The following is a 60,948-nucleotide window of genomic DNA, read 5'->3' on the forward strand; positions in this document are numbered from 1 at the left end:
AATATATATAGCTACTAAAAGAGCTATAATACTAGCTCCTCTATCTAAATTTCTTCTAGATATTATTTAGGTAGCTTAGAGAAATAATTCTTAATATTAGAATATTATAAAATAAAGGCTTAATAAAAAAAATATTAAGGAAAAAGAAATCTAGAAAAATAATTCGGGCTTACTTAAGTATTATTTAAGAATTATTATATCTAATAATTCTACTTTATATTAAGAAATTATAAAGCTTTATTATAATAACCTAATAGCTAGATACTATAAAGTAAAGAAAACTCTCGAGCTTTTTAGAAAGTTCTAGTATTAGGAAAATATAAAAAAAAAGATTTATAATTATTATTAAAAATATAATATTTACCAGAAAGTTAAAATAAAGAGATATTTGCTATATAGTTTACTTAGTAATTTATTATAGCCTAAAAGATTCTGAAATAAGATTTCTATAAATTTTATTATAGGTTTATTATTATATAAGAACCTAATAAAAAGTCCCGATTTTAATATAATTCTTATAATTATTAACTAGTACTTTAAAATAGTAAGATATATTATATATTATAAGACTATTAATTCTTTAGAGCTTACTAAGATTATATAGAAATATATTTTCTTAATCTTTAGCTTTTCTAATAAAATTATTTCTAATTAAGAAATAGTATTTACTAGCTAGTTCTAGTTTACTTTCTGCTTTTATTTAATATATAAATAGTATTTAAATATAGCTTATTATTCTTAAATAAATAATTAAATAGAAAAATAGAACTAGGCCCTAAAATATTATCTGAAATATTATTATAATACCTAAAAGAATAACTAGTTTAAAAAGTTATCTTTTACGGAATTTATATATAATAATTTAAAATATTATGTTTTATAAATATTAGTTTACTAGTAATATATAGTATTATTATATAAGTCATAAAATACTATTTATATATAGTTAATAAAGTTATTATTATTTAGAAATAGGAATTATAGTATTATAATATTAATATATAATTCCTAAATTTACTAAGCCTAAAGAAATCTAGTCTACTAATTAAGTTACTAATAGAATACGAGATTATATAATTATATCTCATATCTTATATTCTATTATTTATATTTTATTACTTATATTTCATTACTTATATCCTATTACTTATATTTCATATCCCGTATCTCGTAATTATATATATAACTCCTAAAGAAATAACTATACTAATAATAAAATATATCTTTTTATATATATTATAAATATTATTTTTAATTTCTATAAAATCTTAAGAATAGAATTATAGGAAAAATACTAGTTATATATAAAAGACTAGAAACTTTTAAAATAAAACAGAAAAAGCTTAAGAATTTATAGTATTATATATAAAATAACCGGAAAACCTATTATAATAAGTACTAGTTAGCTAAATATTATTTTAAAAAAGCCTAGATAATATTATTAATAAGAAATATTAAACTTAAAATAGGAAAGCTTAAGCTAAAATTTATAAATCTATTTAGGATTCTTAAATATATTAGTAATTTAATATATAAGTTAAAACTACTAAATATATATAATTATTTATATTTAATTTTTTATATTTTCCTTTTTAAAAAATATATAATAAAAAAGAATTAGAAGCTATACTTATATTTTTCTAAAGAATTTCCGGAATTAGTAAATAATAATAAAAAATAAAAATAGAAAATAGAAATTATTATTAATTATTAATAAGATAATAGAAATAAGAAATAATAATATTTAATTAAATAGAAAGCCTGGCCTAAAGATTATAATATTTAGTTACTTGCTTTTTCTAATCTTAAAAATTCTAAGAAATTTCTAAAATTATATAACTAAAATTATAATTTAAATTCCGAAATTATTTTTTAATAATTTCTTAAGATTAAAAAGAATTCTAAATTACTAAGAAAAAGGCTATTTAAAAGAAAAAAAAACCTAAATAATTAAGAAAAGGCCTAGAATAGTAATAGAAATATTTTTTTCCTAGATTTTTTTTATTTATAAAGGTTTTCTAGAATTTTATTAAGGCTTATAAAAATTATATTTAAATTATTAGAAAAAGATTTAGAATTAAGAAAAGTTTATTATAGATAAACTAGCTATAGATATCTTAAATAAATAAATTCTAATTCTTATAAATTCCTAATTCCTAAAATAAAAATACTAAATACTAGCCTTATTTAGAACTTAGTAAAGAATTAGCTAATACTTTCCGGAATTTGCTTATTTTTTAATAAAATATAGTTATATTATAATAATATTAGTATTAAAGATATTAAGAAAAGTAAATAAAGAACTTATAATAGTTATATATATCTTATAAAATATCTGAATTTCTAAAGTTAAGTCCTAAATAATTATAAGTATTATATTATTAGTATTTAAAATATTAGTAATAAACTATTTAGTAATCTTAATAATAAGCTTAGTAATAAGATTAATATCTTAAAAGTAAATATTATAGTATTTCTTTAAGAAATTAGTAAGTACCTAAATATATTAGAAAAAACTTATTTTTGAGATATTAACTTAAGTAATATTATTATTTACTTTATTAAAATAAAAAAAAGAATTCCGAAGCTTATTAGTATTTTTCTAATTTTTAAAAACCTAATTAATAGTATTATTCTTATTAGTATAATACTATTTAGAATATATTTTAAGAAATTCCTTAAAGATTATAATAGTATTTTTCTAGAATTAGTAAATCTCTAATAAGTAATAAGAAATCTGAAATTATATTAGCTTTAATAAATATTAAAGCTAAAGAACTTACTAATATATAAAATTTAGAACTCTTATTATAATAGTTATAATTCTTTTTACTAGATATTATAATATATAAAATAAAGAAATTCATAAATAAATACTTGAAATATTTTAAGTATTTATTAGTAATAAGAAAAGAAATTATAAGATTACTTTTATACTTATTATTATATAAGTAGATAATAAAGCTAGAAGAAAATATTATAGAATTAATTAAAAATAATTAAAGAAGGCTTAGAAAAAAATAAAAGAAAAGGCTAGAAAATAATAATAGAAAAAGTTATTATATATATAATTATTAGAAAAAATAAAAGTATATAGTAATATAAAGAAATTCTTTTATAGAAATAAAGAACTATCTGAATTAATTACTAGTTTTCATACTAGTCCTAATTAGAAACTAGTATAACTAATTAATATATATTTCTAGGAGCCTATAAATAATCTTTAGAACCTTAGAAATATTTATATAAGTTTCTTATATAAATATTTATTAAATTCTTTCTATATAACTATTTAGATTATTCTAATATAAGATCTAATAGGTAATATTAATTTTATAGAATAGTACTTTAATACTTTAGATTAAGCTAATTAGAATACTTAGATTCTAAATAAAATCATAATTACTAGCTAGCTCTTATATCTGAAATATAATTATTTTTCTTTCTTGCTTATTTAACTCTAATCTAATTAGATAATTTTTATATTTATTATCCAGATTATATTAGTAAAACCACTTCCTAAGATATTAGAAATTTGCCTTAATTAAATAATTAATTAATTAAATATTTACTAAAATAAATTAATAGATCTTAGGGACAAGATTCTAGAAAAGAAATATAGTTATAATATATATAGGGTCGCACGTAACTTAAGGGCATATAACGAATCTCGGATATTATAGGTATTAATTAGGGAGATTAGAGGCCCTTTAATTTCATAACTAATTACTATTTATATTATAAGTATTAGGCTTATAAATTACTAATTATATATATATTATTGGGGCCTCCTATTTAGAAAAGGCTTCCCTGAACCTTATAGGAGAAATAGAGATTAGTTCTATACTGAATTTAATATTATAGTTTTATAACTAACTAATTTATTTTATTATCTTATTACCTACTAATAAATACCTTATAAAGTTCTTATATATAATAATTAGAATTTTATTCTAATTCTTTTTCTAGGCTAATTATTTAGCTAAATTAATTTTCTATTTTTATAATTAATTAAAATACTAGTATTTATAAATTATTATTATATTTATCTAGTTCTATAATTAATATAAATACTAGAACTTTCTATTTATTAATTAAGAATATAAGCTTAATATAATAAATAATAAATATAATTTATTTACTATTAAATTCTCTTATATTATAAAATAATATTAATTAAATAAACTTAATATTTAGGAATTATTTAATTATTTTTATAAACTTGAAATTAATAAAAAAATATTTATTTATTCTGGTATTAATAAAAGAAAAAGACTTAATATTTAATTTATTATTACTAATTATATAAAAGAATATAAATACTTTATTTTCTAGTAATTAGCTTAAATTAATTTCTATTATATTAATATAATATAGCCCTAAAAAGAAAACTTTTTTTAGGAATTCTTATTTTTCTATTTTATATCCTTAAATAGTTTACTTATAGTAAATACTATTAGCTTAATTACTAAAACTTATTTTATATACTTTATTTTAGGCTTTAGATAATTCTTTAATATATAATTAAATTTATTATAATTATAATATTTGAGATTAGAGAATTCGAGCTTTAAAATAATAGGCTTATTTATTATTAAAGTCTTAAAAATAGGCTTTATATAAGAAATATTTTCTAAGTTTAGTTTATTTATATTTTTATTAGTTTTCTTAAATATCTGGTTTTTCTTTTTATAATAAGCTTAATATAATATATATAGGATTATATATAACTTAAGGGCATATAATAAATCTCGGATATTATAAATATTAATTAGAGAAATTAATAGCTCTTTAATATTATAACTAACTACTATTTATATTATAAATATTATACTTATAAATTACTAATTATATATATATTATTAGAGTCTTCTATTTAAAGAAGGCTTCTCTAAACCTTATAAAAGAAATAAAGATTAGTTTTATACTAAATTTAATATTATAATTTTATAATTTACTAATTTATTCTATTATCTTATTATTTACTAATAAATATCTTATAAGCTAATCTCTTTACTCTTAAAAGAAATAGTTTAATAAGTAATTATATCTCGAAATCTATAAAATATATAATTTTTTACTAAAGCTATTCCTATAAAGGAAATTAATTAGATTAATTCTAATATAAGTAATAATAAAGGCTTATTTAATACTTTTAATAAGGCTCTTTAGGAGCTTCTAAGAGCTAGTAATAATAACGGAAATAATTCTAGTAATAATTAAGATACTGAGATTAATACTCGAATTACTATTATCTAAGCTATAAAATAGGGCTTATATATTAAAGTTAAAATACTCTAATAAAAGCAAGAATTAGTAAATATAATTAACTAATATATTTTATAATTAGAATAATATAAGAATATTCTCAGGAATATTTTATAATTTACTATATTTTATAGAAACTCTATTTATAAGTCTATTCTATTTTCCTTAGTAATTTCTACTAGAGAACTTCCTGAAATAAAATTAGAACTTATTTCTTTTCTTAATATAATAAGCTATAAGAATAATTTTAATACTATTTATTAGAAGCTATTATATAATATCCTAAAAATATATTTAGACTAAAAAAAGCTTTTTAAAATCCTAATATCTAACTTATATTATAGAAAGTTCTTTAAGAAATAAAGAATATTTATATTTTTCTAGAAAATAGTTTTTAGAACCTAATCTTAAACTTATAATAAATACTTTTCTAGAATTAACTTTATTATAAATACTTTTAGAAACAAATCTTATAATACTTAAGAGGCTATAATAAAGTAAAGCCTATTATTATATAAGGTCTATTAGAAGTAATTTAAGGCCTATTTGGCTAATATATTTTAAGTACCTTAAATATATTAGTAAGATATCTTTAAGGAACTTCGAAATCTTTATTAGAAAAATAGTAAAATAGTTACTAAGTTATATACTCGAATAATTAGTCTTAAAGCTAACTAGAATTCTTGCTTTAAAAGAGACCGAATTTGAACTCTTAATATTACTTTATCTAATTATAAGACTTATTAGATACTTATATTTATTTTCTTAGGAAATAAGGTAATATTTATTTCCGAATAATTTGAGAAAGCTTAGAAAATAGAATATATTACTTATTCTAAATTAAAAAAAACAAAAATAAAGAAATCTAGTAAAAATAACTCTGCTTTTAAGAACTCTAACTTAGTAAATTCTAATTTATAAGGCTATTAAAAAAGAAAAAAGAAGTTTTAAAAATTATATAAGAAATTCTTAAATAATATTTTGGCCTCTTTAAGGCCTTAATAAAATACTAGTTTTATTTTAGATATAGTTTATTAAACTTATAAATAGAAAAAATATTTCTTAGGAAATATAAAGTATTTCAAGTATATTAAATAGTATTATAGTAAAACGTTAATATATATAGAAGTTAATTAATTAATAGCCTTTATAAGTAGGAACTAATATAAAGATAATTATATTAGCTAGCTATATTAAATAATATAACAGGTACTTATTATAAAAAAGAAATTAATAACGTTCTTATTATAATATACTCTATTATAAAAAGAATAATTATATATAAATATAAAAGAAGGTAAAAAAAAATAAAAAAATAAAAAGTAAAATATTATATTATAAAGTTTATTCTTCTCCGTTTTCTACTGCCCTATTCTTTATTTACTAACTTCTCCTTAAATAGACTATTATTACTAAGGGTATAGCCTATAGGCTAGTTCTTCTTCTCTCTACTCTTGCTTTTAAATCTCCTATTATTAAGGCAGGCCTATCCTAATAAGACTTTGAATTATTATTTTTAGATAGGTTTAATAGTCTTATTCTTTATAGTTTTCTTTATAAATATCTTCTTCTTAGTTTTCTTTACTTTTAGTAATAGTACAGATATATTATTACCGGCTTCTAATATTATATACTAAGGGCTAATATAATTTTTAAAGCTAGTTAATTCGGACTAGGTTTAGGGATATTTCTTGCTTATCTATATTAAAAACTACTTTCGAATTTTCTCTATCTTAGTATTATTAAGAGTAGGTAATAAATAGTTATAAATCAGAAGAACTTTAATATTATTACTATAAAAAACTCTTATTATATAATTAATAATATCTAACTAATAAGTTTTTTTAATTCTTATAGTAATATTACTAATATTACTTTCCTTTAGATTATACTTTCCTTAGATAATCTTAACTAATAGCTTTATATTATTAAATAGTATAGTTATAAGAAGAATTATATTTATACTAGCTCGGATTACTTCTTTATAGTATATAGCTATTTCTATTAAACTTGGCTTCTTTATTTTAGGGGTAATCTTTAGGGTTTTTAGTAATATAATTACGGGAATATTTTAGTTATTATTAGTAGAAATAGTAATCTTATACTTTTTTCTGGGGTTTTTATTATTAGTATTCTTATTTATATTATTATACTTGTATTTCTTAGAATTCTCGGAAAAGACTAAGTATAGCTTTTATTTATAGACCTTTTTAGATAGTTTACTAGGATAATATTTAACTAGAGTAAAAATATTATTATTATTATTATCTTTTTTATTATATACTAGCTCGGCTGCCTTAAAAACGAATTTATATATCTTCTTAATATATATTACGAGAGTATTTTATTTTTTAGGTACTTGTCTAGTAATACCTAAATTCTTGAATAGTCTTTAGAATTACTAATAATATTAAAGAAGTTCTTGAAGTTCTTATTAGCAAGAGTATTATTCTTCTCTAGCTTCTTATATACTTAATAATATACCGGTTATAATAACGGAATACTTTTAGTTAGTATAGGGAATGCCATAGTAGTAATAATAGCAAGTTATATAATGTTTTTCTATATAATAATATAATAATTATAATAATTACTATAGCTATATATATTTTATACTATTTAGTATTAAGGAAATACTTTTTCGGTTATAAGGAAAACAAATATCCTAGTTTATACTAATATATAGCTATAGAAATATAATAATACTTCTTATATATATATTTGGTAATAATAGTTATTACTTTATAATTACTATTCGGTATTTCTTACTAGCTAATTATATTTCTTTATAGGAACTATTTCTAACTACTTTTTATAGTCTACTATTAGTTCTAATATATTACTAAGAATTTTACTAATTACTAGTTATTATACTTATTTTCTTATTCTATATATTTTACTAAATACTTAATATAGTTTTATCTATTATATTTTACTATTCTTTTATTTATAATATATTTAAGCTCCTAACTTTACTAGTTCTTATTATTACTCTAAATATTCTTTACTAGTTCTTTTCTTTAGATTAATTCTTATCTATATAAGTCTTTGCCTTTTAGAGTAGGTTCTAGGTAAATAATAGAGATTATAGAATATATTTTCTATTATTAAGAGAATTCTAATTTATATACTAATTTTCTAACCTAATAAAGTATTTTAAAAAGTTCTATTTATTATTCTATTAGTTTTCTATTCGGGTAACCCGGAAGATAATATTCCCTATATAGTTTTAGGTAAATAAGATCTCTAATATCTATTATAATTAGCTTATACTTTATATTATAGTATTATTTAGTAATATTATTAATAAAGTTTATAGTAATTTATATATTATATTATTATAGTTTCCGGATTATATTAGGTAATTTGTTTTTAGTATTACTTATTAGAAGAAATAGGTTTATAGCTAGATAAAAGCTACTAATATACTTATTTAGTAATATTTGGATTATAGTTATTTAGGTATTATTTAGGGCTAATTAGAAGGAAATAATCTCTATAAACTAAGGTTAGTCTAAATAAAGAAAAATAATATATTATAGACTAATTTCTATAGTTTGGTTTTTTCTTTTAAAAGTATTATTTATTTATAAATACTATACTATTAATATAAGAAGTTTTGTTTTTAAGTAATAGAATATGCCTTTCTAGAAATTAGAAACGAATTTGTAATCTTTATTAGAGATTATTTCTTATAAAATACCCTAATTAAGTAATAGCTAAAGAATTATATAAATTATAGCCTAGTTTTTAGCCAAATATATATTATATCCTAAAATAAGTAATATTTTCTTATTTACTTTATAAGATTATATTATTATATAATTAAAAAGATTATATTTATTAATTTTCTATAGGCTAATTACTAGAATTATTAGTAATACTATTATGAAATTCATAGTAATAGTATAGTATAGAACTAAGATTATTTTAATTAGTTATAATTCGCTATATAGGTATTTCCTAAATATTTAATTAAATAAGTATATAGGATAATAAAAGATATATTTTTCGAGTTATTTTTTGAACTAAAAAATATAGAATTCGTCTAGTTTATAAAGTATTCTTTCTATACTAAAATAGAAATAGTTATAGGCTATACTAATTACTTTATTAGTAATTACTTTGGGAATATATAAAAGAAAACAGGCGCTAATAATATAATATAGGAGTTTGTCTTTAATACGAAATATTATATTATTCTTTTTTATTTACTTTAGGAAGAAATCTTTTTCTGAAATATTTAGAAGTCGGAGTATATATATGAACTTTAGATTAGTTCGTAATTCTTTAATTAATTTCGTTTTAAAATTAGAGTATATAATAATCTCTATTATAAATAGAATATATTCTAGTTTATTATCTACTAAAATATCTTATTATTCTATAGCCTTTAATTATAAGAATATATCCGGAATAATATTTAGCCTGCCCGGATAGTATCTAATATCCAGATTAAATTAGAATAAGTAAATAGAGATATATACTAGTTTTATATTTATTTTAGAAATATTAGAAGTATTTAAATTCATTTATTTATATATGCCTTTTATTAATATATAATTAGTAAGAATAATAACGGGATAATTACTAAATTAGATTATTAGGCAGAGCTTCTAATAGGCCTATATTAGTTCTATAACTTCTAGTTTAATAATATAATAGCGCTTTTCTATAGTACTTAGTAGCTTGCTTATAAATATTACTGGCTATATATATTTAGCTAATAACTTAGTAGTTATTTCCGTTAGTTAAATACCTAATATAAGATAGAAAATCATAATTATAAAGCCTTACTTTACTAAAAAAGTATATTAGAAATCTCGGCTTTATTAGTATTTCCTAAAGAGCTTTAAAGGCCTTCTCTTTTATAAATATAAATATATAAGTAGTTTTAGTAATATAGCTATAATCTTTTCTTCTTCTTATTTCTATTTCTCTTTTTATTTTAAGTAATACTATTTTTCATTACTATATTAGCTTAATAACCTAAATATAGCTTAGTAAGTATAGTTATAGCTATCCGGTTATATTAATATATATCTCTAGTACTTTTAAGATTATTAGAAACTTAATATTCTTAAATACTATAACTCTATCCTCGGTTATTAATATATCTAGGGCATTAATAAGGTAGCTAAGTAATCTTACTAAGATATATCTAATAAATGACTTTTTTATAAAGAGGAAAAGTTAAAGCTTGGAAAATAGTTAAAGAATAGTTTCTAAGTAATAAATATACTTATTAGAATAGCTATACTGCGAATTTCCTAGGTTATATAATCTTATATTATATATGTAACTCAACTAGTAAACTAGATCCTTTTAGGCTCAGTAGATTTAGGAATTATATATTAATATTATAATCTATAATTCTTATTTCTAAATAATAATAACTTTACTAACTAATATAACTAGTATTTCTATACTTATATAATAGTACTATATATTACTAGTAAACTAATAATACTATTCTATTATATCTGAGAAAATAATAATATTATTAATAAAGTTTTATATAAAGTAAGTATATATTTATAATTACTTATCTATAAAGTACTATATATATTAGATTAAGTTACGGAAACTTATTAGAATAATATTTAATTATTCTAGTTCTTTATAGCTAATTACTATAAAGGAGTTATAATATTCTTTAGTAATAAGAAATTAGTAGAAGAATTACAAGCTATTTATAATAAATATAGCTTTCTTTTCTCGAAGTATATTAATAAGATTAGATTATAGGAATATAGAATAAGTATCCGGAACTATAAGCTTATTTATAATTTATAGGTTAATAATTAGGTATTCCTTAATAATAATAAATACTAGTATTATAAAGGAAATTAGTCCTATAATATATTTCATTTTATCTCTTTTTTATAAATTATTAAAAACGCGATTAATAATAGCTCTATATTTAATACTAATAGAGAACTTCTTTTATATAATTTATTAATTTTATTAGCCTTTTATAAGTAGTATTCTTATATAATCTTCCTATAATATATTAATAAAGCTATAATCCGACTAATATTTCTAGTAGTAGCTAATAAGATTATATAATACTATTACTATATTAGGGTTAATATTATAAATATAAATATTGTTTTTATATATAATCTCAGGAATATTCTCTAGCTTATTAATACTAAAGTTATATTATTATTACCTCTAGGATAGCTTCTTATTATTACCGGGATTATTAGAAGACTTCTTTCTCTAATATTTTATATATTCGTTATTATAAGTATTTTCTATTATATAAAATACCTGTTTTTTTATATCTCTTAATTTCTCGAGTTTTATATCCGGGAATATTATTTTTACTATATTAGAGTTATTAGCTATATTTATAAAGTTTATATAATTAAGGATAATATCTTGTATTCTTATATAGTAACCTTTAAAAAAATATATCCTATTTACTAGAACTAATTTATAATTAGTAAAAACAAGTATTATAAAATATAATAATATAATAATCTTTTATACTATTAGTATATTATAATTAATTCTAGGAAAACGGTTAATTATTATAATATTTATAACGAGATCTTTATATATTCTAATAATAAATATTAAGTCTCGGTAATTAATAATAGATAATATTTACTAAAGGAACTTTATATTAAGTAATAGACCGGGTTCTAGCTAAGTTATTATCTAGGCTATAATAAAAATCTTATTAAGTTATTTCTTTTTATTTAGCTTGCCTATAATATATATAAGAAAGATTATATATTTTATTAATATAAATTTACTTATAATACTTTTAAAGAACGTTTTTTATAAGTTATTATATATTATTTCTATATGGCCTTTTAATTAGTTCTCTCTAATAACTAGCCAGATATAGCTAATATTAATATAGTATAACTTTTCTATTTAACTTAATAAGAATTAGATTAGTAGCTTTATATAAGTATATATAATATAATTATTCTTATTATTATATTTATATAGCTTTGCTTTAATAATATTAAGGCCTATTAGAGTTAGTAAAGTCTTTATTATTTACTTATTATAAGTATTAATAAAGATATATTTGAATATCTTTATTTAAGATAAGAAGGTCTTTTTATATTTTTTATAAATATATAAATTAATTATATTAGCTATAGCTAAATAGCTAGTATCTTGCGATTTATTTCTATTATTATTAGAGAAATATAAGTATATGAACTTCTTTATTATAATATAGCTATTTTCTTCTAATTCTTTATTATATTCTATATTATAATTCTCTAGGATATTAATATAGTCCGATTTATAATTAGCTTCTTCTCTATACTAGTAATATCTATAATATTACCTTATATATTCTTATTTAGAATATAACTCTTTAAAATAAGTCCGAGAGTTCCCTTAGTTATTTTTATAAAATACTATAAGTAAGTTATAGGGCCGGGCTAGTAATAGTAGTTTATTCTATCTATTATTAGTATTACTATATACTAGCCCTTATAGCTTCTATATCTACTATAGCCGAGTCTGCTACTATAGCCGGGAAATAAAGAGTTAGAAGCCAAAGTTTTAATATTAATTATTATATTTCTAGCTTCCTCGAGAATTAGTACCTTTATAGTCAAAGTATAGCGGCCTCTATATATAGCAGGTATATATTCTTATTACTAGTATATTATATTATATTTCCTACTTTACTACTAGATTCTTTAGCTATTCTAATACTATAGTTTTCTTGCCCGGAGTTATAACTTATAGTCGGAATTCGGGATCTAGGTTATTATAGATATAAAATAGCTACTAGTATGGCTTTTCTATTTCTATTATCTTAGTATATCTTATTACTATAGCTATATAAGTATATATATCTCGGCCTTTTATAATATTATCTTATATATAAATCTCTATAGAGAGTTTTTTTATTACTATTAGTATAGAGTTCTTAAACTAGTTAATAAGGGCCTTAGCCTAAACTTTAATATTCTCTAGTATAAAGCAAAATATAAATCGAATAGTTTCTTTAATTTCTTCCGTATATTACTATTATATAATATCTTAGAGGCAGGAATATAGGTTTCTTTAAATAATTATATTTCTTTCTTTTTATATATTAAATTTAAATAAGTTAATAAAAAAATAAACATTTTTCTATATTATAGCCTTGCCCTAATATTTATAATTAATCTCATCTAGTAATATAGGATTAAAAAATCCAATATCTTCTAGTAACTAATATATAGAAATACTACTAGTATTTACTTAGCTAAAGTTATTACCGAATCCGAAAGTAAAGTTATTCTAACCGAGATTATTTTAATTAATATTATTCTAATTAAAAGAGCTTTATCTATTTAATCTAATACCATTAGCTTCTCCTAAGCCGACTCCCGTATTTACTCGTTCTTATTATTACTATTTGTCTCGGATATCCAGAGTAATATTAATTAAGCTTATAATCTCGAATACTATTTTAGGTAATAGTAAGAATTACTTATCTCGCCGGATACTAGTATTCTTTCTTATTTATATCTCATCTAGTATATTAGTTCTTCGTAATATCTCTTCTATAATATTACTTAATAATATAGACTCGACTCGTTAATTACTAGAATAAGTACCCTAAATACCGCTTCCGTTTTTAGATAGTACCTATAAAGTATCTAGTAGATATCTATTATAGAATATACTAAATCTTCGTATTACCTCTCCTAATTTCGATCTATTAATTACCTAATTAGATAGGTATAGGTTAATTAGTAAAAGAATATATATAATTAGGTCTATAGACAAGAAACGACTATAGCGGCCCTCTAAAATATATTATATAGGCGAGAAATAAGGATATATAATAATAAGTTTATTAATAATATTATTAATAACCTTTATTCTCTCAATATATTTATACTTTATTACTCGGAAGCTATATAACTAGTATATAAGCTTAATAAAGTCGTCTAGTAATAACTATATTATTATTAAGTACTTCTAGTTACAGATAGGCTAGTCGGATAATAGTTAATAACGACTTAATTAAATGGTTTTAGATAGGTTTAGATAGCGGAAAACGGGCTCGGGTCTACTAAGAATCTCTAGTCGAGTTATTAAATAAATAACAAGATAATTACTATTATTTATTATAATAAAACATTAATATATATAGAAGTTAATTAATTAATAGCCTTTATAGGCAGGAACTAATATAAAAGTAGTTATATTAGCTAGCTATATTAAATAACGTAATAAATAGACTTAGTAGAACCCTAATAAGACTAAAACTATAAAAAAGTTAAGGTATTTATAAAAGCAAGTTAATACTATTATTATAAAGAAGTATTCTAGAGGAAATTCTCTTAAGAAATAGGGAAAAAGAAAACCAAATCTTAAATATTAATAATATTAGCTATAATAAAAAAGATATATTACTTTATATAACTATTTAAATAAAATTAATATAGCCAGAAATAAGTGCTTTAGAAATATATAATAAACTTAGTAATATTAGGTTAGATTATAATTTCTTTAATAATAATTAGATTTAAAGCTAGGGCTTTATTACTTTAGCTAAATATAACTAAGAATTTATAATATTTTATAGAAATAAATTTAAGATCTATTAAGCTTATAATCTTAAGATATTTATTATAAATAATTATAATAAGATATATTCTTTTAAGCTCCGGTTTTATAAATATAAGAATATTAGCTCTTATAATCTTATTTTTAGTATAAAATTTTATAAAGTAATCTTTATATAATATATAAATTATATTAAGAAATAGTAAATATATATATTTATATAGCCTAATAATATTAAGATCCTAATACTAAAAGAGTTTAATAAGAAGCTTAACTAGTATTTTAAGCTAGTACCTCAAATCTTATTCTTAACTAAAAGCAAATATAATTATTCTAGATAATAGGCTTTATATATTTATAATAATTACTAGATTTCTACTTTATTATATAGTTCTAGTAATACTAAACAGGAATTTTTAATATAGTAAATTAATACTTTCTGAAAAGAGGCCTTAAAAATATCTATTTATTTCTGAAATAATAAATACAAAAACTTTTTAGAGGTTTTTAACTCTAATAAAGCTTTAGAACTTCCTAATCTTAATAATATTAAATACTTTATTAATATAAATAATATAGTCCCGTATAAATCTTTATATAATTTATTAGAAAGCTAACTAGAAGTATTATATTTATATTTATAAAATATACTTTATAAATATTAAATAAGGCCTAGTAAAAGCCTAATAAAAATACTTATTCTTTTTATTCCTAAGAAAAATAAAGAGTTATATCTTTATATTAATTATTATAGACTTAATTAAATTATAATTAAGAATTAGTATCCGCTTTCTCTTATTAATAAGACTCTTAACTAGCTCCGAAAAGTCAAGATCTTTATAAAGTTAGATCTTAAAAATATATATTATTAAGTAAGAATTTATAAAGAATATAAGTAAAAAACGGCTTTTAGAACCTACTATAGCTATTTTAAATATCTTATAATACCTTTTAGGCTAGCTAATATACTAGCTATATTTCAAATATATATTAATATTATATTTATAAGATTCCTGAATTATTTTATAATTATTTATTTAGATAATATTCTTATTTACTCCCGAAATAAAAATAAATACTATAATTATATTTATTAGATATTTATTAGATATTTATTAGATATTTATTAGATATTTATTAGGCTATATAAAAATAACCTGTTTTATAAACTTAGTAAATACGAGTTTAATATTAAGGAAATTAAATTCTTGGGCTTCCTTATTAGAATAAAAGATATTTATATAAATCCTAAATAAGTCTATAGTATTATTAAATAACTAGAACCAGAATTATTCTATAATATTTAAGTATTTCTTGGATTTACTAATTTCTATTATAGGTTTATTTATTATTACTTTCAAGTAATTATAAGCTTAATAAATTTCTTAAAAGAAATAAAAAAGAGCCAGAAATCCGGTTTCTTTATATAAATAAATAAAGTAACTAAAAGCTTTAAGACTTTAAAAAAAGCTTTTATTATAATACCTATTCTAGTCTATTTCGACTTTTTTAAGAAAAGTTATATTAAAACTAATATATTAAAATTCGTAATTACTAGTATTATTTTATAATAAGTTAATTCTAGTAATAGCCCGAAAAAATACTAGTATCTAATAATATTCTAGTTCCGGAAACTTTCGGGAGCTAAATATAACTATAGTATCTATAATAAAAAGCTACTTATAATTATTAAAGCCTTTAAGTATTAGTATTATTATCTTAAAGAATTTAGGTTTATAATTAAGATTATTATAGACTATAATAATTTCTAATACTTTATAAAAATAAAATATCTAAAGAATTATTAAGTATATTAAATAATATATCTTATAATATATAATTTTAATATTATTTATTATAAAAGCGCCTTAAATCTAGTAAATAAATCTAGTAAAAAGCCTAATTATAAAAAAGGTTCTATTAATATAACTTAACTTCTAATTTTTTAAAATAAGCTAAAGAGAGCTTTTATAGTTATAATTTAGAGATCTTTATAAATATTTAAAGAATTTCTTTTTTAAAATAAGTATTATTTAATACTTATTATATTTATAATAGCTAAGAAGAAATATTTATTATAAGAAAAGTAAATAGATTATTTTATAGATTTCTTAATTATAGAATTAGTTAAGAAATAAGATATAGGGAAATACCTTAAAAGCTCTATTATTATAGCTAAGGTAATAAGAATATTTATAACTATATTATTTAATAAAACTAAAGACTTCTCGATTTCTCGAGTTTTTAAATTAAATAATTATAAATATCTAATTTCTTATATATAAATATATATGGCTATTAAAAGAGCCATAGTCCTAGCTTCTTTATCTAAATTTCTTCTAGATATTATTTAGGTAATTTAGAGAAATAATTCTTAATATTAGAATATTTTAAAATAAAGATTTAATAAGAGAAATACTAAAGAAAAAAAAATCTAGAAAAATAATTTAGGCTTATTTAGATATTATTTAAGAATTATTATATCTAATAATCCCGCCTTATATTAAAAAGTTATAAAGCTTTATTATAATAACCTAATAGCCAAATATTATAGAATAAAGAAAACTCTCGAGCTTTTTAGAAGATCCTAATATTAGAAGAATATAAAAAGAAATATTTATAAGTATTATTAAAAATATAATATTTACTAGAAAGTTAAGGCTAAAAGATATTTGCTATATAATTTACTTAGTAGTTTATTATAGCCTAAAAGACCCTAGAATAAAATCTCTATAAATTTTATTATAGGTTTACTATTATATAAGAACCTAGTAAAAGATCCCGATTTTAATATAATTCTTATAATTATTAACTAGTATTCTAAAATAGCAAAATATATTATATATTATAAAATAATTAATTTTCTAGAGTTTACTAAAATTATATAAGAATATATTTTCTTAATCTTTAGCTTTTCTAATAAAATTATTTCTAATTAAGAAATAGTATTTACTAGCTAGTTCTAGTTTATTTTTTGCTTTTATTTAATATATAAATAATATTTAAATATAGCCTATTATTCTTAGATAAATAATTAGATAAAAAAGCAAAATTAGGCCCTAGAATATTACCTAAAATATATCTTTTTATATATATTATAGATATTATTCTTAATTTCTATAAAATCTTAAGAATAGAATTATAAGAAAGATATTAGCTATATATAAGAAACTAGAAACCCTTAAAATAAAGTAAAAAAAGCTTAAGAATTTATAATATTATATATAAAATAACCGGGAAACCTATTATAATAAGTACTAGTTAGCTAAATACTATTTTAAAAAAGCCTAAATAATACTATTAATAAGAAATATTAAACTTAAAATAAGAAAGTTTAAGCTAAAATTTATAAGTTTATTTAGGATATTTAAATATATTAGTAATTTAGTATATAAATTAGAATTACTAAATATATATAATTATTTATATTTAATTTTTTATATTTTCTTTCTTAAAAAATATATAATAAAAAAAAATTAGAAACTATATTTATATTTTTTTAAAGAATTTCTAGAATTAATAAAAAATAATAAAAAATAAAAATAGGAAATAGAAGCTATTATTAATTACTAATAAAATAATAAAAGTAAGAAGTAATAGTATTTAATTAAATAGAAAGCCTGGCCTAAAAATTATAATATCTAATTACTTACTTTTTCTAATCTTAAAAATTTCAAGAAACTTCTAAAATTATATAACTAAAACTATAATTTAAAATCCGAAATTACTTTTTAATAATCTCTTAAAATTAAAAAGAATTCTGAATTACTAAGAAAAAGGCTATTTAAAAAAAAGAAAAAACCTAAATAACTAAGAAAAGACTTAGAATAATAATAGAAATATTTTTTTTCTAGAGTTTTTTTATTTATAAAGAGTTTTTAGGATTTTATTAAGGTTTATAAGAATTATATTTAAATTATTAGAAAAAGAATTTAGAATTAAAAAAGATTTATTATAAATAAACTAATTATAAGTATTTTAAATAAATAAACTCTAATTCTTATAAATTCCTAATTTCTAAAATAAAAATACTAAATACTAGTCTTATTTAGGATTTAGTAAAGAATTAGGTAATACTTTCCGGAATTCGCTTATTTCTTAATAAAATATAATTATATTATAATAATATTAGTATTAAGAATATTAAGAAAAGTAAATAAGGAACTTATAATTATTATATATATTTTATAAAAGACCTGAACTTCTAAAATCAGGTCCTAAATAATTATAAGTATTATATTATTAGTATTTAAAATACTAGTAATAAATTACTTAAAAATCTTAGTAATAGTCTTAGTAATAAGATTAATATCTTAAAAATAGATTTTATAGAATTTCTTTAAAAAATTAGTAAATACCTAAATATATTAGAAAAACTTATTTTTAGAATACTAATTCAAGTAATATTATTATTTATCTTATTAAGATAAGAAAAAGAATTCCGAAGCTTATTAGTCTTTTTCTAGTTTTTAAAAACCTAATTAATAGTATTATTTATATTAGTATAATACTATTTAGGATATTTTTTAAGAAATTTCTTAAAAATTATAATAGTATCTTTTTAGAACTAGTAAGCCTTAGATAAGTAATAAGAAATCTGAAATTATATTAGCTTTAATAAATATTAAAGCTAAAAAAAGATATTATAAAATGAATTAAAAGTAATTAAAGAAAACTTAAAAAAAAAAATAGAAAAAAAAACTAAAAAATAATAATAGAAAAAGTTATTATATATATAGTTATTAGAAAGAAAAAAGATATATAGTAATATAAAGAAGTTCTTTTATAAAAATAAAGAATTACCTGAATTAATTACTAGTTTTTATATTAGTTCTAATCGGAAATTAGTATAACTAATTAATATATGTTTCTAGAAGCCTATAAATAATCTTTAGGACCTCAGAAATATTTATATAAGTTTCTTATATAAATATTTTATTAAATTCTTTTTATATAGCTATTTAAATTATTCTAATATAAGATCTAATAAATAGTATTAAATTCGTAAAATAGTACCTTAATAATTTAGATTAAGCTAATTAAAATACTTAAATCCTAAATAAAATCGCAATTACTAACTAGTTCCTATATCTGGAATATAATTACTTTTTCTTCTTACTTATTTAGCCCTAATCTAATTAGATAATTTTTATATTTATTATCTAGATTATATTAGTAAAACTATTTCTTAAAATACTAGAAATTTATTTTAATTAAATAATTAATTAATTAAATATTTACTAGAATAGATTAATAAATCTTGGGAATAAGATTCTAGGAAAAAGATATACTTATAATATATATAGGGTTATATATAACTTAAGAATATATAATAAACCTCGGATATTACAGGTATTAATTAGGGAAATTAATAACCCTTTAATATTATAACTAATTACTATTTATATTATAAGTATTATACTTATAAATTACTAATTATATATATATTATTAGGGCTTTCTATTTAGAGAAGGCTTCCCTAAATCTTATAGAAGAAATAGAAATTAGTTCTATACTAAATTTAATACTATAGTTTTATAACTTACTAATTTATTCTATTATCTTATTATTTACTAATAAATACCTTATACTCGGATTTACTAATTATTTATAATATAATATTATATAAACTTTATAATATAATATTATATAAACTTTATAATATAAATAATAGAATTATTATAATATATAGCTATAGTTTTTTAAAGCTTTTAGGTAAGTTTATTATTTAGGTTATTTTTAAAATCCTATAAATTAATATTTTTATTTATTATATATTTTAGAAATAAAATACAAAATTCGTAAAAAATCTAGCTTTTTTTTATAAATAGTTCCTTAAATACTTACTAAATATTATATTTCTTATTCGGGTTACTATATAGTTTCTTTAGATAAGTATATAATTCTTTAATAATTATTTTAATTTAGGTAAAAAGAAATTAGTATAAGGATATAGCTATTTATATAGCCGGATATATAAATAATTATAAGATTCTTTATCTAATAAATATTAGAATTATTATAGAACTTATTTTTAATTTAAACTAACTAATTATTAAAAATAATACCGTTTTTAGTTATATTTTTAAAAATAAAAAAATTAGGAAATTTAATTAAATATTTATTTTCTAGAATAAGAAAACTAGTTATTTTAGTAAGCTATATAATAAGCTTTTTAATAATAGCTTTATTCTTTTATAAGGCTTGCTTAATTTCTCTTAATTAATTATAATAATTCTTGCTATAAATAAGAATATTATATATCTTTAGAATTAATTTAATAATTTTTTTATATAAAGCTTTGGGATTCCGAAATAATTCTTAGAATTTTGCTTCTATAGGCCGAGTCAAGTAAGCTTAGTATTATATAATAGCGGAATTAATATAATAGTCGAAGGCTTAAAGTTCAAGGAATCTCATATATTGGAAAATACTAAACTATAGAATAAAGTAGGGAGGATGCCTCGACCTTTAGTATTATTCCGCCTAAGCAATTCCGGCTTAGCTTCATTTTGTGCCTGTTTCCGATATCCTGTCCTTGGCAGATCATGCCCTTATGCCAACCGTCACACATTAGTGCATACAAAGTAATATATACGGGCACCTGCTATCGCCTGCTGATTTCGGTTAGTGTGGCCCCCATCGACACCCCTAATCGATCCCGGGGGGGGGGGGTCATTTTACATTTTCCCCATTACCCTGCGGCAGCAGGAATACTTTTTTGCTCGCACCTCGCTATAAAGAAGCATATATTGGTGCATGCACGTATACCTGTACGTCATACGACTAATATGCATGAGTGTTGTCAAATGTCAACCCACGGGTCACCTGTTTATATCAGATCAGACAGCCGAACACAGTTCTTGCCCTCAAGCTCATACTGTTCCTCTAATGCTATCTTCTCACCTTTTTATTTCTAAAATTTCCACTAGACATCTCGTGATTAGTGGACGATTTCTAACTACTATAATAGTTTGGCAGATGCCGGGGTCGCGGAGCTCGGGGAGTTCAATGCTTCTCCTGAGTGAGCTTAAAATTTTCCAGTATACAACTAAATTCTCTTTTAAAAAGAAGTAAATACGAGGTAAAACTGTTTGCGGCTCGTAGGCTCGACCCCGCTTAGAGGCTTATCTTGGCCAAAAGCTGAGGTTGTCCTGCCAGCGAATTAGGACCCCGCTTTCGAGCATCCCGCCACAAGTTTCTCATAGGTGTCGGGTCGCGAATGAAACTGGACAACTAGAATCCAGATGCGGTTGTTTGAGTGACACATGGTGTTTCTGCCCCCAACTTTCTTCAAGTGTAATGGTACCGGGTTTCCTGCTCCGAGATCCTAGTCTACAATAGGTTACCTACCTCTGCTTTGCTTCTGAGACAACGATGCGCCTCGCAATAGGACTTCCGCTCTGGTCACCCCACTTGAATTTCATCTCGCGCACTTTGGCACTTTCTCTCGATCATAGTTGGTCTTCCGCGCAGCCATAGTTATCGTCTTTTTGATTCTGCATAACCAAATTTTCCTACTATAGCATGCGATTTTGCACTGTGCAGGACGCCACCTATTGGCCAGCTTCCTTTGGACTGGGCTATATAGAGAACCTTTTCCTCCGATCACAGTTCCTTTGCATCATCTACAACCACCTTAGCGCCAGCCGCTACAACAAAGAAAAGTTGACTATATTCAATCAACCTTGTCAAACCAACACCTACCAGTCCTTCCAAAAGACAATCAACTACCAATATGCAATTCGGCAACGTTGTTGCTATCCTCGTTTTCGCCGGAGCAGGAGCCGAGGCGTGGTACCAGCCGGCCGCGGGGACCACTTGGGATTGGCAATTGCAGGTACCTATCAACCCCACCGCGGCTGTTCAGGTCTACGATATCGACATGTTCGACAACACTGCTGCAGTGGTGGCGGATCTCCACAGCCGCGGTAAGAAGGTCATCTGCTACATCGATGTAGGCTCATGGGAGAACTACCGCTCGGATGCCTCGAAGTTTCCGGCCTCATTGCTGGGCGCGAAATATAGCGGCTTTCCCAACGAACGCTGGCTGGATATCCGGAGTATCACTACCTCACCCCTGGGGCCAATTCTGATCGCTCGCTTCCAACAGGCGAAAGCTAAAGGCTGTGACGGCGTTGAGCCGGACAATATGGACGGCTACGAAAGACTGCCCACGAGTCGAGCGGCTTCCCGCTCACATATAATGATCAAATCGTCTTTAACCGCTGGGTGGCGGACCAGGTCCATGCTCTCGAGATGGCGGTGGGACTGAAGAATGACATCAATCAAGTCAAGGACCTAGTCGGTAACTTCGATTTTCACGCCAGCGAGCAGGCGTTCCAATATGGCGAATATTCCTTCCTCGTGCCTTTCATTCAAGCCAACAAACCGGTCTTCGAAGCGGAGTATCGGTGGAAGCTGACACAGTTTTGCCCGCAGGCCATCAAACTGAACTTCAGCTCGATCCGCAAGAAAAACTCGCTCGACGCCTATCGCGAAGCTTGTCGTTAAGCACAGGCAATGGCAGCCCGACCTGTAGGCCATCTCCGAGCGACGAAGGGAGGCTTCAGGAAACATGAGGTTTTGGTGCGAATAGGGTATAGCTGGAGGTGTGTAATTAATGGAATTGTGCGGATAGATGGTAGTTATGAGTGCACTCCATTGAATAGCATCGGATACCAGAAGTCTATTTGAGAAGAATGTGTTTTTTGGTGGTGATTTTAATTGTGATTTAATACCTTGGGGGACCCTGCCGCAAGTGCGGATTGATTTCGCTTGACACTTCTTCGAGCATTCCATCCTTTCCAGTTTCTCGATACTCGTTTCTATCACTTTATCAAACATTATGTTCTCGTTTGAACAAGCCGTTTATATATCACTAATAATATCTTGGTTGCTATACTAGAAGGATGTGTTCTAGTTGTTTCTCGTCCACACCATCCAACGCCTCCCCAGACATAAGTCCCTGGACATAAGAATCTCCTATGTACTAAAAACGCTTACTCCTTGCTCTTGAAGCAGCATCCGGTTTTTCGGTGGTCCTCAAGACTACCACAAAGTAAGACGAATAAGCCATCTCCAACCTGCGCCTCCGGAACGCTAAGCCTAATAAGCCATTTCTGGCAGTGAACATCCTCTGGTCATAAATATTCTTTGTGTTAAAAATGTCCGAGACATGTTTTAGGAATTCCTCCAAGTAGAGTCCGTAGTTCGGTGTAGATGCTCTTCGGTAGTAAATAACATCTGGGGATTCGCCCACAACGCGTATAAGACGCTTGGTCTGCAGCTGTCACATTGCTTCTTCGTAGGTGCCGCCCGCAGGATAAAGACGGGAGCGATATCCTCTGGAACTCCAATGACCGGCCCATTCTGAGGTAGCCATCTTGGCGATGCGACTCTCGGACTGAAGACTATCGTTGTTCACTAATCGGAGGGGATGTCATGTCCCACTCCAAGCCTCAGGGGGAACCAAGCAAGTGACTGCACATCGTGCATGAAGTGATCACTGGAGGACAATTTGGAACCTTTCTCACATATTTCTGTTTTTCTAAGAAGTATTTGCAATTGTTCTCGTATCCTAGACTTGCAGGATCATCGAGGAGACAATTGGCCACAAGCTCGCGTTCTATTCACAATTGCCGTTGCTCCCTTCTCGCCTCATTTTTATAACGAATATATTAGTTGACGTATGCCGCAAGACCGTATCCAAATGAAGACAAACAACTATGGCCTCTTTCACCAACTTTCTGTGTGTTAAAAACTTCTCCAGGAACATACCTTATTCCAGAATAAATGAGGACAAAGTTGAAGTATCAATGATAGCGCATCAGCTTCCAAAGGGCTACAGATATACAGCCTGAAGCCATTTATCAAATACAGGAGGATGGACCATAAATTCAAAGGTAAGGCTTCGCCCCTTCCAACACCTTCTCCAACCTAAGCGAACACCAGAGATTCCTGAAAGGGATATATAACCCAACCTCCTTCATTCATGTAGCCAGTAATCAGGCACAGCCATGCACGCCAACTCGAAGCCCTGCTGCGATTGGGAAGAAGGAACACTTTCCATTACTTGATATTTTCGAGCTCTGCATTATCTAGATCGGTTGGTTATGGGAACCAGCTTTGCATACTTTAACCATCAAGCAGCAGGCATCTATTTCACAGGGGGGAGAATTATTGTTATCATTTTCCTTCTTGTTGTTAAGTTCCCCACCTGTATACCTCGATTCGATTCGATTCTAAATTAGTATATAGAAGCAAGATGCAGGAGTTGAGGGGGATGGAAGTAATATTTATACTAAAAGATCTCGAGTGGTGTATTGAGAAATCTAACTGAACCGGGTGATACATGCATAGAGAGAAGGAGCGTTGGTTACGGGTCGTGCAAGCAGGCCATTTCTATGCTCTCGTATTCGTCTACTGTTTTTTTGCATCACACAAACTCTTTGGGGAAACAGCCTCGGAGGCTTTCATGGAGGATCGGGGGCAACTCCGAAAAGAGGACATAAAACATGTATGCGTATATTTTGATATCCAAGCCTCAACGCCACGCTGTTACCAAATATCCAATCAATCAATCAACGTCCTCACTACTGCTCTGACTCCCCCCATCCTTCTCCTTATCCGCCGTCCCGTCCACTCCACCTAAGCTATCATCTTGCGAATCTTGCCAAGGCTCAACCTCCTCACACCCTCGCGGGACCCTTACCTTGTCCCTAACATTACACGTCCTCCAAATCACCTCTTTCACCTCCCTCCCCACCTTCTCAATACAATCCATCGCCCAGATAACATCCAGATGCTCATATTCCTCAATAATTCTGGTATGCACAACTCTCACATGTGGCTCCCTCCCCCTCTCAAATCTCCTCAACAGCTTTCTCCCGTCAACCAGGTCGTCGGAACCCGCGACCCACAATGCGAAGGGAGGGACGTGTGAATCGTACCAGGCTGTGCTACCTTTAGGTTTTCGTTCATGCTTACGTCTTGCTTCCGACATACGACGAGGACGAGTTGGATGAGGGGAGGGGGATTGCGTTTCGTTCTGATTTTGAGAGGATGAACGGTGGTAATACTCCTCCATCTCATCTTCAGCATCCTCTTGGTGCCCTTCTTCACGTGTAGCAAGTATACACTTCTGTTTCGCAAAACACTCTCTTCCCAGCCACCACCTCATACTCTCGGCACTGACATAGACAGGCGCAAACTGGAACATGCGGTCTCGTAGCCCGCGGTCCCAGCGGTCGTCGGTCCAGTCGAAGAGAAAGCTGAAGACGCGGTATCCCATTGCGCCGAAAAGGCGTCCTGGGATCAGGGTGTGCATTGTCAGCATGAAGGGGATGAATGCGTGAATACCAAAAATTATTCTGAATAGAGCAGGAGAAATGACACGCATGAATTTAAAGTATGCTTTCCCTATCAGAGGGCCGGCGTACGCTGCTGGGGCCAGGGCGCAGAAGACCGTGAGCTTGTCGCCGAGGTCGGGTCGTTGTTCTTTGGCGAGAGCGACGAAGGTCTGCGTCGTGCCTTGCGAGTGTGCTATCAGACCCAGTTTCTCGAATCCGGTTTCTGAGAGAACACGTGAGATTAAAGCTGGCAGGTCCATGACGCCCATTTGACGGATGTTCCAGGCCCACATTCGAGGATCGGCGTAAGACAGCAGAGTGTGTTCTGGTTTGAAGCCGCAGCGGTTGTTACCGAGCCAGACATCATATCCGGCTTTGCACAGGTAGAAGGCAAGAGAGTTGTCATCGTTTGTGCAGTATGCTCCTGATGACTGCAGTAGACCATGTATCATTAGGACGGGGAATTTTGGCTTTTGGGAGGAGTTGATGGGCCGTGACGGTGGTTCGCCGGTGAAGACACCGGGTCCTCGCGCTGCTCTCTCGGCTGGAGACATGGGTGTGAATTCTCGGGGGTTGTAGATATGCCAGAGAGTAATGATAAATCCGTCTTCGGTCTGGACTTTGAACTCTTCCATATCCAATCCCACGCGACGGGCATAATATCCCACATCACAAATCACAGGATCTGGCCCTCCTTCTGTTGGGATAAACTCTCCCCGTCCAGCCTCATCTTCCTTATCGCCAATTTTCGGTTTAGAGTTCCTCCTCGAGCGTTGCCTCTTCCAATTCCTCGCGTCTTCCTTCCTCACTTTCTTTAACTTCTTCTCTTCTTCGTGAAATGGTCGTCTTGCATCTGGATCTCGGAATGTGACGCGTAACCAGATATGTTGACACATTAAGGGTATACTCGTAAATGCTGAACCAAGAACAATAATGCCAAGAAATCCAATTGATAGAAAAAAAGAAGTCGTTCTGAATGTCCAACATTGAAAATCGCGGGTTCTCGACGAAGGGCCGTAAAGTGGGAGCGGAAGGAACAAAGGGTTTGTGCGGGAAGGGGGCATTGCCTTTCGCAGAGATGCTTCTCCAGACTTTTGTATCGTTGCCCCATTCTTGGAAGCCTCTGGCCGCGAACCATCCCTAGATTTGTCCACTGGTGATGCATCTTCAATCACATCTGCAGGTTCCCCATCAATCGCCTCCTTCAGCGTATTGAGCTTCCCTGCTTCCGCGAGCGGCACTCCCGGTAATCTGCCCCCATCACTCATCACAATAATTGGATCCTGGGGAGTAATGTAGTGTGCGTGGATAGCCGTCCCCGGCCCGTCTGGATCTTTTTCGGGAGCAACATAGGACAATTTCTCGGCCTGGTGTGCATACTTGATGGCAGAAATGGCTGCAGAAGAGGATGCAGGAGAGACTGAGGTCTTGGTAGCTGCCGATGCATTGCTCTCTGATCGCCTCGAGTTCTCATGCATGGTCGCTGAGAATGTCGCGGCGTCCCGTTACCGCCAATGGAACGAAGTGGGGAATTCTAACATGTCAGAAGCCAATTGAGACCAATGTATCCAAAACGGGGAAGGAAAAGATATAAACAAAGTTTTGGGGGCCCAGCACTTCGTCTGGGAAGGGTATACACTGAGAGTGTGTAGTAGTGGAAGTGAAGACGGGAAGAGAGTGATTCCATCTTGACTTTGCTCAATGCGGAATGATAGCCTTGTGGCTGGCAAAATGGCGAGTCGCGTACTCGTAAGAGAGACAGTGCGGATGCCTATGATTGGACAAGTTAATCTATGTCGCCAGCCAGATCTGATTTGATGCAGGTGGTTCGCGGTTATTTTGGCATGTGAACATTCTTTCAAGGGTCGCAATCGTCGACGTCATTGGCGTTTGAGGCTGTGTTGGAACGCCACAGCAAGTTCAAGAGGACGGATGTTGGCAGCAGCGAGGCATTAAATCTTACATGCATTTTTGTATCCACAATTATGCATTGATGTACCATGGCTAAGAGGCAGCCGAAAACCGGTCTCGTTTTGCAATGACCGGGCCAGCGTCAACTGAGTCGTCAGGTTATGAAATTGACTTCTTTAGGGATACAGAACTTCTTGTTCACATTTGCATAATATCCTTTTAATATATTTCTGGCGCAGTGGGGGGATATAGAAGAAGGCCAACTTTCATCCCAAATATTTCAAGATATCTGAGGCGAAGAAGATCTTCAGACGAAACTGAAAACCGCACTCTTAATGAGATAGGATTCCCATTGACCATACGGCCTTTCGACTTTCGACTTAGCAAAATTATATAATGTGAGGACAATACGTACTATTTTAAATCCCTGACACCTTTGTACTTTATTAATATAAGAAAAGTAGCCTGGAAGCAAGTTGAAGTCATCACGTGATACACACTTCCATTTTCATCCTAGCGGCCTCTCCGCAAAGTGCCTCGGGCCGTTGATTTTGGACGTGCCGAGCAGCTACATTTTCCACGTCCAACACACTCTGCTTGCCAGGCGCTGGCCTTGTGTTCAAAACATTTTGTTCACATGTACAATATACAATATCCTTGATATTTGCTTTATTCCTACCTTCAAAAAGAACGACATTCCCACACAATCTCGCTCCCCCGAAGCAACCGCGTAGAATGAACTGGTAGCTCCACGACGCGTTCGGCGCATTCCTAACGTGAACCTCGCGAGGTTGAGAAGGATGGAGGACATGGCCATGGCAGAGCAAATGCCGATACCACATCACCGCAAGCGCAAGAGGCGGCGCCCGGATAAGCCTTCCATATCTGCGAGATTGGTTCTGGATGACCATGTGACAGGGGATGTGGGCATATTCTCTGAGGATTTATTTGCAGATTTATTTCCTGCAATAGCCCAAGGTTCGACCCGGGCTCACTGTGTATCGAATCTGCCGCTGACTCAAATCCTCGTAGCCCAGGAAAATAGGAATGGTAATTCCGCTGCCCCTGAGATCCAACATGTCGCAATCTCACCTTGGGGGCCGTCTACCGCGGTCGAAGACTCAACATGGACCGTTGTCCCCGTTCAGCCCTCAAGCGCCCTTGCACATTCGACAGTGCAATTTTCTCCCACCTCACTAGCTCTGCAAAGCTTCGCCGAAGCTCTACGAAGACTAGCACCTTCCAAAATATCGAGTCACAGCCGAAGCGGGATTGAAATTCGAATACTGGACGTAGTGCCCTTGCCTTTGGAGACTGTGTTTGTGACAATTGAAGGGGACTTGGCTAGAAGATTGGAAAACGGCGAGGGGACATTCCACGGAGAGCATGTACGAATGAAAGGGATCCCAAATGGCCGACCTATACCTGCTCTCCCCGAAGACCGTTTGACAGCCGCAATTCGAGAAGCCTTGGGTGCATTGAAAGTTGTCCATACAAGTGACTTCTTTTCCCTCCCCCTACCACCACATCCAATTACACATGTACCTCCTCCACCCGCAAAAGTCACCCTATCCGAGCCTGTGGGCCAGGGAATCTTGTCACCGCAAACAAATATTGTTATCACACAGACTGGCCACCATGTAAAGGCCATCCGGAAATCACAACCATTGCCTATCAACCATGCCTTGAATGGAGTAGCCGAGGAAGATGATGATACGTCGAATGATCAATTCTTTTCTGCGGCCGAAGATGCACACAAGACCGACACAGTAGCCGAAGATGATGACTCTACCACTGAGACAGAAACAGAGATTTCAGATGCAGACGATGATAATTTATCTGACGATTCAATGGATGACATGATTTCACTACAAGCCCCCATGCTGCCGGCTCACAATGCAAGTGGCATATCTACAATTCAACCCGGAACGCCGCACACAATTGGTCGCGGAAGGAGGAATGACGGTATTCAGACCCCTGGATCCGTGTTTTCCACATTTACGGCTACCACCGCCCGTGCTGGCGGACAGAGAGGACGTCTGTTCAAGGCGCAGGGGTTGGTAAAGGTGTTATCAGAAGAAATTCTGCACCCCAAACCGAATAGCGACGATGACGAAGAAGCTCGAGTGTTTGTCGATATTAACTCGCTCACAAAAATCGGCTGTTTTTCTGGAGATTGGGTACGATTAGAGGCGGCTGCTGAGCCTCCTGCACAAGGGGCAGGGCTCTGGGGCCTTGGAAGTTTTGGAAACTTTGAGCCTGCCGAAGATCAAGTTTGGCGACCAGTAAAAGTTTTCGGATTGCCTGAAAGCTATTCTCATCGCCCGGTCACGAAAATTCCAACTAGCAAACAGGGAGAAAGGCGGATGTCGTTCTTCGAATCTCAGGTTCACAAGCCTTCAAGTCCGACGGTCTATCTTTCCCCAATTTTACTGGCAAATATGGAAAATACTCCATATTGCAGACTATCTCCGCTCAAACGAGCGGTACAACCTATGAAGGTTTTGCAACCAAAAATCACCAGCGCATCCCGACCTCCTTTCGCACGAGAACTTACATTGTCGAAAATCTCAACCCCTTTCACTACAGACCGGGTGTTACAAAATGCTCTATTCGCAGGATTAAAAGGTCACTTTTCTAGTCGCACTAGAGTTGTCCGAAAAGGCGATCTGATTGCAATTCCAGTTGATGAGGATCTTGGGCGGACTCTCTATCAGTCTTCAGCCGATGATCCTGAGTTGGATGAGCTCCTGTCGAACACTGCTCTTGATGGCCTTGGGCCATCAAGGCCTGCGAAAACCACGGCTGTGGCATGGTTCAAGATTGGATACATCGGGCTGGCCAAGGACGTTGGTGAAGCAGTTGAGGACGATGAAGTCTGGGGTGGTGTTGCAACTATTGATGCCTCTTCAACTCAAATGAAGCAATCCGGCAGCGAGGCCAGTCGAATACCTGCCACTATGGGGAGTTCTTGGGAGTATTATCTCGGACTGAAGTCTGTTTCGAAATCAGAAACAGATTCAACCTCTATGCCGGAGCCGCGGAGGCATCACATCCCGGCTCTGCAGCGTCGATTGAGAGAGTTGATCGCAGCAGCCACAAGCCCGAGAGCAATTCATCTTCAACTGCAGCCATTGGCTATCCTTTTGGTCTCAACCCAACGAAATATTGGCAAAGCAACTTTATCAAATCGTGCATGCGCTGACCTTGGCATCCACACTTTTACAATTGATGCATATGATATTGTGAGTGATGGCAGTTCCGGAAGCGATATGAAAACAGCAGGTTTTCTCGAGGTACGTGCTGAAAGAGCGATGGCTTGTGGTCCTGAACATACTGCTCTTCTTATTCGGCACATTGAGGCTCTCACTGCAGATCGGATGGTCACCACTCTAAAGGAGATTTTATTAAAGGCTCGAGTTTTGATAGCAACTACAACTGAAATCGACAAGGTTCCGGACGGAGTGAGAGGTTTGTTTACACATGAGCTTGAGATGAGTGCTCCAGATGAATGGGAGCGAGAAGGCATTCTCAGGGGAGTCATCGATGACCAACCTGTTGCCCTTGCTCCGAATGTCGATCTCAGCGCAGTGGCTGTCAAGACTGCTGCTCTTGTAGCAGGTGACCTTGTTGATGTCGTTGATCGCGCTCTGGTGGCAAGGAATTCCCGACTAGAATCCTTTGCTGCCACCTTCTCAGAATCCGAGACTTTCACCTCCGTTCGTGATGTTCTGGTTGCTGGTGGTCCAGCAGGGAGGTGTCTCACAAAAGCAGACTTCGATGTTGCTGTTGAAGCAGCACGAAAGAATTTCGCAGATGCAATCGGCGCACCTAAGATTCCAAATGTCAGCTGGGACGATGTTGGTGGTCTGACAAATGTCAAAGATGCTGTCATGGAGACTATCCAGCTACCTCTCGAACGACCAGAATTGTTTGCAAAGGGCATGAAGAAGCGCTCAGGTATCTTGTTTTACGGCCCACCCGGAACCGGCAAGACATTACTTGCCAAAGCCATCGCAACAGAATTCAGTCTCAACTTCTTCAGCGTCAAGGGACCTGAGTTACTGAATATGTATATCGGTGAATCTGAAGCTAATGTACGACGTGTCTTCCAGCGAGCAAGAGATGCGCGGCCTTGCGTGGTCTTCTTCGACGAGCTGGACTCCGTAGCACCGAAACGAGGAAATCAAGGAGACAGCGGAGGAGTGATGGATCGAATCGTCTCCCAGCTTCTTGCGGAATTAGACGGCATGTCAGACGGCGAAGACGGTGGTGGCGGCGTGTTCGTCATTGGGGCTACGAATCGTCCGGATCTACTCGATGCTGCATTACTTAGACCAGGTCGCTTCGACAAGATGCTTTACCTAGGTGTCAGCGATACGCATGAGAAGCAGCTGACCATCATGGAGGCCTTGACTCGCAAGTATGTTCACCCATCCCCTTCCCAAGAAGCCTTCTAACAACCCCAGATTCACGCTCTCCCCAACGCTCTCCCTCCCCCGCATTGCCTCCCGCCTCCCGTTCACCTACACAGGTGCCGACTTCTACGCCCTCTGCTCAGACGCCATGCTCAAAGCCGTTACACGCCAGGCCTCCCTCGTCGATGCTAAAATTGCCCAAATAAACACCTCCAACGCCACCTTGGGTAAAACCAAGATCAGCACAGCATACTTCTTTGATCATTTTGCGAGCAAAGAGGATGTTGCTGTTTTGGTTGAGGAGGAAGACTTCGTGGCTGCGGCGAGGGAACTTGTGCCCAGTGTGAGTGCAAAGGAATTGGAGCATTATGGACGGGTTAGGGAGCAGTTTGAGAAGGTTGAGGATAAGCCTTCTAATGCTCAAGATGGGAAGAACAAGGGAAAGTTGTTGGAGAAAAAGGAGGATGGCATTCCGGAGTGGCAGCAAGGAGATAGGCCGAAAAGTAATGGGGAAGGCAAGAGTAAGGAGAAAGTCGTGGATAAGAAAGGAAAGGGGAAGGAGAAGGCGGTTGGCAGGTGGGATGAGGGGAGCGAGTGGGATGAGGATAGGGAATTTTATGACGAGGGGGTTAATGGGTTTGCTGCAAAGCGGAAAGATAAGGGGAAGGGGAAGGTGACGGATATGGGGTTTCGCGAGGGGGTGGAGGATGATGAGGGGTTGTATTAGTGAAGGATGGGCTGTAATTAAATGGGGGAAATTTGCATTCCTGGAGTGTAAAATGTATGATTTACCTACCACCTCGAGGTCACGTCTCCTTCTCCTCCGCACACCCCTTCGCCTCATAACTCCTCCACACCTCCAAAACGCTTTCTGGGACATTGATGAGACATTTCCTATCATGAATCACAACCTTCCTTTCGCCGTCCACCGTCATCGGTGGGACTCGATGAATATGCTGCATTGCCTCAGATACCAGGAAGCGGCGCTCGTCAACTAATATCACTTCGCGGTAATAAGCCAATTTCCACTTCGCTAATGAAGGAGGTGGGAAGTTATGGAGGTCTGATTGAGAGGGCATCCCGGCTGCGCCATCGTAGGTTGACACTAGGGTAGTGAAGGTAGGTGAGGTGGTGGTGAGAGGGCCGTGTATCTGTTTTGGTCGCGTGAGATGAACAGATGAGAAACAGAGCTGGGATGATAGAAGGGGGGAACGGACCTGTTCATAATGTTGTACACCTAGATCTAGGAAGAAAGGGACAATGAGAGGGGCGTGTTTTGTGAACCAGTGGGTTGAGAATTCTTCTCGTGTCATGGAAGGATTGCGTTTTAGAAGGCCTTGGTCCATTTGTTTGATGTCCATCTTGAGTTGGATATGAGATGAGTCTCAAAGTATTTGAGATAAGGAAAACAGATGAGGAGTGGTTGTTAGAACTTGAGAGAGAATGTAAGCGAGAGTTGCGGATATGCGGTTGATGTTGTATCGAAATTTGATCGCGAGCTGAAAGAGGGAACAGGGGCTATGTATGTACTTTTTAACTAGGGATCTCTATCTCTCTCCTCGTCGCTGAGAGTTTCGCCGAGTCAATGTTGACAGATTGCCATTTTCGAATGAGGAAATAGGTATGACTCCTACTAGCTCTGCTCAACTCGTATGCTTACAGTGCATGCTGCATGATGCATGGATCTACAAGCTTGAGTTGCCGCGGTGCGGGGTTGCCGACCGGTTCTTTACATAACTCGTCCATTGAGCTAAGGGAGAAACCTGTTCTAGGAGTTGGGGAAGTCATGGCGAAATGAGATGCAGAAGTGCGAACTCATGCAGCCAGGCGCAGGAAACCCTTCTGGACTAGCTTGTAAAAAAGGTATGGTCGGCTACCATCCACCGTTTGATCCCTTTCCGCCGATCCTTTTGTAAATCAAAATAAAGCTGGTCTGGTTTGCAATCAGAGCTTAATCACACCTTCTTTAGAGACCATTCCTAATCCAAGCCCCCGAAGAAATCGCCGTCTTCGATTCTCGCCTCGACTTTCCATAACCCTGGCTCCGGAATTTCTGGGAAGTAAGTGCTACTTCCATCAACTCTCCGGATACCAATTAGCGGGACAATGACGGATTCGGGCAGTTCCAATAATCCAGACAGGACCTCCCCTGTGCTCCCTTGCCAAAAAGGAGCAAGGCAGGGACGCAGCTGTTTGGGATCATAAGTGAGGAAGAGTACTTGGTCTCGCTCGTGAACCTGGCGTTTAAAACGAGGCATCGTTTCCAAGAGGATTGCGATATCGTCAATCTGGTGCCCAGCCTTCTTTAGACGAACTGCACAGTGCAGGAAAGTCTCCCATGCCGACATGGCGAAGATCGATTTGCCGAATATTCCAGGCAGACTGAGGGCGTGAGAGAGGAGGTGACCAATAATTTGCCCCGCCACGGCGAAATCTCCCGTATCGTCAGATACGATAAGCTCGTGCATAATCTTAACTCTATTATTAGGGTCGATGCCGGTCCTCACAAGTGTCATGCGGATGTATTTCCCCAAGCCATGCTTTGCTGACACCGATAAGAAATCCCATGGTAAAAAGTAATTTGATCCCCAGCTCTGCAGCACATTCTTTCCCACGTACTCTTTGAAGCAGCGATTGATTAGATTTTGGTCCTGGCTCAGACTTGGAGTTTCACAGATCCTTCTGCACTCATCCAAGATTTGAAAGTAGGTGTCGTCCCCATGATCCTGGGTGTCGTCTCCAGGGTCATTCGACCCTTTATTATCGAAAAGTTTGGCACAACCTATGAGCTGATTAAAGCATGATTCAAAGGTCCATCCCTGAGCCTGGCCCAATGCACCTTGTGAATCCATAGCCAGATGAGTTCTTTTCATCTTCAGCACGTAGGCCGATAGAAACTGAAGTGAAAATTGGCTACCGCCTTCAATTCCGTCCCAGGCTTCCGTCTTTTCGAGGTGTTGGGAGATGAATTCTTTCGCGGTCGCATGCATGTATATCACTTTTGTCGATGTTCGAGGGACTTCGAGAAGTCCCATACATCGGCTTTTTAGTCTCCGCTCTAATTGATCCAGGTTCCGCTTCGTCTGTTCAATGGTGAAGAATTTGACCTCTTGCTTCACTGCACGCAGATGTCTGTCGTTTTGGATTTCCGCTGAAAGCGCCAAACTCTTTTGATCATTAAAGAAGTTCATTATCGAGTTATCTGATTCGTACAAGTCGTCGGCTGCATAGAAAAGTACGTCGAGATCTGGGGGGTTTCTGTGATAAAGAACAAGCTGGAAAAGCTTGATGGCTTCATCTCTGGACGGCGACATGTCAACCATCCGCATGTAAAGCCCGTCTCTTCCACCAAGGGTTTTTGGTAACTTTATAAGCTTTGCACAGAGGTCTTCAATCCGGTCTCCGTCATCTTGCCCTTTTCTCAGTTCTTCTACCACAAGTCGAACCCACAAGAATACCCCTTCAGCGTGTTTAACAACCGTATCAGCGATCTCTTTCATTTCATCAGCGTCGTAGAAGTATTCCCTTCCCTCTCCCATAAGCCGAGAATAGACGTAATTGTGAATATCCGCCTTCGTAAGTTCGTGGATTCGCAGTCGAGGGGTAGTTGCAAATGCTGCTTCGAAGGGAGCCAGCTCTCGACTCGCAACACATATCTTTACATTCGACTTCTTGATGTTCTGAAAGATTGAGGCAATTTCTTGGTGTCCATCGCGTATCCAATTTCCTTCGGGGTAGGCTTTGAAGTCATCGTTGGTCCCGAAAGAGAGTAAGTGCATCTCGTCTTGCCCATAATCCTTCTCTCGGTCCATCATGCGATACTCATCCAGTCCGTCCACAAACAAGCAGATCTTAGTCGAATCGGGTATCTTCTCCAAAACCTGGGCGAATGCTTTTTTGAGCGCTGGCCAAGTCATTTGTGGTAAGGGTATCGGATGCTCTCGGCCCTCTTGATTCGAATCGAACACAAGCGGTATCAAGTCCCGCCTCCGGGACAGAATCTGGTAAAGAAGACTTCGCAGTAACCCTTCCCGTGACTTCTGTAGAGCATCGCCCCGTTCAAAGAAAAAAAAAGGCAGCAAGGATAGGCTCACTCCCACCTGCCCATTTTTTCAACTTCTTTTTGGTCCGTTTATCGTTGTAGAGATACTTCATTAGTGTGGACTTGCCCGAGGCGGCTTTGCCACTCAACCAGAAGAGGTGTTTACTGTCACTTTCCAACCACGAAACGAAGCTAGAGTTGGCCTTTGACTTACTGCTGTCTTCAGTTTCGGTGAGGCTCATTCGCGCCAGAAGATCGAACTCATCGTCCTCCAATATCCAAGAAAACGTATCACCGTATGTCTCTGTAATATCTGCCTCCCGGTCGTCAATCATGGGATACTTTAATGATTTCAGTACACCTGGACAGACACTGTCAGAACAGCCGCTCCGTGGAAGTGGACATGTCATTACCGGTAATCCAAGTCTCCCTCGCAGAGTTGAGTATTCCTCGCTCGTCATTAACGAGCTCTTGCAGGACAGAGCTGATACGCTTGTAACCAATTTTGAGCTTCGTGGCATACCTTGCCATTCCCTGATGATCCTCGGGCACGCCGAACTGTTCCACGTTGTATCCGTCGATTGTAGCCGATGTAGAAGGAACAATCTAAACGAGTGGTAAATTTAGCCACCAGCAACAGTGCAATAAGAGCTTATAGGGAGCTCACTATGCCAATAGCTGTAGGGTTTTCTTCTCGAACGCAGACGATACGCATATGCTGTGAGATTGTCGTGAAGCTGTTACGTAAGTACTCCAAAGTGCTAGAGCTAGGATCCAAGCTCTGCAGCAACTGTTTGTTTGGTTGACGGAGAACCAAAGTCCCTACATTCGCCATAATATTGGCCGGGGAAGCCTTGTCGCTCCCTTGATGAGGTGTGCCCAAAAAGAGCACGCCTTTCGTGTTTCTGTAAATTTCTGCAAGATTCGGCGCTCTCCCATGAGAGGCGTATGCCGAAGCGTCAATTAGAGCCTAAGCCTGCAGTAAGTGAACGCTGTACCGTAAAGAAACTCTCTGCACTTTGGTGGCGTGCCATACACACCTGCTTTATCACAAGTCCACCAAGAGAGTGGCCAACGAAGACAATCGCTCGCGACTATCCATTGATTAGATAACCACATCATCAACTTTCTGTGACATATTTACCTTATCCTGTCTCAGAAAACTCAGATCGGTGAGCAGAGACTTTGCATGCCCAACAATCGTATCGTAATTACCGAATTAGTATGGACGTTTCCTGATTATTGAGAGGCAGCTCAAGAGCTAGGGAGCCGAGCTCCAAGGACAAATGCAAGCTCCCGCGAAGCTCCCAGGCTCTGAGCTCTCAAACAAGAGACAGGAATTTGCTATTGGCATAAGCTTACCTGGCTAGCCAACTTCGTGGCGTTCACGAAACTGGAGTCGTAGCCCCACGCGACTATCCTGGCATTTTCGATATGCTGGCCGAGGAAGTCTCGAGGCCAGCAAACAGCGCCGATTGACCATGTCTTGATCGGATGTCCCCGAAGACCATGGATAAATACTATGCTAGGTTGAATTAATTATGTGAACCTCGCTCTAAGATGGTGGGAAGAGGTGTTTAGTAAGGCTGCACACTAACTCGATAATTGGATCTTTCCCTTCGGACAAGATATGAGGACCTTCGACATCTGCATCGTTGCCGGAGTCTTTAGATGAATACAGTAATTCCCGTTCTGCCGTCGACTGGTCGGTGGCTTTCGCCATTTTCCGTAGGCTTTCCATCTCGAATACGTAGCACTGTGCAAGGCTAGTTCAGCCTTGCGTGTTGGTTATGGGAAAACGCTCGATTGATATTGCTATGCCAAAATCGCAGGCCTACCAGCGTAGAAACAAAGGATATATGGAATTGTGAATCTGGGCGAGGCTGTTAAGGTTGACGAAAAGCTCGTGGGAAAAGGATTCGAAAGTGTTGTCAAGGTCAAAAGCGCTAGGCCCCACGCTAATCCTGTTTCGTGTATTGATCACGTGCAACCTTAACCGCCATTCTCACTGCGTTGGAAAGGCCCCAAAAAGGCACTTGCCTAAACTCTTCACAAGATTGAGTATATGGAATGATGCAGGATAATGGGTTTGCAAGATATGCATTCATCTAACCGTGAATAGCAACACCGTCCTGGCTCTTGGATGGTCCGGAAGGTTACAAGTCATCTGTCAGGCATGACTGTATTGTTCAGATATGTGATCTAGAAGCGGGATTAGTCACGAATCCTATCAAGATAATTTATTTCAACAGTAAGAAGTCCTTACAAATGGCTCAATAGCTTCCACAATATCTCCCACGATGTTGAGTCCGTTCTCAGACGTGATCTCTTCGTCCGAGATATTCCTCCGCAGTACGAAGTTTCGAAGCTTCAACAAGGCAATATCTTTATGATCGGCACCATAGCCCTGCGTCTATCAGTAAGCGCATCGCAGGACAGGACAATTCAAGACTCACTTTCGGCTTCGTCTTCAACGCATTGTCCGCGCTCATCTTGCAAAAGGCTGCGACGACCTTTTTCTCGTCTTTCTTGATGCCAGGAAAGAAGGTCGTGCGAAGGTGTTCTTCCGTCAAGATCGATTTGAATTGATAAGGCTGCGTATCTATGTCCTCTCTCAGGCAGGCTAACGTCTCGTTGTCACATGCATAATATCCACCACCTAACAACCCGTCAGTATCATCTCATCAACGCTCACTTTGCGTGAGATGAGCTGTCTGTCTCACCAAAGAAGCTCCCACCATCAGGCTGGATATGTAGATAGTAATGGGCGTAAGGACCCTTCCTCCCAGTTCTGGACCACGTCACGGAGAAGTACGGCTTGTACGGCGTTGGGTCGGAAGAAAAGCGCATGTCGCGGTAAATCCGATAGATAATGTCCTTGATCGGCAGTTCGGGGATCGTAGAATCCTTGTCGCACACAATCTCTGACAGTTTGCTGACAAAAGTCTGGAAGTCCTTCTCCGCTTGCCTAAAATGAAATTTCAGCACAAAGTGTTCTTCAACAGAAGGCATCGACACGAAAGATCAATGGGCTCGCAACCAAAATTACATGATATGAGAAGGACCGACCGATAAGGCGCATCATGAAACTTCAACCACTCCCTCCGATTATTCTTCTTCAAATCCCTCAAAAAGTCCAGCGTATTCGGATGGATCTTCTCATCCTCATACGGTGTGTCCCCAGGATCCTTGATTCCAGGAAGCTCAATCACCATCTCCACTCTCCCTTCTTTTCCCTTCTTTTTGATCCAGCCCTTCTTCTTCAATACCTCTTCGTCCGAGCCATACTCGTCACCTGACTCACTTGCTTCAGCATCATCTGGCTCTTCGGCTGCATCGGACTCGTTTGCATCTGCTTTGAACTCTTCGTCGCTTCCGGCTTCTTCAACATCGGATTCCTGGTAGTTCAGTGCTGCTTTCATGACGCGTCCAGACTGCCGGCGAGTGGCGGGGCTGTTAGGGGCGGTGACGGAGGCTTTGCGCTTCCTGCCTGCCATTTTCGAGATTTAAATATGTCTAGCAAGAAGAGGGAAGTATGCGAGAGATGCAGAGGCTCTATTTGACGAGTTTGTGAGGTTTGAGGGATGAATGAAGTTAAGGTTAAGTTGGATTAGTGAGAGTGCGACGCGGACTACGTTTTTCGGCAACGACCACTTCCGAAGATTTTGTGGAGAGGGGTCGCGGGAACACGTGACCATTATAGTCTTCCAAAAATGCGTTTTCGGTCCCAATCTCCGGCTATGATTGCCTCGATATCTCACTTCTTCAAACTCGGAAATTCTTTACAATTGCTTGGATTTTGTCATATTATATCGTGTTTTCAAAAATCTGGGGCTGAAAAGAGGGTTTGAAGTCAGCCTATGGGAACACCCCTGCAAAGCCTGGAGCTTCAGGGGGAGAGCCTCTAATGTGTTTCCTTTGCCGATAGTTCCCTTCCTTCTTCAAGTCTCTGCACTCCTGATCTTGTCGTATTTCCTAGCAAGCTGCATTTTCTTCTCCCTCAAATCAAAGTCTGCTGTACAGTGCCTAAGGGTACCAGATTATCATCACCGTCTATGTCCTGGCGTCACAGTCGCCGGCTTGCATTATCTGATCGGTGGTGGATCATTCGGAATGCTAGATGGGCCATATCTATATCGTATCGTGTAAACTATGCCCTAAATCTGCCTAACATACTTCGGGAACTCAGACGCCTACGGATTAGGAATCCGACTCAGCATCTACCTGCAATGGCAACCTCAAGTCATCAACAAGTGGGTGTTCACAGACCATGATCGCTTGCGCGACGAACTGAACGAGAAGGTCATCTTCCTAATCTCGATATTCGTTGCAGCGATCGTGCTTCCTACGGCTGGAGACCCCAAGCACCCCGCCGTCGATATCATCATCCTGGAACAAATTTTCTTCGGTTCAACCTACACGGTCTTCGTCGATAGTCACATCATCGACAACTTGGAGAGGACCTATAGTTTCTGGGGCACCTTATTCAAATCGGCAATTCCGGCTGGAATGATAGCACTTTCGATGTGGTTCTGAATCCACGGCTTGGATGAGCTTGAACCGACGTGTGGCGGCACCATAGGATTTCTGTTTGCGCCTGTTGATGTGATGGGCGGAGCCAGAGTGGCTTTCACTATATGTTCTCTGTCAAACTTTCTAAACTGGTTGGCCGCTCTCGGTAATGTAATCTATGGTCGGATCCTTCATTTCGGGAGGGTTTTCGATGTCCTCGTCGGAAAACAAAGAGCTCACATCAACGACGTTCCTGAACAAGCAGGGGCACTAACTCGTATATGGGAGGAAGTTTGTATGCCAATCAAAGAATTCACTACTGGAGAGTCTGGACTCAGTGAGTTCCACGATATGATACGGCGATTTTTACATTTGAAATAGCGCACTAGGTGTGCAAAAAGCTACGACTTCGCGGCTGTAGATGCGTGGATCCTCCACTTCGCCACTACTACCGTCCAGAGTTGGCAAAAGCATCTAGAACCCTGCGGTCCGTCTGGAAGTCGATCTCGCTCCACTTACATCGATATTATTGATAATTTAACAGAGTTGATATTCGAGGACGTCTAATTAGGCGTACCAGAAAGCAGACTTAGACCTCCCATAACCTTTGTTGGAGCATCAGGAGAAGGATCCAATCCCAGATTGAACAAGCTAAAGAAGCAGCTGAAACTAGTCAATGCATCAGATGACTTCCTTACTTTAGTTTTATCAGCTTTGAATCCCAGTTCGAGAACTTCACACCTGTCAGTGTCCCCAGAGGCTCAAGGACGCTTATGTCAAGACTTACACTGAACTTCAACTGAGTTCCTAGAATCCTAATTTAGTAAATACGCGTCAAAATTTGAAGTTATTTATCCTTGGGTACTCCATTTTAGCTATCCAATTACTCATTCGTTTCAACTCTCCCAAGGGCGTTTTCGAGGTATGCACTACAGGCCAAATAATTGAGTTTGCCATCGCACTCGCGGCGCTTTGGAAAACTCTGGTTGTCATATTTGCCAAGTTCATCCTGCCGCATAAAGATGAGGCGACAAACGACTCAGCTCAAATCCAGAACCCGTTGTTACAGTTACGGAAGACCGTGGAAACCATGAGATGCAATACCTGGAGACGAACGAAGTGGACCGCGAAGAGACGACTGACATCGAACCAGAAAGAGATCTGGAGACCGGTATTCCCTGAACTATATCTGGCTTGACCCAGTAGTAAATGTGAGGATCAGAGAAAAGCCTCCGTCACCGAATGATCATACTGAATTTAAAGAAGGATAGGAGTACCCTGTGTCAGAATCAGTGATTGAGCTATGCGTCCCTATTTTTTAGTATGAATTGAAATTATACTATAAAAAATATGTGGTGTATTGAGGAGGTTTCCACGGAGCAGGCATTTGGCTGCTCACTCTTCTCCAGTCTCAAATCAAGATTGAGCCCTGGAAGTGAAGGATTACTTAGCTCAGCATACAATTTTACGAAGCGGAACTTTCGTTTGGCTCGCTTGTGTCCATGCTTGACATGCCCTGGATCGCAGACCCAGCATCGCCAATCAAGCTCATTCATGCACATCCATCGCCCCTGCCCGTTGCCCAATTACCTCGTTAAAATCGAGCCCGGGATCCCAAGCGCTGAAACTCATCCCTGCCGTTCCAGCCCCCAATTCAACAGTTCCTTAACGTTCGGCCTTCTATTAATAATAAAGCAGGTAATCCTACAGGCGCGCCCTTCTTGATCCTTCTGCCTGGAACAAGCGGTAAGCGCCTGGAAGAGCAGGCCATTTAACCTTAATAAGTCGAGTGCCCGTCAGCTTGCTTTGTGGTCCAAGTATCGCGCGAGGCGACACCACTCCGCCTCAATCCTGCCCTTGACCATGGCAGATAGGATATACAGCAAGCTTCCATCAGAAAATGTAGAATTGTCGGCTTTACAAGGCCAAGGCTCGAGACGGAATACCTTCAGGGGGCCAGAATCTGAGAGCCTGGTAGGGCTACAAGAACAACCATGCACAACTTCGACGTGGGGTGTGGGTTGGCGAACACCATTTTTGATGGCGCTCTTCTATCTCATTGGTACGATTCATTTTCTTCTGCAAATATTACCTTTCACTAATACTAATCTACTACAGCTCTACTACTTGCTTTTCTCCATCTCGGATTATTCCTCTTTTTGAACCACAAGCCAGCTGTTGGAAAGGATCGAGCGGCACCACAATCCTACGTCTCTACAGCTTCAAATATACTTTCCAATACCTTCGGATTAAGTCTCAAAACCTCACTCGCGATTGCATCTACTCAACTTCTCTGGTATACACTTCGCAGATCGCCCTTACCAGTTTCGACTATTGAGTCTCTGTTCCAACTCCGTTTCAACCCATTCCTGATCTTCGATCGTCTCGTCATTACACGTGGCCCCATTCTCGTTATGATAGCAATCACGATATGGTCTATTCAAATTGCTGCAAGTTTCCCACCAGGGGCCTTAACAATTGCCACAGCGAACAAAACATCAACTAACGCCCTGAGTATCCCCACGTTTAATGCTTCATTTGTACAGCTAAGTTCTCTTATTGACATGGAAATTTTCTGACCAAAATCCAGTTTGGAAATGGGTCGGGCTATGATGCTCAGAAGTATTCCTTTAACGGCTTTACAGGCAGCTTGTACACCGACACTGCCAACACAACAATTTATCCCTCGTGAGACGAGCCATTGCCTCCATTTTCCCTCTCCTTTTTGCCTGAAGCTGACAATCAGATTTGCAGCACAGATGAATCTGGGAGGTTATCCACACCTTATGTGCAAAATTTGGCCATACACACAATGGTTAATGGTGCTCCGAGCCTTCTCTCTTCCCCATGTGGAGCGAACTGTTCTTTCACCCTGGCCCTCGATATCCCATACCTGGAATGCCACAGTACCATCTCCAATGTCTCTTTCGAAGGTAAGGGCTTGGTATTTGACTTCCCTGTTTTCAACGCAACTTGGTCAGGATATGTTTTCAACGTAACCACATATTATACATTTTCCGCAAAAACCCTCGACAACAGTACATGGTCCGCTCTTACACAAGCAAACAATACAGTCTGCACACCATCCCGAGCAAACTATACACTTGATATTATGTACGAAAACAGTGTCCAAAATGCGAGCATCTCGAGGGGCCTGGTCACACCATTGAACCTGTCATCGCCGGCTCCGGCTCCACCAACAAGCTCAGAAGCACCACCAACCGTCGCGGCTGGTCTAGCTGTCGTGTTTCCGGGATTCATGGGAGATGTACCTGTACCAAGCGGATATCCCCTTTCTTGGTATGGAACAGAAGCCCTTAGGTGGACACCACCATTTGTTTCCTGGTACCGCGACCTGCAACTCATGGCTCTGATCACCGGGATGGCAGACTCTCTCGCCGGAAATGTCATATACACACAGCCTGGAATAGGTATACAAATTGCATATTCTCTTGATCTACTGAAGGCTGAAATCAAACTGCCAGGCAATCTTGGGACCGTAGCACCAAACACGCGCATCAACACCGGCAACGGAATATACGTTCAAAACGTACCCGCATCGCTCACCAGCTTGGACATTCCAAGAGCCGTAAGAACGTACCACTACGTTGTAACACCAGACCTGCTCAACGACTTCCTGCTAAACATTACTCTATCCGCTATAACCGATTTTGGATGGTGGGCCGCGAACGACACCTTGACCACACAATGGGAGACCATAAATGTCTACAGCTTCTCGAAACCTTTCAACCTGATCATCCCGTACTTCTTTTCCCTATTCCTAACTATCCCTATTTTGGCCATTGGCAGCTTTGCATTAAAACGAAATGGCGTGGCGGCCATTGATGGCGGCTTCACACAGCTTGTTACAACGACGACTGGAAGCGCGACACTGGAAAGGGCTGCAGCGGGAGGATGTTTGGGGGGCGATGAAAGTGTTCCTGTGAGTCTGAAGGAACTGAGGGTGAGGTTTGGGGAGTTGGTGAGTGAGGAGAAGGAGGGCTTGGTTAGACGGGCTGGGTTTGGGACGGCGGAGGAGACGATACCTTTAGCCAAAGGAGAGCTCTACGGTATATAAATAGATATTGGCCATATCTGCAACTTGGTATTTTACATTTCCAACTAATACGGTGCACCATTTCAATCTCCCCTCATTCATTACCCTATTGGATCATACAATGGTTTCCTCGCCTTTAGTAGGATGAAACAGCAGATAATTTGAGACGAATGCAATTATACACTTACATTCGACAAAGCTAGCAGTTAGGAGGTTGCAGACATCATGAGCATACTCAATAACCGCAATCTACATATCGAGACACCCTCCAAGTAACCTCGTTCTCCTTCGCCCACCTCGTCGCAGTAATCATGCCCTGCGTCCCTGTTGCCGAAACCAGCAGGGATCACGACACCATCTGCATTACAGTCCATTTTCCAAGCTCGCTGGTATACGTGTGGTTGGGGATCATTGCTCCATTGCAAAGCTGAGGACTTGACCAAGTGGGGTTTGAGTTTACGCCAGTAGGCCTTGGCAGTATGCTCCAGGGACTTGATCACAGATATGTACGAGTCGGCGAAGCTGGTGTACTTGCCCACGAGGACGATAATGGCACTCTCATCTAGATCTTCTTGAGATGTGCCGACTTTCCACACTTCTCACGAGTTGGCACCTCTCAGGACCAGCTCGGAAAATATCTTGAGGAGCTCGAGATATGGATATTAGCGAAAGAGTTGAGCAAGCCCTGTTGTCTCAGGACATTCGGGACATAATATGTGGATGCGACATGTGAACTGCAAGTACTTGATCTGGCTCAACCTGACAGAACATTGCTACTTTCTGGATTTTTCGGGCTCTGAAGAACTCCCTATAGCGACATGCAATCGTCCACAGTCAACGATGAACGAGGTTTCGAGGTGGGTTTTTGCATACTAAATCTGGCTGGAGTCCCATGCTTCTGACTTCCTTGATCATCTACTGAGTTGGCTTCGTCTTCTGTTCGTCGTTGACTACGGGGATCATAGAGACGGATATGTACAGATAATTGCCTGTTCCAACTCGCGTCCGGAGTTGGCGTAGGGACTCCGCGAAAGGCACGTCTTCGATATCGATCAGAGTACCTCCAAGCTCGATCACACAGACATCAGGTTCTTCCTTAGTCTTATCAACAGGGACCCTCACAGCCTTCTCAATCAATTCTTGCAATGCATCCGTGAGATGCGGGACAAACCGGACCGTCTTGCCCAAATACTCGCCCCTCAATTCTCTTTCAATAACATAATGATATATCTTCCCCGTTGTAATATTGTTATCCCTGGTGGAGGGTAACATTTAAATATCGTCAGTAATTTCGAAGGTCAAGATCCGTCTCCTCGCAATCGTCGAGTACGAAGACCTCTCCATGCTTAGTGGGAGACACGGTACCGGCATCAATATTCATGTATGGGTGGATCTTGATCATTGTGGCCTTCAAGCCCATTGTCTTTGGTAGCAGACTGGTACTTGAAGCAATGGTCCCTTTCCCGACACCGCCGATGACATCTCCGAAGACTAGAACTTACTTCATGTTGCTGACTGGCAAAAAGAAAATATACACCTGATTTTTCTAGCTCGCGAGAAAGGGCAAGCGGTTGTTTCAGGGTCATTTTACAGCGGGGTTAAGCTGAAGGTCAGTTGGGTTTGTGCAGGGGTTCAGCGGATGTATAGGTAGCTCCTCAATTACACAGTCCACTTTGAAATTTTAGGGGATCTCCCCAGTTCTACGCGTGGTGTGCAAAACCATATCTGAAAGCGGACCGCAGTTGGTGGTGCCACCAGAGCAAATGTTTGGTGCCCAACCCCGGGAGACCTAGCTGGGTCCCAGAACTGGCCATTCTTGTACTCTGCGCGGCGGCTAGCCTCAGTTGACCTCTCGATCAAAGGTTTTCACAGTGTTCATTTGTGATTCGAGAGAATATATCCCAGAATTGCGAGAACTTTCTCGTCTTCGAATCTCCTTCCAACGAGCTGGAGCGAGATCGGCAATCCGTGGAACTCATCCACATCATCTACACCTGTAAGCAAAGACAACTCAATTTGACAAAATGACTTACATAATGCCCAATTCTCTTCATCTTTCCCACTCAACGGCTGCAATTGATTTGGCATGCCATCTCGATTCTTGTCGACGTATCCGACAGGAAACACGACAGCCGGATAATCCAACATATTCCACTGACTCGTATATCCCCAATACTTCGCCGTATCATGCTTTGGAGCAACTCCTGGACCCACCGGACACAAAATCGCATCAACCATTCCTTCCAGCCTGCCTTTCTCATCCTTGCCAGTCGCCGTCTCATTCCAAACTTTCGCGTACTCCTTCCGATACGCCTCTCTTTCTTCTTGCCAATAATACAACTTCTGCGGCGTCAATTTCTTGACGCCAGAATTCTCTTTGATCATCCATGTTGTGAGCGGTCGCCATGGTTCTCCGGATTCGGCGATCGTGGCTGCATCTTCGGCTCCGCCATCTGTGAAGTAGAGGCTTGAGATTATGGCCCAGGATTCGTCGTGGAGGTATGGCTTCCATTCTACGACCTCGATGTTTGAGATTGTTTTTAGACGAGCGACGGCTTCTTGGAGGGCTCGCGTGATGGGTGGATGAGGAGTAACGACTCCATCGTTCCACATGATTGCAATCTTAAGCGGCGTGTCAGCAGAAAGTTGGACATTCGAGTCCCAGGGGATCGGAACAAGCGCAGGTTCGGAAAGCCATGGTTTAGAATCGATGACTGTCTTCATAAAGAGTTTTATCCCTTCGAGGCTTGTACTCATGGGACCGATCACGCCAGGGATAGGATCTGCGCCTGCCATCGTAGAGCACCATCCATCGGTTGGGATTCGAAAGGCGGTGGGTTTAAAGCCATAGATTCCACAATTTGCGGCAGGGTTTCTGATACTACCTGAGTGTTTTAAGCACAGTTGTCATGATGGTGGGCTCAGGGCTTACCTCCAATATCACTCCCAACCCCCAAACAACTACCCCACATCCCAATCAACGCGCCTTCACCACCACTACTTCCACCCGCCGACAGATTCCGATTATACGGATTAACGGTGACTCCATACAGATTACTATCTGTCTCGAGATGCATCATACTTTGCGGTTGGGTCGTCCTGGCGTGGAACACGGCGCCTGCGTCCCAGAGAATCTGCAGAACGTGAGCATCCTCAGTGGCTACCTTGCCCCACCATGCTACGTATCCGGCATTTAGTCCCAGATCCTTCATTCCAATCATCTCTTTCACGCTAATAGGGAGGCCGTGAAGTGGTCCGATTGGTCTTCCATGTTGCTGGAAATAGGTATCGAGTTCTTTGGCTCGCGTTAAGGCACGATGGGGAAGGAGCTCTGTGATGCAGTTGGTCTGGGCAAAATCAGTATATAAATCTTCTTACGATTAGCTAAAAACTGAGGTGCTTACGAGTTTTTGAGCGAGGGTCGCTCGACGCAGAAATGCTGTCGTGACCTCGGTCGCAGTCAGCTCTCTGTTTGCAAGCAGCTTGATCAGCTCTTCTGGTCGAAATACGGTGATAGTTAAATCTTCGACTTGCAGAAGTTCCATGGGGATGATTTTTGAGTTCTTGATAGTCTCAAGTGCTGCGGGGACATCGGTGGCGAAGGTGGCAAGAGACGCATCCCGATACTCTTGTGCTTCTCTGGCGATTTCCTGCCACGGCCTTTTCGGCTTCATTTTCCTCGATGGAGCCATAGCAAATTCCTACTTAAGAAACGTAACCACAGAACTTCTATAAAGAGTCGGTCTCAGCTACTGCTGCTGTCTTCCAAAGCAGGCAACTCAGCTCACGTGCACCTGCCGTCCTCGGCTCCCGTCTGTAGTGTAACTTCAGGTTCGGTGTCAGCAGCAGGGAACAGCTGACAAGGGGCGCATGGGTAGCCTTAAATTCTCCGTCTGCAAAGTTTTGTTGCAGGTCTGATCATTTTCTTTTTTCCGGGCGGAGGGTGGAGTTGTTGCGGAGCATGCACAGATGCAGACACGGAGGCTATCAAATAGGGAGGCGAAGGCGAGCTGAGACGGTTCGCCCCTGGATTGGAATGGCGGGACAAATCACGTGATGATAAGGTAAGGTTATGCCCTGACGGCGGGCTGGACTTGGCCGAGGGCGCCTTGGTGGCGGCCGAGCAGGAGACTTGACTGCATCAAGTAGTCCGTATACACCACCCCCAATTGCCCCGTTATTGGCAATGCACCTAGGACACCCCACTCTCGAGGTCGTCTCGAAGGGCGTGTCAAGATGGCTTCCTCTTTCGAGTGAGTACCTCGCAGACCCTCTGGTCCAAGTACTGATTCATGTCCAGAATCGAATTCTCTCATCAACCTCCGAAGCAGACCTCCACACGCGTGCTCCTCGCCACGAAATATACATTCCACTCAAAAGCTATACAGACTATTATCGGAGATGTCTAAAAGAAAGGCACAAGATGACTTAAAAGGCCTCAATGGCGCGACGGACCTCGAACCCGCAGACGGCCCTCACAGCACGCAGAATGCCTGGTCCGGTCCTGGTCCAGCTGCTTTCGACTTCCGCAGCAAGTCTTGTCCCAAATTTAATATTTACACAGACTGAATTGACCCCTCCAGGCGACGTAGTAACAACACCCACCCCCTCCATGCTCTCCGCCATCCAAAACTGCACCCTCCTCGACGACGTCTTCATGGAAGACCCGACCACAATGTCCCTCGAATCCCACCTCGCAGCCCTCACCTCCCAAGAAGCCGCGCTCTTCGTCCTCTCCGGCACAATGGGCAACCAGCTCGCTCTCCGCGCGCACCTAACACAACCCCCACATTCCATCCTCTGCGACTACCGCGCACACATCCTCGAATGGGAGGCAGGCGGGGCTGCTTCCCTTTCGCAGGCTTTGGTGAAAGGAGTGGTTCCGAAAAATGGGGTATACTTGACACTGGAAGATATCGAGAAGAATGTCGTGCTTGGGGATGAGATACATGGGTGTCCTACACGAGTTATCGCGCTAGAGAATACACTGGGCGGTACGATCATGCCGCTGAGTGAAGTGAAGAAGATCTCGGCTTTTGCGAAAGAGCATGGGATTAAACTTCATTGCGATGGGGCGAGGCTTTGGGAGGCAATTGTTGCTGGTGCGGGGTCGTTGCCGGAGTTCACCAGCCAGTTTGACAGCGTCAGTCTTTGTTTCTCAAAGGGACTTGGTGCTCCTGTTGGGAGTATCTTGGTTGGAAGTAAGAAATTTATTAAGCAGGCGAGGTGGGTGAGGAAGAGTATTGGTGGGGGGCTGAGACAGCCTGGTGTAGTTACTGCAGCGGCGCGGGTGGCTGTTGATGAAACGTTTGGTAAAGGACCGAATGGCGAAGGTGGCTTGCTCAAGCAAAGCCATATTACGGCGAAGAAGATCGCGAAAATGTGGACAGAGATGGGCGGCAAGTTGGATCAGCCGACGGAGACGAACATGGTGTGGTTTAATCTCGAGGACTTACATATTACAGGCGACGAGTTCGCGGCGATTGGGAAGAAGCACGGCTTGAGATTCTTGGCGGGAAGATTGGTGGTGCATTATCAGATCAGCGACGAGGCGGTTGAGAGGTTGGAGGGAGTGATGAAGGAGGCTATTGGTAGGAAGCACGCCAATGGAAACGGGACAGCGCATAAGAAGAGAAAGGTGGGAGAGAAGGCTTATGGTACGTGAGATCTAGCCCATAGATAAGGGCCACCTAGAAAGAGGAGAGCATTATTGAAACATAGAAATATATTTCAAGCGATAGAAATGTCATGAATCTGTCCACCGGGTCTTTGGTAGCCAAAGGGATTCCGACACCTTGCTCCACACCTGCATCCCACATAAGCACCAGCCACCACAACCCAGGCCTCCCTCCACCAATTACATCGCAACATCCGAATCCCATACCATTGGTTCTGCGTTTAGCGTGCTGTACCTGGAGCCCATCTATTTTCGAGATTCAGGATCGCTTCCCCGAGCCAAAGGAAGTTATAAAGTGACGTCAACCCTGCCCCTCATTCCTCCCTTGCCGCTCTATCTGCCTCGATCAAAACCATAAACAAATAATCCCCCCTTTCCCTCGAACTATTCTCTCTAACTTTGTAGCCTAAAAGTTCGAAGTTCACTCATCATTCGCTCACTGAAATGGAAAAACCAACCATCCTCCTCATCCCCGGCCTCTGGGAAGGCCCCTCAGTCTTCACCTCCATCAGCACAACCCTCCAAGCCCTAGGCTACCCAACCCTCGTCGCCAAGCTCCCTTCCACGGGGACGACGTCCTCAGACCCCGATCGCCACACCATCACCATGCGCGACGATGAGCAGGCAATCCGGTATATGGTCAAGCCGCTCGTGATCGACAAGGGAAAAACCGTGATAATGGTGATTATCCCATCCTATCCTTCCTGCCCTGCGCCTCCTTCCACCACTTCCAGATATCGAACTATCTTTGGAGGGGGAGAAATGACCTCCAGCTCCCGAAACATCGATATCAATTCTCACGCTGCCTCCAGCATTTCATTCTTTCTAATTAGGCGCTGGTAATATCATACTGACGAGAGAATCAGGTATGCCACAGCGCAGGCGGCTTCCTCGGCTCCGGAGCGATTCAGGGTCTAGGGATGAAGAGCAGGAAGAGCAAGGGCGAGAAGGGCGGAGTTGCGAAAATCGTGTTCTTAGCGGCTGGGTTGGCGTTGGAGGGGTACATGCATGGGAAAAAGCCGTTTATGGATTTTATCGTTCGTCGGCCCCTTCCCTTGAATCTTCCCCTCTCGAAATTCAATTCCCATTCCCTCTTAATTTTCCCCTCAGGATAGGATTCGGTGATGGCTGATGAAAGGGACTAACGGGACGAAAATAGAAAGCAAAGGGCGAGATGCACTGCGTTTCCCCCGAGACGACGCTCTTCAGCGACCTGAGTCATGAGGAGACGGAGAAGTGGATGAAGGAGCTGAAATGTCAACCAGGCGAGGGGTGGGATCAAACGACTGTTTACTGTGGGTGGAGAGATGTGGAGAGCGTGTATCTGGTGTGTGAGGGGGACAAGTGCTTCCCGAAGGCGGTGCAGTTGCAGTGTGCAAAGTTGGCAGGGAGTCAGGTTGAAAGGTGTCAGTCCGGGCATATGGTTATGCTTAGTATGCCGGAGAAGGTGGTTGAGATTGTTGTGAAGGCAGCAGAAGGGTTTTGATATGAAGTGATGTGTGATGTGCTGAGTTTTGTGGAGAGGAAAATATGGTATTTCTATTGCACGGGAGTTTTCTGATGAAGGGATAATCACGTCTACGTCTGAAATTTGCGAAACATCTGCAATGGGTGAATCATTGAGCCTAAGGGGGCTGTTACATATCCAATCAATGTCCCAAAAATTCCGGTACATGGAGAGACTTCTTCATGGTTTAAAGTGAATATTTAGGTCCAGGTTTTGTTACGCCAGCTCAAATCGGATATAGGAAAGCTCTCAAACCTTACGGCATATCGTGCCAATGTTCCACAAGCTCAGGTACATTGAAATCGTCTAAAGAGGATTCTCGATCTGAACGCCACGTTGAATTGTATCCAGCAGAAGCACGCCACTTGGCCCCCTTAATCTCTAAATCACAATCCTAAAACTTAACGGAAAACCGAAACAACCTACCACTCCGTGATTCCCCAAGTTTCTCTCGTGTCTAACATAGCAATAAGGCTCCTCTGCACTCATCACCTTCATATAATTCCTCATCCTAAATTCACCTCTCCCACGATCTCCAATATCCATCCAAACGATCCGCTACAATCAGATACTGCCCAATAAGAATTGCATACTGCCCGGCATGAATTGCTTGATGGCGGGCACAGCTCTCAAGTGCTGTGTGAGAATAGAGCCCCTCTTCCATTGGCCTCAACGCAGTAAGTATATATTGGGCCTTGTGCTCCTTGAGGGAAATTCGGGCTTTGCGATCAAGAAGCCAGCTCACATCGAAGGCGACAGATCTCATGGCCTCAATGTGAAGCTGGGTATTCACGCCTTCAAACCAAGCCTTGTAATGGCTCTAATAATCGGTAAGTCCAGGGCCGGGCACGTTGTCTATTTTGAGGACTTTCTCAATCGGGTTGATATTCAGGTTGAACTCATCTGAAGTCGGAATCTTCTCTCTTACTGCCTTTGCGAGCCTCAAGTCCGCCTTAGCTTTGTCAAAAGTCTTCTGTATTGCAAGACCTTCGATTGCTGGGATTTTTGCATCTGCGATTCGAAGATGTATTTGCTCCGCTGCCCCCGCCGCCTCCCGAATATCCCGGCTCATGGCTGGCGCTACATCGATTCAGTAGGCGACGGCGTTCTTTCCATTGATTTTGAGATTGAGAACAAGAACCATTTAGTTGATTGCTGCCGTGACTTGTTGAATATTGCCGGACCATTGGAATTCTGGAGGGAGGTTGGTTAAACCATAAAGGGTTATTTTATTCAGGTCTCTGATGACCTTGTTGATCTTAGGCACAGCCTTGTTGCCTTGCACGTATCTGTGTTTATAATTCGCTTCTCAATGAAAAGTTCGTAGTAATTCATGACAGCTTCTGCAATGACAGGTTCGATGCTCCTTTGTGGGATGCACTCCGTATGCGTCGTCGTTCTGATGTTCTCAAAATTGGCCATTTCGAAAACACTAATGTAAGTCGAATAAGAAAACACATGGCATATTACCCGAATTAGTTCGTGTATTTTATATTGAGATGCAAAATTGTGCTCACCGGTGACAAGAGAGGTTTCGTTGCCAATGCAGAAGCCTGATTCTGGTTCTGGTTCTGGTTCTGGTTCCTAGTGGAGAAGAAAGAGGAACATCGGGGGAAGCGATGACAATGTCCAAGTTGATCATAAAAGAAGTCCTTAAAAGAGCGGAACAGCGAATGCCACCCCATCAAAACACACCCAGAGCGGTCGCAGAACAAAAATTCGCACGTCACACCCTGTCAGCCCTGTATCGGTATTTCGGAGTGGCGAGGATCCAACCCCTTCCAGGCCTTTGACTGCAATCGGAGTTGCCGATGGATGCAGCCATGTGAAGGTGGAGGGTTTGAGCTCGAGACTATGCGAACCGATGGTGCCTAGAGGTGGAGAGGTGTCGTTCTACTCGATAGGAGGTTGTGGGGATTGAAGTTTCAAAGAGAGTGAGGATGACGAAGAGACGAAGAGACGAAGAGAGGAAGGAAAACTGGACAAGAAATCAATTTCACTTCAAATTGCGCAGCCTTGAGGGAAGGTGCGGGTTTGGGAAGGGGAAGAAGTAGCGGAGAAAAACAGACCCGACGCCGCGAGAGGAAGGAGCGCCTCGTTCTCAACACACAAAGAAACCAGACGAGTTATGGTCAAATGTCCCGATGATGGCCCTTTCACGGCGTCCCTTAACCTTGTGATTGACTTCAATCGTCATGCTCAGGCTCGAGGAAAAGGCAACTAGAAGATGAAATGTGTTGTAAGAGCATACGCCATTGCTCGTCGTACACGTGATTTACCCCACCTACCCCACCAAAATCGCGATTTTTTAGCCACACTTCTGGTGCTTCACCACAATTTTTAATTTTAATTAAAGAACTATATTTATTAAGGCTTTAGTATACAGTGGCCATTCCCTTACTAGCAATTACGTCTTCTAGCTTACAAGTGAGCCTCTCTGTCAAATATCGCCAATCCGTTGGATCAACTTCGCTCCATAGCTCTTGTAAAACCTCCTTCATATCCTCAATTGAAGTAGGAACAGTTTCCAACTTTGTAATCTCATTTTTCATCCATTGCTATACCTTCTCAATTGGATTCAAATCGGGAGAAGAGGGAGGCCAATCAAACCCACGCAATCCACGCAACTTGCGGGGTAGCTTTGCCGCACCCTTGTGGATTTTTGCCCCGTCTTCCATAAACAAGAACTCCTCCTTTTACTTCGCTGTTAAGGAGTCAAGCCAAGGAAAAACAACAGGATTCAGGACTTGGTTCAAGTAAGCTTGACTGCAAATTCCCTTCCTTCCTTTCTCCTTTACCAAGAAAATAAGCGGGGATTTCCAATCCCAGCTAATCGCTCCCCAAACCATCACGCTCACTCTTCCACTCCTGTATACAGATTATATACAATCTGGGTGATTCTTCTCATCCGGCCGACGTATAACCCAAATTCTCCCTCTCTTTCCAGTCTCAAATGTAGCCTCATCGCTCCATATAACCTTTTTCCAATCTGCTGTACCCCACCACCGGTATTTTATCGCAAATGCGAGTCGTCTCGCAGCTTATTGCTTGGAAATAAAGGGACGACGGCAAGCGACACAACGACGATATCCATGCTCCTTTATAATCCGGCGAATCGTAGTAATCGAGGCTTCTAATTTGAGCTCGTGCTTGATTCGTCCCCAAGACTTGGTGCGATTGGTCCAAGACTGGGAAACGAATCGGAAAATACGCTTCACATCGGCTTGTTTAAGAGCGGGGCGCTTGGTGGCAAGGCCTTTTCGCGTCGTACGAGAGGTTGGACCCTTGATAATATGCTGAATTGTGGACCTGGTAAGGCCTGTGGCCTTCCTGATTTGGCCATAGCTCTTCCCTTGCCGGCGGAGCGAGCGAACGGTAGCACGAACAGGAGTTCTCCAGTTCTCATTGGGTTGGTGGTCCTTAAGAACAGACGGAGAGAGGATATTTGAGATTTCTGAGTCTGAGTCTGAGTCTGAGTCTTCCATTGCTTGTACAATAATTAAAGAAGAAAAATGGTAGTTTGTGGGAAAAGAAGCGGTGAAGTGTGGGTTTTGGTGAGGGGTAGTCACGTGTTCGCTTAGGTGTACGACGAGCAATGGCGTATGCTCTTACATCACGTGACATCAAACTTGATTTTGGATGGACCTTTTCAGAACCAGTATAACAGGTGCCTCACTCAGCTCTCAAATGAAATAATGCGCGACATCTCGTGGAGTGAACGACCATGATCTGTGAAATCTAAAATTCATTAGTCGGAAGCAGGTTCCAGGATCGCCAACCTTCCCACTCGAATCAGAAAACAGTTCAAATCTACCGTTGGTCGCAATGAACTCATCTATTTCCCCAGCCTTTATCATGACCATTGAAAGACTATTTCATCTTACGAACGTTCCGTTTCTCATCGTCCTTCTTCATCTCTTTCGCCCCGTCCTTCCGCAAGCGCAAAACCCTCTCCCCTCCCAAAACTATCCCTTTTCTCTTGGATCAAAACCTCCATATGCTCCCCTTACTCTTTCAAGCCGTCAACGCGAACCGCCATCGCGACATTGGTCGTCTTCTCTATCCTCTCCAGCCTTTCCATAATACTTTTCTCTCTTCCACGGGCCGGGTAATAGAAATTGGAGAGGGTTAGACGCCACAAAGCTGCGAGCCAGAGAGCCAGATACCCCCTTTGAAACTCAAGGGGCTCTTGAGAAATCTTTGGAAACGAATTGAATCATCCATCTTCGGATTCAGGATGTCGGCTCTCTCGTACATTCCCAGGAATGTGCAACCTCCCTGAACGACCGCATTACATTCAGCGACACATTGAACAGTCGCCAATGGTCCTGTAGACAAGCGAATGTCTCACGAGCTTCGAGGCGGTGTAAAGTGAGGTCTCGATAGGCTTTGAGTGGAAGGATGTAGTGTCAATGGCGGCGTGAAGTCGAGGTGGAGGAAGAGTTTCAAGCTCCGGCCCTAGACCTAAATAGTCTTAGCGGCTTTCCGAACCATCTTGGCTCCCACTTGTCATGATCAAACATCACTTTCGATCTCCCGATCTTTCAAAATGTGTTTGCCCAGCATTCAGCAGGAATGCAGCACTATCTCAACCAACCATCTACACCCCAGAAAGAGGGCCGGGAAGCGACCGACTATGGCTTCAGATACCCTCCCCCGCTGGTTCGAGAAGCGAAGATTCCAACTCATTTTCAAGGACTATGCGCCCATTATTCATCGAATCAGCTTGCCGACAATGATCTGGAGTTCATAATGCGCAGAACGCCCGGAGAATTCCAGACCTTGTTGTTTTACGAGCCTATACGAGAATACGAGGTAGCCGAGTACGGGTACGAACAAACGAAGAACCCCTGATCGGTGCTTCGAGAAAGCTTTCTGGTTGGTGTTGCCTGAAGTTCCTCAACACCGACATCGTATACGGTGTTAGACAATCATTGCGAAGCTTGATCCTTGTCATCATGCATCCAAAACCTCGGAACATCCCGTACTCTTAAATCTTCTCCCAATTGTTTATCTCCCAGCAAACCTTAAGTATGTTTGCCTTCCTTCCTTCCATCTGAATTTGGCTTTCTTTTCAAGATCTGTAGCAACAACGAACCAAGGTGCAGACCTCAATTATTGAACTACCTCCGTCGCTGAAGTCTCAGCTTGAAAGAGTAACAATCGCAATGCTCGAGGGAAAGAAAGAGGATGACAAATCACAGAGCGACACAAGACCCTCTTGGCAGAGGGGAACGGTTCCGAGTGAAGCAGATGATTCCGATGACATTGACTGGGATGCACCTCCGCCGTACGAACAATACTTTGGGAATGACCAGAGAAATGTGTCTACAACATTGGAAGGTATGTGGACATCAAACTGGAGCCAAAGGAAGAAAGGCTAATTCATCCTTCATCTAGACAATGGCCGGATCAGCATGTTCTTCGGAGGAGCTGGTGGTCGTTACCCAAGTCTCCCTCCACTTCCAGTATATGATCCTCGGGTAGAACAGGTGCGAAGTTCAGCAGCTCAGTCCTATCCTTTGCTTAATATCGTCCTACAAGTTGTGGGAAGTCGAGGTAGGTGATGGTCTGTGGTGAGGCCTGACAGACTTTTAATCCTCCTAGGGGACGTCCAACCATTTATTGCTCTCGGACAAGAACTGGAACTTGTCGGCCATCGAGTCCGAATAGCAACCCATAATGTTTTCGAGCAATTTGTTCAAGATTCTGGACTAGAATTCTTTCCAATTGGCGGGGATCCCACAGAATTGATGGCTGTGAGTTGCATATCTCACCCGAAATTTAACCAGTCCTAATCACTACCTCAAAAGTACATGGTGAAGAATCCCGGAATCATTCCCAAATTCGCAACCATTCGAGCCGGAGACATATCCAAGAAACGCAAAATGATCAGCGAAATGCTCAAAGGCTGTTGGAGGTCATGCATCGATCCCGACCCTTCAACAGGTGCTCCCTTCGTAGCCGAAGCCATCATTGCAAATCCTCCGAGCTTCGCACATATGCACTGTGCTCAAGCAATGGGAATCCCGGTACATCTTATGTTCACGATGCCATGGACTGCAACGCGAGCGTTCCCACATCCCCTGGCGAACGTGCAGCTTGCGGACACGGATCCGAAGACGACCAATTTTCTCTCGTATGGCTTAGTTGACATGATGACTTGGCAAGGGTAAGTGGAAATCATTCTCGGATGCCAGTGAAACTGCTAATTGGAATGAGTAAAGTCTGGGAGATGTGGTCAACCACTGGCGGAAGAATACACTAAATCTCGAACCCCTCCCAGCAATGGTTGGCGCAAACTTGGCCAACTACCTCAAAGTCCCCTTCACGTATTGCTGGTCATCAGCATTGATTCCAAAGCCATTCAACTGGCCTTCACATATTGGTCTGTCCATTTATCCAAATGATGTTCCAGGTTCACTGACCCGCATTTCCAGACGTCTGTGGATTCTTCTTCCGCAATGCCCCGGACTACAACCCATTCCCAGAATTAGATCAATTCCTCAGGGCGGGACCACCTCCAATTTATATTGGCTTTGGCTCCATTGTGATGGAAGACCCTCATCAGATGACTCGTATCATTTTAGATGCGGTTCGAATATGTGGGGTGAGAGCTATTGTGTCCAAGGGGTGGAGCAAGCTTGGAAGTGGCGTTGAGCATCACGAAGATGTTCTTTTTATCGGAGATTGCCCTCACGGTAATTAGTCCCTGCGTACCTCCTCCTTTTCAATAACTGACCTTGGATAGAATGGCTCTTCAAGCACGTCTCAGCCGTGATCCACCATGGCGGAGCGGGAACAACAGCCTGCGGTCTCCTCAACGGCCGCCCAACAGCCATCGTCCCCTTCTTCGGAGAGTAAGGCCATCACTCCATCCCCAACCAAGCACCAAAACTAACCAGTCCAGTCAACCTTTCTGGGCCAACATGGTCTTCTCCGCTGGCGCTGGTCCTCGCCCCCTCGACGGCAAAACCCTCGACGCCTCCACCCTGGCCACTGCTATAGAGACTCTCCTCCACCCATCGACCATCCAAGCAGCAAACAGAATCTCTGACAGGATGAGGAACGAGAGCGGTATCAAATCTGCAGTCCGATCCTTCCACCGCAACCTTCCAATTCGAGAAATGCACTGTGACATGGTGCCCCGACAACCCGCAACATGGTGTTGGAAGAAAGGGAAGCGGACGCTGAAGTTGAGTCATCGAGCTGCGTCAATTTTAGTCGAGCATAAAAAAATCGAAGCTTCGTCTTTGGAGATGTCAGTCACGTTTCTTCAAGTGCCAGCGGAATTTTCAGCTGATGAGAATCTATTTGAAGATATAGACCCAAGCCCATCTCAATCGAAAACCGCCGCTGGGATCCTATCACAGCAACCACATCCGCTTTCCTCGACGGCGTTGTAGACGTCGGATCCGCGTTCGGAAATCTTGTCGAATCGCCAATAAAAGAATACCGGAAAGTCAAGTCTATGGAACGGGAGAACTCCAACCTCTCTTCGCTATCACACTCAGATTCCAGCACGCTCAGTATCCGGAGCGGCAAGACTGGAATGACAGGAAGCAGTGTAATCGGCCAATCCGCTGCTGGCGCAGCAGGCAAAGCCGTAGGCCGCGGCTTCGAAAAAGTTGGAATGGCAGTTACGAAAGGCGTGATCGACTTACCTCGCGCCGTCGCCGATGGACTACATAATGTTCCAGCGTTGTACGGAGAGGAAGTGAGGGATTATGGCGAGATTAGGGGGTGGAAGAGTGGTGGCAAGGTAGGGGTGAAGAGTATGGGATATGGATTTTATGATGGCTATGTCGGATTTTTTACGCAGCCATATAAAGGGGCAAGAGATGGAGGGGCGTTTGGGTTGGTAAAGGGGATTTTTAAGGGGTGTGCGGGGCTGTTAACGCAGCCTGGTCATGGTAGGTCCTTTTGCGTCTTTTCCTTCCAATATCTCCCCTTTGCTTCTCCCTACTATCACCTCTTAACTGACCAATTGCAGCAATCTTCGGAGTCGTCGCCTACCCAGCGCTTGGTCTATATAGAAGCCTCAACACAGCCCATGTAACCGGTGCCCAAGGTGAGATCCTAATAGCGCAGAAAGAGTACGGCATTTTCCTTGCGGAGACGGATCGAATGGATAAGGGGGAGGTAGAGAGGGTTATGAAGGATTTCGATGAGATGTGGCTAGCGGTGAGGGAAGTATGATAGTGTCCAGGCCCAATTCTGTCCAGCTTTTTGCGGTGATGGCTGAGGCGTCCAGGCGTTGTGAGATACCCTTTTCTTCTGTACATATTGAAAATTCGATTTTGAGATGAAAGGAGAGGGATGAGCCTGAGAGATCTTGAGAGATTAGGGCTATCTATAATTTAACGCCAATCCCGTCACATCTCATGACGCGATATGTTGTATTCACACTTTCATTTGTCCAACCGACTGCCCCACCCTGGAGCCAAGTATTCTAAATTGTTCCCAACCCTCAATCGATGTCGAATGGAGCTCCAAACATCCGCAGCATGGCACCAATGATATTTGAATACCGTATCCACCTTACTTTCCAGGAATGGATTGGTTTAGGTTAGAATTATTTCCTAATTAACGCGTTTATAGACTCACACTCTCGACCTCAGAAGTAGATCTATAGTCACGAATACTAAGGTCTATATTC

At 38.0% G+C, this 60,948-nt stretch overlaps 17 protein-coding genes across 17 annotated transcripts; 7 read left to right on the forward strand and 10 right to left on the reverse strand.

The window, feature by feature from the left end:
• Positions 1-22,465: 22,465 nt before the first annotated feature.
• Positions 22,466-24,677, forward strand: K444DRAFT_654667 (glycoside hydrolase family 114 protein; the record flags this gene model as incomplete). Its single annotated transcript, XM_024885951.1, has 3 exons — positions 22,466-22,951; positions 22,984-23,228; positions 24,587-24,677. The coding sequence occupies exons 1-3, from the start codon at positions 22,553-22,555 to the stop codon at positions 24,675-24,677; spliced, it is 735 nt and encodes a 244-aa protein (XP_024733560.1). The 5' UTR covers positions 22,466-22,552.
• Positions 24,678-25,185: 508 nt separating this feature from the next.
• On the reverse strand, positions 25,186-28,156 carry K444DRAFT_654668 (alpha/beta-hydrolase; the record flags this gene model as incomplete). Its single annotated transcript, XM_024885952.1, has 2 exons — positions 25,186-27,585; positions 28,129-28,156. 2 exons carry the CDS (start codon positions 28,154-28,156, stop codon positions 25,394-25,396), a joined length of 2,220 nt encoding a protein of 739 aa, XP_024733561.1. The 3' UTR covers positions 25,186-25,393.
• A 729-nt stretch (positions 28,157-28,885) lies between these two features.
• K444DRAFT_536411 (AAA-domain-containing protein) lies at positions 28,886-33,221 on the forward strand (the record flags this gene model as incomplete). Its single annotated transcript, XM_024875372.1, has 3 exons — positions 28,886-29,054; positions 29,109-32,499; positions 32,546-33,221. 3 exons carry the CDS (start codon positions 28,886-28,888, stop codon positions 33,219-33,221), a joined length of 4,236 nt encoding a protein of 1,411 aa, XP_024733562.1.
• A 79-nt stretch (positions 33,222-33,300) lies between these two features.
• Positions 33,301-33,807, reverse strand: K444DRAFT_645285 (uncharacterized protein; the record flags this gene model as incomplete). The annotated part of the gene is made up of 1 exon (XM_024885074.1): positions 33,301-33,807. The coding sequence occupies one exon, from the start codon at positions 33,805-33,807 to the stop codon at positions 33,301-33,303; it is 507 nt and encodes a 168-aa protein (XP_024733563.1).
• Positions 33,808-34,269: 462 nt separating this feature from the next.
• Positions 34,270-35,429, reverse strand: K444DRAFT_616508 (uncharacterized protein). The gene has a single exon (XM_024880933.1). The coding sequence runs from the start codon at positions 35,365-35,367 to the stop codon at positions 34,474-34,476; it is 894 nt and encodes a 297-aa protein (XP_024733564.1). The 5' UTR covers positions 35,368-35,429; the 3' UTR covers positions 34,270-34,473.
• A 111-nt stretch (positions 35,430-35,540) lies between these two features.
• Positions 35,541-36,629, reverse strand: K444DRAFT_616509 (uncharacterized protein; the record flags this gene model as incomplete). The annotated part of the gene is made up of 1 exon (XM_024880934.1): positions 35,541-36,629. A coding segment is annotated over exon 1 (871 nt), but the record flags the coding sequence as incomplete, so codon positions are not given.
• A 559-nt stretch (positions 36,630-37,188) lies between these two features.
• On the reverse strand, positions 37,189-37,630 carry K444DRAFT_536235 (uncharacterized protein; the record flags this gene model as incomplete). The annotated part of the gene is made up of 2 exons (XM_024875358.1): positions 37,189-37,466; positions 37,555-37,630. Coding segments are annotated over 2 exons (354 nt in total), but the record flags the coding sequence as incomplete, so codon positions are not given.
• Positions 37,631-37,880: 250 nt separating this feature from the next.
• On the reverse strand, positions 37,881-38,060 carry K444DRAFT_535505 (uncharacterized protein; the record flags this gene model as incomplete). Its single annotated transcript, XM_024875293.1, has 1 exon — positions 37,881-38,060. A coding segment is annotated over one exon (180 nt), but the record flags the coding sequence as incomplete, so codon positions are not given.
• A 639-nt stretch (positions 38,061-38,699) lies between these two features.
• Positions 38,700-39,958, reverse strand: K444DRAFT_536156 (uncharacterized protein; the record flags this gene model as incomplete). The annotated part of the gene is made up of 5 exons (XM_024875354.1): positions 38,700-38,738; positions 38,803-38,943; positions 38,993-39,195; positions 39,260-39,504; positions 39,606-39,958. 5 exons carry the CDS (start codon positions 39,956-39,958, stop codon positions 38,700-38,702), a joined length of 981 nt encoding a protein of 326 aa, XP_024733568.1.
• Positions 39,959-40,434: 476 nt separating this feature from the next.
• Positions 40,435-41,336, forward strand: K444DRAFT_70610 (uncharacterized protein). Its single transcript, XM_024888121.1, has 2 exons — positions 40,435-40,789; positions 40,839-41,336. Exons 1-2 carry the CDS (start codon positions 40,592-40,594, stop codon positions 41,070-41,072), a joined length of 432 nt encoding a protein of 143 aa, XP_024733569.1. The 5' UTR covers positions 40,435-40,591; the 3' UTR covers positions 41,073-41,336.
• A 1,456-nt stretch (positions 41,337-42,792) lies between these two features.
• On the forward strand, positions 42,793-45,212 carry K444DRAFT_70625 (uncharacterized protein). The gene is made up of 5 exons (XM_024888125.1): positions 42,793-43,110; positions 43,167-43,588; positions 43,639-43,736; positions 43,803-44,479; positions 44,534-45,212. Exons 1-5 carry the CDS (start codon positions 42,912-42,914, stop codon positions 45,124-45,126), a joined length of 1,989 nt encoding a protein of 662 aa, XP_024733570.1. The 5' UTR covers positions 42,793-42,911; the 3' UTR covers positions 45,127-45,212.
• Positions 45,213-46,980: 1,768 nt separating this feature from the next.
• On the reverse strand, positions 46,981-48,779 carry K444DRAFT_645287 (amidase; the record flags this gene model as incomplete). Its single annotated transcript, XM_024885075.1, has 4 exons — positions 46,981-47,093; positions 47,139-47,990; positions 48,038-48,452; positions 48,510-48,779. The coding sequence occupies 4 exons, from the start codon at positions 48,777-48,779 to the stop codon at positions 46,981-46,983; spliced, it is 1,650 nt and encodes a 549-aa protein (XP_024733571.1).
• A 909-nt stretch (positions 48,780-49,688) lies between these two features.
• K444DRAFT_616516 (uncharacterized protein) lies at positions 49,689-50,897 on the forward strand. The gene has a single exon (XM_024880935.1). The coding sequence runs from the start codon at positions 49,781-49,783 to the stop codon at positions 50,768-50,770; it is 990 nt and encodes a 329-aa protein (XP_024733572.1). The 5' UTR covers positions 49,689-49,780; the 3' UTR covers positions 50,771-50,897.
• Positions 50,898-51,056: 159 nt separating this feature from the next.
• Positions 51,057-52,588, forward strand: K444DRAFT_616517 (alpha/beta-hydrolase). The gene is made up of 3 exons (XM_024880936.1): positions 51,057-51,463; positions 51,649-51,819; positions 51,942-52,588. Exons 1-3 carry the CDS (start codon positions 51,227-51,229, stop codon positions 52,266-52,268), a joined length of 735 nt encoding a protein of 244 aa, XP_024733573.1. The 5' UTR covers positions 51,057-51,226; the 3' UTR covers positions 52,269-52,588.
• Positions 52,589-54,602: 2,014 nt separating this feature from the next.
• Positions 54,603-55,267, reverse strand: K444DRAFT_694388 (uncharacterized protein). Its single transcript, XM_024887864.1, has one exon. It carries the CDS (start codon positions 54,839-54,841, stop codon positions 54,665-54,667), a length of 177 nt encoding a protein of 58 aa, XP_024733574.1. The 5' UTR covers positions 54,842-55,267; the 3' UTR covers positions 54,603-54,664.
• Positions 55,086-55,854, reverse strand: K444DRAFT_70770 (uncharacterized protein). Its single transcript, XM_024888168.1, has one exon. The coding sequence runs from the start codon at positions 55,772-55,774 to the stop codon at positions 55,331-55,333; it is 444 nt and encodes a 147-aa protein (XP_024733575.1). The 5' UTR covers positions 55,775-55,854; the 3' UTR covers positions 55,086-55,330.
• Positions 55,855-57,457: 1,603 nt separating this feature from the next.
• On the forward strand, positions 57,458-60,488 carry K444DRAFT_633051 (glycosyltransferase family 1 protein; the record flags this gene model as incomplete). Its single annotated transcript, XM_024883561.1, has 10 exons — positions 57,458-57,632; positions 57,690-57,848; positions 57,897-58,048; positions 58,103-58,461; positions 58,517-58,677; positions 58,730-58,990; positions 59,041-59,149; positions 59,200-59,550; positions 59,610-60,202; positions 60,283-60,488. The coding sequence occupies 10 exons, from the start codon at positions 57,458-57,460 to the stop codon at positions 60,486-60,488; spliced, it is 2,526 nt and encodes an 841-aa protein (XP_024733576.1).
• Positions 60,489-60,948: the final 460 nt, after the last annotated feature.

This window comes from Hyaloscypha bicolor, assembly GCF_002865645.1.
Source record: "Hyaloscypha bicolor E unplaced genomic scaffold K444scaffold_118, whole genome shotgun sequence".
Taxonomy (NCBI): domain Eukaryota; kingdom Fungi; phylum Ascomycota; class Leotiomycetes; order Helotiales; family Hyaloscyphaceae; genus Hyaloscypha; species Hyaloscypha bicolor.

What these genes read in the sequence shown, in the direction of transcription:
- K444DRAFT_616517 (XM_024880936.1), top strand. Translation starts at nt 51,227, where the DNA reads ATGGAAAAACCAACCATCCTCCTCATCCCCGGCCTCTGGGAAGGCCCC. An exon ending in AGGGAAAAACCGTGATAATG is followed by an intron (nt 51,464 to 51,648) that starts GTGATTATCCCA and finishes CGAGAGAATCAG; the next exon opens with GTATGCCACAGCGCAGGCGG. An exon ending in AGCCGTTTATGGATTTTATC is followed by an intron (nt 51,820 to 51,941) that starts GTTCGTCGGCCC and finishes GGACGAAAATAG; the next exon opens with AAAGCAAAGGGCGAGATGCA.
- K444DRAFT_694388 (XM_024887864.1), bottom strand. Translation starts at nt 54,841, where the DNA reads ATGAAAAATGAGATTACAAAGTTGGAAACTGTTCCTACTTCAATTGAG.
- K444DRAFT_70610 (XM_024888121.1), top strand. Translation starts at nt 40,592, where the DNA reads ATGTCCTGGCGTCACAGTCGCCGGCTTGCATTATCTGATCGGTGGTGG. An exon ending in CAACCTCAAGTCATCAACAA is followed by an intron (nt 40,790 to 40,838) that starts GTGGGTGTTCAC and finishes CTGAACGAGAAG; the next exon opens with GTCATCTTCCTAATCTCGAT.
- K444DRAFT_616516 (XM_024880935.1), top strand. Translation starts at nt 49,781, where the DNA reads ATGTCCCTCGAATCCCACCTCGCAGCCCTCACCTCCCAAGAAGCCGCG.
- K444DRAFT_616508 (XM_024880933.1), bottom strand. Translation starts at nt 35,367, where the DNA reads ATGAAAAGAACTCATCTGGCTATGGATTCACAAGGTGCATTGGGCCAG.
- K444DRAFT_70625 (XM_024888125.1), top strand. Translation starts at nt 42,912, where the DNA reads ATGGCAGATAGGATATACAGCAAGCTTCCATCAGAAAATGTAGAATTG. An exon ending in AACACAACAATTTATCCCTC is followed by an intron (nt 43,737 to 43,802) that starts GTGAGACGAGCC and finishes TCAGATTTGCAG; the next exon opens with CACAGATGAATCTGGGAGGT. An exon ending in ATACACACAGCCTGGAATAG is followed by an intron (nt 44,480 to 44,533) that starts GTATACAAATTG and finishes TCAAACTGCCAG; the next exon opens with GCAATCTTGGGACCGTAGCA.
- K444DRAFT_70770 (XM_024888168.1), bottom strand. Translation starts at nt 55,774, where the DNA reads ATGGAAGACTCAGACTCAGACTCAGACTCAGAAATCTCAAATATCCTC.